This window comes from Triplophysa rosa, linkage group LG11 (assembly GCF_024868665.1).
Source record: "Triplophysa rosa linkage group LG11, Trosa_1v2, whole genome shotgun sequence".
Classification (NCBI taxonomy): Eukaryota; Metazoa; Chordata; class Actinopteri; order Cypriniformes; family Nemacheilidae; genus Triplophysa; species Triplophysa rosa.
In genome coordinates, this window is record NC_079900.1 from 2241970 (window position 1) to 2314058 (window position 72089).

Consider the following 72089-nt stretch of genomic DNA (forward strand, 5'->3'; position numbering starts at 1 on the left):
AAATATCAATATATAATATACACTCACCTAAAGGATTATTAGGAACACCATACTAATACGGTGTTTGACCCCCTTTCGCCTTCAGAACTGCCTTAATTCTACGTGGCATTGATTCAACAAGGTGCTGAAAGCATTCTTTAGAAATGTTGGCCCATATTGATAGGATAGCATCTTGCAGTTGATGGAGATTTGTGGGATGCACATCCAGGGCACGAAGCTCCCGTTCCACCACATCCCAAAGATGTTCTATCGGGTTGAGATCTGGTGACTGTGGGGGCCATTCTAGTACAGTGAACTCATTGTCATGTTCAAGAAACCAATTTGAAATGATTCGAGCTTTGTGACATGGTGCATTATCCTGCTGGAAGTAGCCATTAGAGGATGGGTACATGGTGGTCATAAAGGGATGGACATGGTCAGAAACAATGCTCAGGTAGGCCGTGGCATTTAAACGATGCCCAATTGGCACTAAGGGGCCTAAAGTGTGCCAAGAAAACATCCCCCACACCATTACACCACCACCACCAGCCTGCACAGTGGTAACAAGGCATGATGGATCCATGTTCTCATTCTGTTTACGCCAAATTCTGACTCTACCATTTGAATGTCTCAACAGAAATCGAGACTCATCAGACCAGGCAACATTTTTCCAGTCTTCAACTGTCCAATTTTGGTGAGCTCGTGCAAATTGTAGCCTCTTTTTCCTATTTGTAGTGGAGATGAGTGGTACCCGGTGGGGTCTTCTGCTGTTGTAGCCCATCTGCCTCAAGGTTGTGCGTGTTGTGGCTTCACAAATGCTTTGCTGCATACCTCGGTTGTAACGAGTGGTTATTTCAGTCAAAGTTGCTCTTCTATCAGCTTGAATCAGTCGGCCCATTCTCCTCTGACCTCTAGCATCAACAAGGCATTTTCGCCCACAGGACTGCCGCATACTGGATGTTTTTCCCTTTTCACACCATTCTTTGTAAACCCTAGAAATGGTTGTGCGTGAAAATCCCAGTAACTGAGCAGATTGTGAAATACTCAGACCGGCCCGTCTGGCACCAACAACCATGCCACGCTCAAAATTGCTTAAATCACCTTTCTTTCCCATTCTGACATTCAGTTTGGAGTTCAGGAGATTGTCTTGACCAGGACCACACCCCTAAATGCATGGAAGCAACTGCCATGTGATTGGTTGATTAGATAATTGCATTAATGAGAAATTGAACAGGTGTTCCTAATAATCCTTTAGGTGAGTGTATATGTATAGTATATACTGTATAAGTGTGTGTGTGTGTGCGTGCGTGCGTGCGTGTGTGTGTATATGTATATATACAGTGCACACACAAGCATATACTGTGCATATACATAAATTATTTTTTGCTCATATTTTAAGAAAAATACATCTTTTTACATCTAAAAGACATTTTAGAACTAGCAAAAATGAAAAAGAAAACTTTCAAAGACTTTCACAACAACATTTTAAAGTGAACTTCAACAAAAACATTTTCATAAAAAGTGTCTGAAGGTGAAAAACATGTATAGGATTTCTATATTATGAATGCTTTTGTACAGATTAGAATCTAATCTTCTTTTATTTAATTATGTGAATCGCTAGAAAATAAATTACATTAGCCGGTCATTTCATTCATGAGAAATACATTGGAGAAATGAGCCTGAGAAAGAACGACTTTGCAAAATCTCCTTTTTTTGGCAACACGTGTCCTCATTGAGAGTTTGAATGAGCCGTACGACTCTATTCAATCAGCACAATAGACGGACACAAAGAGAAATGTACCACAAACTCTCCCCACAAAAGACTTTTCCACGATACAAACGTTTCTGGAGAACATAAGCACCCGCAGGACAGCAGACAAGCACAGACAAACAAAGTCGCTGATTTGCGAGAGACTTTCCAAACACAATCTGTTCATTTCTGTCACGAAACAAAGAGAAATTCAGCAGGGTGTCAGATTGTTTGGAGGTTTATCTCCGGTGTAAAATACTCTGCGGTTGAAGGCCACTGTAGTGTGAAACATTCAGAGTAGGGAAAGAGAAAAGAGCCAAAATAATGAGGGTCCACTGCTGGGATCTGCATGTAACCGCTTGTTTGCTGAGTGGAAATGGTGAGCGAGAGAACCTGTAGCCTTGATGCTAAAACTCCTGTTGTTGCTGTTTTCTCAGGGTCACAAGCAAAACCTGATATTATTTTTTCTCCTGAGGAGTTCAGGACACTGACTAAACATCTGCTGAGTCCAGGGGCGTTGCTAGACCTACAGCTCTGGGGCACAGGCCCCCATTACTTTTTCTAGCACTTTCTTTCTTAAAAACCTGCTGTGCAAGAAGTATGCAACACAATGCGCTATACAAACTTCCTACAGCGCAACAATACTGGGGAAGGTAAACATTTACAGTATGTATTTACTAATATTTAAGTATCTTCAACATCCTTAACATAAACTTTATTAACATGTTTGCATGCACTGTATGGAAAAGACGCGAAATGTGAATTGGGGGTCTAGCGACGGGGTCTAGCGACGCCCCTGGCTGAGTCCACTTGAAGAAGTGTTAACAGCTCATCTCTTGATGTCAGTGAAACAGACCGGCTTTCCTAAATGGCCTTTAGCAGATGTATTGACACGTTTATGACACGTAAATGTTGGTAAAGTCAGAGGTGGATGTACTTTTCTCAAGTATCTGTACTTTGTCAGAGGGTTTTTACTTGTGCCAAAGGGCAACACACCTTTGGCACATTTTAGTAACACGTTGCTCAGCTGTTTTTGTCATTGTTGGGCTGTTGCTAAGGGGTTGCCAATGTGCTTATTGCCCCCGAATTAGAAAATTCCACCCCAAAATGCCTCGAAAGGCTTTTATTTTCTCCCATCCGATAAAAACATGCACTTAAAAATGCTCGCTCATCAATGGTTGGGCAAAAAAATGGACAAACCTAGAAATCTAGAATCTATCATCAACACCTCCCTGCTCACCGGCACCTTTCCATCCACATTCAAACAGGCCCAGGTCACATTCCTACTGAAGAAACCCACATTGGACCCCTCTACTACCGACATTTACAGATTTGTCTCTCTGCTCCCATTTATTGCAAAAACACTTGAAAGGGCAGCTTTCAACCAGGTGTCGTCCTACCTATCCCAGAACAAACTACTGGATGACAAGCAGTTTGGCTTCAAAACAAACCACTCCACTGAGACTGCGCTGCTTTTGGTCACAGAAGCACTGCGGCTAGCCAAGGCGGAATCTAAATCCTTGGTCCTGATTCTGCTAGACTTATCTGCAGCGTTTGACACTGTCAATCACCAGATACTGCTAGCAACCCTGTCATCTCTAGGTATCTCAGGCTCTCCTCTCCGCTGGTTCAAATCCTACCTCTCCGGCAGATCCTTCAGGGTGTCATGGAGGGGCTCGCTGTCCACTGCTCACCACATGATCACTGGGGTCCCTCAGGGATCGGTGCTTGGACCGCTGCTTTTTTCCATCTACACGACATCCTTGGGACCTATCATACGGGGACATGGCTTCTCCTACCACTGTTATGCTGACGACACCCAGATCTACATCTCGTTTCACCCAGACGATACCACTGTAGCAGCTCGCATTACAGCCTGCCTAGAGGACATCTCGGCTTGGATGAAAGAGCATCACCTCCAGCTGAACCCGGCCAAGACGGAACTATTCGTGTTTCCAGCACACCCCACTGTGCATCACTATCTCACCATCCAACTTGGCAATACCACAATCACTCCTTCCAAAATAGTCAGGAATCTCTGAGTCATATTTGATGAACAGCTGTCCTTCATTGATCACATTGCAAAGACTATGCGGTCATGCCGATATGTCTTATTCAACATTAGAAAGGTTAGACCCTATCTCACTGATCATGCGGCATAACTCCTTGTCCAGTCCCTGGTGATCTCAAGCTTGGACTACTGCAATGCTCTCCTTGCTGGTCTTCCTGCAAAGGTTATCAAATCACTCCAGCTGGTTCAGAACGCAGCAGCACGCCTCGTCTTCCAACAGCCCAAAAGGGCTCATGTGACACTCCTTTTCATCTCTCTCCACTGGCTACTGGTTGAAGCCCGTATCAGATTCAAGTCACTAATGCTTGCCTACAGGACTATCACTGGATCTGCACTGGCATACTTTCACACCCTCCTACAATCCTACACCCCATCAAGATCCCTGCGTTCAGCAAACCAGCGGCATCTTGTATTGCCTTCTCATAAGGGCAGTAAATGGCTTTCCCGCTCTTTCTCCTTCACAACTCCTTCCTGCATGGAACATTCTTCCTAACTCGGTCCGGTCAACCACATCTCTCACAACATTCAAAAAACTACTTAACATCTCTTCTGTGAATACTTGACAGACAAATGAGAAGAAAAAAAAACACTAATCGTCTCTCTTTCTCTCAACAGGTATTGGTCTAGCTTTTGTTGAAACTAGTAACTTTGTATTAGCACCTATTGTATTATTGCTCCTGTATGACATATCGCTTATTGCTCCCTGAACTCTCTGTAAGTCGCTTTGGATAAAAGCGTCTAATAAATGACTAAATGTAAATGTAAATGTACAAAATGTCCATATTTGACCTAATCAAGAGTTGAAAAAACTCTTGTATTTTTGAGAGAATTTCCTTACTTTACTGTATGTGAGGAAATAACGTTCATAATACAAAGAGTATTTGAAATGGATTATTTGTCAAATCCAGAGAACTGGAAGTTAAGTAGTCAAACAGCAGCTGAATGCGTTATTGAAGACTTGTGTTTTTGAGTGGCTGTGCCGCTGTGAAGGGCAGCGATCGGCCGTATCGAGCCGAGGACAGCTGGACATCATCAATACTCACAGATCAATGTCGTTGTAATGACAACTGAAGGGTGTTTTACTGTTAACACACGGTTTCAGAAAAATCAACCTTTTCCACACAGTGTTATTGGTGTAAAGGCGCTGAAACTCATCATCGTTTTCATAATAAATCTGAACAGTGATTTTTCTCACCCACACACTTTCATCGGAGCGACATTCTGACACGCTTTTTATTAACCTTCCCATCTCAATTTATTGTCTCTCACATTTCTTGAAACCTGCTTTCCTATTTTCAAAACTGAAAAATAACCAACTTGTACACACCTTTACTCCAGACATGTGGGATGTTATATTCTGTGCGACACTTGTTTAGAGAGACGTCTGACCTACTCTCCTCTTCTGGATCTGTGTAAGAGCTTCATGTGAGAAAAAAACAGAATCATTAATCCACACGTGAAAACATACAGTACCAGTATTTACTATAGTAAACTGCAGTGAAACTACTAGACTCTATAGTGTTTTTGAACCTTACCATGGTAAATATTCTAGTATACTACAGTATTTATTACAGTTATCGATTTACTGTAGACCATTGATGTAAGCAACACTGGTCCAGAAGCATCTTGAAAAATGGTCTCATAGTTAAAACAGAATACTGTAGTATACGTTAACAAACTGTGGTAATTAGTACAATTGACTACAGTATATTACAATTACCTAAAGTTTTCCATTTTAAAAATAAAAGTATACCACAATATTTTTTCATGTGGCCTTTGAAAATCTCTCTTCACAACTGTCTAACAATGTCAAACTCGTCCTACATTCAGTCTGTCGCTCTCATAAAGATGATCAATTTTATGAGTTAATTTTATTCTGTTTATTTTAATCTGTTAAGAATTCAACAATGTTCCCATAAAAGAAAAATATTTTTTTCTAAAAAAGTAAAATAACAGGTTGTTACTCAGGTGAGCATCATTATGTGTCCAGTAACATTTCCAGAACATTTCCTGCGACATTCCTGCGCCAATGTTACTTCAAAGGCTCTTTTGAAAACGCTTCCTCAAAAGGAATTAAACAGATCTTCTCAAGGCCGATCCGGTCCAGGTTATATTCTGAGATGAAGGAAAACCCTGAGAAGACGGCGAGCGCTGAGAGAAACACAGATGGAGAACAAAGAGCTCTCGTCATCACTGTTTCTCAATGTGATTCGATCGGCTTTCCTGATTTTGCCTGGGACAACAATCTAATCAACCAACCATTCATCTGTCATTCTGAGGCATACGATACATGAGGAAAATGCTTATTTAGAGAAATTGAAAACAAAAATGCAAATATGGCGGCACACCATAACATCAAATCTCGTTGGTTCTCACGTGTCCCGTTACGAAAACACGCATTGTGATTTCAAGTTAACTATTCCTTTAAACATAAATCCCGTCATACAGAAAAGATCAGACAATTAAAGAATGGGATAATAATAAAGATGTATAGATGTTTAGTAAAACGTGATGAACTGTGTGTTTAGCATCATGAGGTGTGAGTAGTAAAATGTGAATCCCTTGAACACACTGTTTAACAAAACGCTGGCTTGAAGGCAATTATTTCTGAGAGACCAAGTCTCAAGTCTCTGTGGAGCTGATGAAGCAAACCATCGTGAGAGAACCAATATAAAACATGGCTTTCTCTGTAATGAGCCCAGGATTAGTTAGTGTCTGAGCCTGAGGAAGATTGTTTAAATCAGCTGAAAACGCTCAAGACACTTTAATATCAGCGTGAGGAACGCCTCAACACACCTGCATACAAACTGCATGCAATTCAAAACGTACAGACCCAGAGGAACACTTTATTACTCATAAAGAGTCAATTCAAACCTGTATGACTTTCTTCTGCAGAACACAAATGAAGGAGATATTTTGAAGAATGCTGATGACCAAACAACACTGAACCCCATACTGTTAAAAAACCTGGTTAAATACGGTAAAAATACAGTAGAATTACAGAAAAAGACTGCAAATTTACAAGAAAAACGGGGAGGGGGGGGGTAATTTTACAGGGAACCGTTATTTTACAGTTTATTTCCGGCGCCCAAGAAATAAATTATTCTTAACAAGATTTCTTTTTTTACAGTTTATTTTTTAAATACGGTCAAAAACTGTAAAATTACAGAAAAATACAACAAATTTACAAGAAAAAGGGGAAAACAATTTTATATAAATATATATCCTAATATCCTGTAATTTTACAAGAAAAAAATATTTTACGGTATATTTCTGTTTCTCCAGTTTACAGAAATTTTCCGTTTTCTTACAAATTTTTTTTACAGTGACTTTCATTTTGACGTTTCTCAAAATATCTTATTTTGTGTTCCACTGAAGAAGAATCACATACAGGTTTTGAACCACATGATGATGAATTTCAATTTTGCATGAACTATCCCTAAACTCCTCGCGTTCAGTAAAGTATAGTCATTTGGCATCCTCGACGTCATCAATATGTGTCCATTAGTGTTAATGTACTCAACAAGACTTTCTCTCGGCTGCAGACCGGCTGCTCTTTAGGAAAACATGTTCTCTCGGTATGTATTGACTTTTCTCTCCGGGCGGTCTGCGGTATTAAAAAAAGATTCAGTGCTAACATTTAGTCTCGATCGTTTTTAACATTTTACCCTATCTGACGTCTGAGGTTGAAATCCATCCAGAAACATATTTTACATACACATACATAAACATTTGTGCATTATTGTAGCAGAAACAAACCTCACTGTTCAAAATGTAATTGAGTTGCATTATGATTTGCATTAAGATGCATTTTAGAAACCAACAACCAATGTAACATTCTGACATTCAGATTGTACCCTAACCTCTCTCTCTCTGTGTGTGTTGTCTGTCTGCCTCACACCCAGATTCTCAGCAGAATGGAGGTGATTTCTCATGCAGCACCAGCAGGGCGTCTGTTCTCCACTCGCTCCCCAGAGACTCGACTCGACTCGCTCCTCAACAGTGTGCTAATACAAACCTGCCCGCTGCGAGAACAAGAGACGGACCCTCAACGACCACCCTGAATACTGATGTCCAACCGCCTCAACACACACACGTGTGCCCTGGAGCTCTGTAAAAAAAAAAGTCTATATATAAGTCTAGAGATTGATCAACATTTGACTTTTGTGTCAACAATTTTTAGAAAGTTGAAGGGGTTAGTTCACCCAAAATAAAACAATCTGTCATCATTTAATCCTACTCATGTGGCTATAAACCTGTATTTCAGTGGAACACAAGAGAAGATATTTTGAGAAATGTCTCATTGGTTCATACAACTAAAGTCCATGGGGTTCAGTGTCGTTTGATTATCAACATTCTTCAAAATATCTTCTTTTGCAGGTTTGAAACAACATGTGGGTGAATAAATGATGACAGAATTTCCATGTTTAGGTGAACTATCACTTTAAAGCTCTCTATGGGTGACACATAGACCGGCGACATCATTGTTCGGCTATCAGAGATCTGACTGCTTTATCTTCTCTCTCTGTTCATTGATGAGTCTTTACATTCTTTGGGAACAGGACAGGACATGAAATCCGGCGTGTTTGACGTGTCTCTGTATTTGACCGACAGGTCGGGCGGTTTTGGAGTCTACCAGCAATTACCGGTCTGTCCGGATGAGCTGAAGCGCTGTGGATTCAGAGCATGATCTCCAGTGCAATAACACACGAGTCTGTCCGTATTACCACCCGCTCAGCTGCACACTGAGAGAGAGAGAGAGAGAGAGAGAGAAGGTGGGCAGAGGATATCTGACAGGTTTTCAAGAACTCTATAATCACCAGAAGTATGACCTCTGACCTCTTTGTGTGTGTATGTGTGCGCATGTGTGATATCTCAATCCTCTATCCCATATAAAAAGAAAAATCACAAATAGATTTCCCATCTATTTTTCATAGACATACATGACAAACGAGCAAACTGAACATTTCTCCTGAGAAAAAAAGTCAAAAATGAGCTCGGATTTGTTAAGTCTGCAAACACCAATATTTCTGCAATAATCAATATTATTGAAGATCTCAGTATGAACTTCAACATTTCTCATCAAATTGACTCAAATCAAGATTATTTTACCTCTTCTTGCTTCAGTTGTTTGTCTGAGACATCAATGAGATAAAATGAAGATGAAAAGCACATGTTTAACATTCCTCTCCTCGGGAGAAACACCCAAAGAACCACAGAACAAAAGAAACAATGTAGAAGAAACATTCACAGCTAATACTTACATGAAATGAACCCGACATTAAAACTCTTGAGCTATGAAAGAGCAGCATTTGAGCAGAGATCCCTTAAGATGCCACATCCACAGAAATCTACAGGATGAAGAGATGCTGAGAAAACACACCTGCTTAAGACAAGAGAGCGAGAGATCACAGTGAGACAAACATGCATTTATAAGACAGAGTCGACTCGACTCAAGAGACGGTGAACAGAGATGTCAGGTCATTCAGGGTCAAAAGTCACAGCACATCACAACACACACAAATCAAACATGATGTCAGAGGCAAGAAGAGGTGAAGCTGGAGCCGACAGGTGCAGAGACACAAACATGATGTGGCTACTTTAATCCACATGCACTGCTACACCCAGTTCTGTGTAAGACCACAGAGATGTTTAAATGCATAAATACGTTTATGGGGATGTTGTTTCAACCGATCAGAGTTTGGATAGCCAATCACTTGTATTCATCATCATCGGTTCACATCGTTTAGTGTGAATCTGATTTGAAAGGAGTGTATTAAACAAACACATGAGCACGAGTTGATAGCTGTTGGGAATAATAGCGCTTTAGTGTAAATATGAGGTTAGAGCGCCCTCAAGTGGTGGATAAGAGAACTGCAGGCGGGACGTAAATAGAGGACTTAAGATTTGTTGCTGTGCGAGGTGATCATGAAACAAAGATACAAACCGTACAAATGAATCATATTTAATTAGAATATACATTTATATATATTAAAGGATTCAATATAAATATTTTATATATTCACGAATATGTAAACATGTAAGCTCAGGGACAACTTTCTGTAGTAAATGACAACACATTGTAGTTAATCTTAATTTGTTTTAAAGGTCGAGTGCGTTATTTGGGAGGATCTATAGACAGAAATGCAACATAATATACATAACTATGTTTTCAGAGGTGACCTTACATAATGAAGCAATATGTTTTCATTATCTTAGAATGAGCTTTTTCTATCAACATACACCGCGCGTCCCCTTACACGGAATTGTTGTTTCTACAGTAGCCCTAAACGGACAAACGCGTTTCTTAAATACGTTCCCTGCGTTCCAATCAGCATACTATATCCGTCCTAATAGTATTCGAAAGTAGAATTAACATGTCCCAAATAGTAGTATGTTGAAAATAGTATCCCAAAGATTCCCGGATGGTCTACTACTTCCGGTAGAAATTCGAAGTGCAGAACGATGCACAAAAACTGCCTAAGATTGCAGCGATATGAGCTATGCTGCAGCAACAAACGATCAACCCGTGTGGTCTTGTGGGCGTGGCCGCAATTTGAAAAATTGAAATCCTTTTTATTGCAATGTAAGAAGTTCCACTCTCCAAAACAGCATGTTTGGAGTTTGATTGGATAATAAGAACAAATAACCGGCCATTGTGGCCAAAGCGCTCCGTTTGATTTTTCCGAGATCTTCTACTCTTCCCTGTCGAACCCGGAAGCTAACCTTACCCACTGAACCATTTTTGAATTTGAATTTCTGCGTTTTGAATGGTTCTATATTCAATTTAAGAAATGTAATATTAAATATTCATATTAAAACATTAAAAATCAAATTCAGAACTATATTGAATGTCAGGAAATATTAAATTTTGTGCAATTACACTTATCTAAAATTCAGATTTACAAAATTCAAATTCAGATTTTGTCATATTTCTGGCTCCATACTATTAGGCTAGTATTAGTAGAATTGGAATGCAGGCCCCATCTCTTCGGCAAAGAAGCGAAAACGTGACGACACGTAGGGGTGGAGTGAGCCGTTGGTTGCAGTTTACAACCTCACCACTAGGTGCCGCTAAATTTCATACACTGGATCCTTGAACAGAGCCATCCCTGGCAAATTGGCACATGAATCAGGAACAAAAATGACTTCAAACTAATCTGAGTATTTGTTATCGAGCTCTATATTAATATACAGACTAAAGCTCTTCCATGAACCAACAAGCAAGCATACATTTTTTGGTTTTAATAAAGAAAAAAAAAACATCTCTCTCCGTGTCAAATCTGTCAAGACTCTTGTTGTCAGATGTGGTTGCCTTTCAATATAACTGAATTCACTGCTAACTAAGCTTCTTTAGGATTACTGTGATGACGAATATTAGATTAAAAACATCCCACCGGACACAAAGACTGTCGGAAGATCAGTGACCATCAGATCTGTATATTAAATTAGATGCTTTGACATTGACATTATTTCAATGATGTCGCTGAAACCCAAGTATGATATGATGTTGCCAATATAAATGTAAGTGAACTTACAAGAAAGTCATGCATGAATAAAACTGGAAATAGTGACCTGATTCATCCTTTAATAAGATTCAAATAAATAAAAAACTTAAATTATAATGTCAAGCATTTCTACAGGTCAAAGTTTATTTCCCCAAAACAATCCTAAGTTAACTGGTGATTTCATGTACATAAAATAATGAAATATTACATACACAAATGTACAAGTGCCTTAACTCATCACTGCACACCAAACAAAATAAAACGCATCAGTTTCAAAGCAGTTACTTTCTGAAAAGATCAAATGCATTCATGAGCGCTGAAACATCTTTTTTCAAGATGAAGGAAAGTTGAAATAAAATGTCAAACTTCCAGTAAACTAAAGGTACTGTACTTTCCAGCTCAAACTGTCGAATCTTTAGTTTTGGGACGAGTCTCAGTTCTGACTTCACCCACATTATATTTCTGAGCACTTTCTGCTTGTTCTCTTGCTCTCTGATTGGTTTACCGGTTACCCATCAGTTTGCTTTGAGTCGTTTGTTAGCCGTCTCCTGGTTTACGTCGTCCTGCTCTCTCTTGTCTCCTCTGTTCGTCTCGTCTGCGTTGGATGGAAGTTCAGAGCTCTTCTTCATCTCTCTCCTTTCTCTCCTCTCCTCCATCTCTTCAATCTCCTCCGCAAACAGAACCTTCAGAGGCCGAATGAGCCGCGGGAGAATCGCAAAATCTCCAAATCTAACCTGTAATTCAATCAAACAGTTAATTATACAATTGATTCAAAGTGGGATAAACGAAACACGGATGATTGGAAGTAAGTCTATAAAGCAAAAGAAAAGGTATTATTTGATACTAGAAAACTTCTCACCCTCATGTGATCGAAGGATATTCCTACTTTGCTGTTGAAGTCGTCGCTGAAGAGCGGGATCTTAGCGTATCGCTGACTGAAGTGATTCAGCACAATGAACTCGGCGTTCATCTTCATACCGATATCAATCGCCTGAGACGTAGTGCTGGAGGTACAATAACAAACACCATCACTGACACAAACATTATTAATACACGACACAAACACTAAAACTGAATAGACAGAACATACTTTTGGATCAACATCCTTTGTCGCATGATATTGCTAATGTTTGCTTTTTTATATGTTGTTAAAGTTTTAAGGATATTACTTTACACTCCTGCATGTGATTTATCAACAAATCAGTGCTCTTTGATTTGATGGTTAGGGCTTTGGTTTGTTGATAAATCACATTCAGGAGTGTAAAGTAATATTCTTAAAAACTTTGCATAAAACTTGCATAAAAAAGCAACCAATGATATTCTTTAAATAATGTTTAAATAAATTCATTATTATTAATAATATTGTGGTTATGTGTAACTTAGAAAAGTGCATCTATATTGTGCAATAGCTATTTTTAATCAAAATATTTATATATAAATGTATTTTTATATTATAATCATACTTTCTAGGCAAGGCAAGGCAAGGCAAGTTTATTTATATAGCACATTTCATACACAAGGTAATTCAAAGTGCTTTACATAAAATGATTGACAAAGGAAAAAATCAAATACATATCGCATTAGACTTTTTACTTTTTATTCTTATTCTTTTTATATAAATAATACATTTAGTAAAAAAAATGTTTTAGATGGGCTGCAATGTATATATTTTCTCAAATAAAATGATACAAAGAGAGCCGTGTGTGTTTGTGCGCGCTCATGTGTTGATGTACCTGTGTCTCTTCTCTAACGCCTCCTCCTCCATCCCATCCTCCAGTGTGGCTTCGTGAATCAGAAGTGTTGCGTTCTTTCCTGAGAACAAATCCATCACACCACAGATGAATCAAACACATAAAACACAGATCATTTACAGCTTCAGTACCACACGCTTCATTTTTATCCTTTAGAAATCTATCATGGGAACTGCTGAGATAACAAACACCTCATCCTAATGGACAAAAGAACGCATGTTCAGCTTTCTGAAGAGAGATTCAGACTGAACACAATCCCTCAGGAACCATTAAACAGAGTTCTGTGACTCCATCTGATCGATTCCATCCCTGATAAACACCATTTAAACATAGCAGTCATTCTATAGATCTGCGAGGAATCGGTGCACTGATTTTTTTGCAGCTGGACCGATGAGGTTTTGATGATGATAATCTGCAGCAAAAATTCTTGGGGAAAAAAGTCCGACTTGGACTATACTACATCAGATTTTTTTCTTCTATATGTAAAATATGATCACGTGTGTGTGTTTGTGTTACATACCTATATTAGTGAGGGCTTCACAGGGCATCGTGTCTCCAGAGAACACAAGCTGCCAACCCGACTGATGTGTCAAACTGCAGGCAAACGCGTTCTTACAGTGACGAACTAAACACGTCTGAAACTACACAAACAAAAACGAGGAACTAATCAGTTAGCTAGACGGTTTTTGTCTGATGGTAAAACGAGAAAATATTAACCATTCAAATTTCTATTAGTTACTAATGCATGATCAATGGACTGAAGTTAATTTAAAGGGACAGTACACCAAAAATGAAATCGTTCTTCGGCAGAATACAAAGGAAGGGTCACATACAGGTTTTGAACCACACGAACATGAATACATTTTTGGGCGGAACTAAACTACCGGTCAAATTTTTTCGACACTTACTCACTTATGTGTTCATATTTTTTTCCATTTTTTAGAATAATAATAATGAATGCATCAAAATTATGCAATAAAACAAAGGGAACTATGGGAATTATGTTGTAACTCATTTTTGTTTTTAATAAATACGTGTTATATTTGAACATTTTTTGACTAGAATTTGCAGAAATGTTTTCTTGTCATTTTATCAAGCAGCTTCTTGAGGACTTACCTAGAGATGCTTTTTAAACAATATTAAAGAAGTTCCCATCTATTCTGAGCTCATATTGGCTGCTCTTTCTTCACTGTGCAGTCAAAGTCATCCATTTCAAAAGCATTTTTTATTACATAAAATGTTAGTTTTGTCATGGACAAACATGCTTGTTTGAAAAACGATATGTTTGTTTACTAATTTCAGACATTTAAAGGGGTCACATGGCACGAATACGTGTTTTTCTGTGTCTTTGGTGTGTTATAAGTTGCCCATATGTATTAAACACGTAAAATTGCAAAAATGAAAGTGTGGGAACAAAAGATGCATTAAACGCCTCGTGTAACCACACCCCCACAAATCTACGTCAGTTGGTGGTCTGATTTGACTAAGACCGCCCAAATGTGTACGCAAGTAAGGTGGGCGTACCTGTCAGTACAATTGAAGAGGAACCTGATGTTCCAAATATGGTAAGAGGTGTTACATTTCCCTCACGCTTGCAGTATTCGACCAATCACTACGCACTGGTTAACTGGCCAATCATAGCACACCTCACTTTTCAGAGCGATGAGCTTTGTAAAACATCTGCGCGTTTCAGAGGCGGGGAAAAGAGGAGATACAAACATGCACGGTATGTGGAAAATACAGCGTTTTTTAACCTTAAATCGTGTATATACATTGCATTACATCTAAAACAAATGATAATATTCGTTTTAGCCCGTGTCATATGACCCCTTTAAGCCTACACTTTCAGATCAAAGGTCAAAAATAACGAGAAACATTTCACTCAAGTGTGCAAAAACTTTTATGGAAGCCCAATTCCGCCACGTGATAAAAAAAAATCAGGCTCTAAAAAGTCATAATTATGAGATACAAAATCGAAATTATGAGATAAAAAGTCAAAATTATGAGATAAAAAGTCATAATTATGAGATACAAAATCGAAATTATGAGATAAAAAGTCAAAATTGTGAGATAAAAAGTCATAATTATGAGATAAAAAGTCAAAATTGTGAGATAAAAAGTCAACATTATGAGATAAAAAGTCAAAATTATGAGATAAAAAGTCAAAATTGTGAGATAAAAAGTCATAATTATGAGATAAAAAGTCAAAATTGTGAGATAAAAAGTCAACATTATGAGATAAAAAGTCAAAATTATGAGATAAAAAGTCAAAATTATGACTTAACGTGCACATGCGCAGTGCAGCCAGGACACCGCACGCTGGTGACATCCGCTGGTTAGAATGGTGTAAATGCAACTCGGTGGTTTTACAAACCACTTGCGATTGGTTATATATATATTTTAGTTATTTGTTTTCAGTTTTCAGTATTTTTTTAAGCTTCCAGTGCAGACATACAAATGCATCAGCAGACACATAATAATAAAACAAAATATGTAAAAATATAAATAAAATACAACTGTAAATAGACAGTTGTACAGAAGTAATATACTGTATGTAAAATAGATTGGAAATTTGCGAATATTCAAATTTATTAAAAGCAATATGTCCAGATGCTCTAGTACTCCTTCTGAAGCACCGGCCAGAGGGCAACAGTTCAAAGATGTTGTGTCCAGGGTGTATCAAGTCTGTAATGATTGCACTTTACAAGAGTGGGAAAGAAAGCACCAATGATCTTTTCAGCAATCTGGACTATCCGTTCTTGTCCACTTGTGATCAACTGAGTAGCCGAGGCAAACCTGACAGGGATTAAAGCACACAGAACAACCTTTGTTGGGCCCTATGTGGGTCTCCCACTTCAGGTCCTTTGAGATGGTGGAGCCCAGGAACCTGAAGGACTCCACAGCCAAACAATTACAAAATATTGTGTGTTTTGGGCCACATTCAATGTACAATGTATATGGAATCCTTTCAACAAAAGATCTATGAGCTACTGAAAAGTATTTCACTGGTTCCTATCTACCAGATAACATGCCTGCTGAAGCCAACAAACTACCAGTAAAAACCCAGAGAGGTTTCTATTGTGAAACATGCAGTAGTAGTAATATCATAGATTTGTGAAGCCATCTCTTAAATGCATAATTTTTGATGTATGATTTTGGAGGGCAAAAAATACACTGCTGTTTAAAAGTTCTAAAACACTTGAATGTTTGACTGAAATGTTTCTCATGGTCTTAAAATCTTTTAATCTGAAGATGTATGTTTAAATGTTTGAAATGACTTTAGTAGACAAAAATATAATCGTGGCAACATATTAATTTATTTTATTAGACGACAAAAATTGAGGACCAAATAAAAAAAGCAGCCAAGAAATGAATAGATGAAATTTCTGCCAATACTATTGAAAAATCTTCCTACAAGGTGAAATTTCAAGAAGCTGCTCGATCATGCCAAGAGTACAATTTTGGAAAGGGTGGCTACTTTGAATATGCTACATATATTCTTTAGTCCTGCATATAGTTTTGATTTATTCTGGATGCTTTTAAACATCATTCCTAGATAAAGTTATGATGAGTACTATAATTCTAAAATGTGGCCTGTCAATTTGTAGTATTTTAGTAATATTTCTGTTTGATGAGGCTTCTAAAATGGGACTTTGGATCAGTTCAAAACAAATGAATCAGGTTGCTTGTTTCAGCCTAATTAAATAAAATAAAAAATGTACAGTTATTTATATTTACGCTGTATTAAGCAACAGATGTCGCAAGCGTGCAGTGTCTTGTTAAATCATAATTTCAATTTTTTATGTCATAATTACGATTTTCAATTTTATAATTTGGTTTTTTTAATCTCATAATTATAATTTTCAATCTCATCATTTTAATTTTCTATCTCATCATTTTGATTTTCAATCTCATAATTATGACTTTTTATCTCATAATTTCGATTTTTGTATCTCATAATTTCGATTTTTTATCTCATAATTTTGACTTTTTATCTCATAATTATGACTTTTTATCTCATAATTTTGATTTTTGTATCTCATAATTTCGATTTTTTATCTCATAATTTTGACTTTTTATCTCATAATTATGACTTTTTATCTCATAATTTTGACTTTTTATCTCATGATTATGACTTTTTATCTCATAATTTTGACTTTTTATCTCATAATTATGACTTTTTATCTCATAATTTTGACTTTTTATCTCATAATTATGACTTTTCATCTCATAATTTTGATTTTTGTATCTCATAATTTCGACTTTTTATCTCATAATTATGACTTTTTACAGTTTGAGTTTTTTTATCACATGGCGGAAACGGGCTTCCATAAACTTTTGACCGGTAGTGTATCCCATTAACAACCAGATATTTACAGAAGGCAGCAGATATTCCTTTAGAGTTCTTCATACAGACCTTCAGTAGATCGTTCTTCTTCAGCACGGCCTGAATGAAGGATTTGGTTTTGACTTTGGGCGTCTCCGCACCGTCACACAAAAACTTTGCTGGAACAATGCTGAAACCATCAGAAACACCACAGCTAGAAGACTAAAAGACTGAAGTGCAATGCGAGAGAGAGAGAGCGAGAGAGAGAGAGCGAGAGAGAGAGAGAGAGCGAGAGCGAGAGCGAGAGCGAGAGAGAGAGAGAGAGAGAGAGAGAGAGAGAGAGAGAGAGAGAGAGAGAGAGAGAGAGAGAGATAAGAAAATAAACCGTACTTGATCTGGCTGAGTATCTCCTGGCAGTGGTCGTGATACTGGTTTAACCACGTCATCACCTGCACAGGTGCGATCAGGTACACCGGACTGAACGGTTTGCCTAGATTATTCTACAGACAATGTAGGATTACTTCATATATATGGTCAACCTTGTCAAACAAAAAAAAACTGGTCTAAAAAAATCAAAATGTACAAACCAAAGCTCTTTCTCGCTCCAGTAACAAATGAATCAAACCCTGTGTTGACCATAAGATACACAAATATTAGCAAAAGACAAATAAAAAACCGAAAAGACGAAGATTTGATTTTAAATTGTTATTCACAAAGAGACAAGCTCTGTTAAAAATGATTATACACATGTTTAGGGTGGTTTACGGCTGACCAATCACAATCCAGTATTCAACAGAGCTGTGTAATATAATAATAATCTGTCTGATAATGTTCATGATGACCTCACCGTGTGATGATCCGCATGCAGGTGAGACACAAAGATGGTGGAGAGCTTAGAGAGGATTTCATCGACATCATCACCGTAATGACGACACAACTGACCGAACGTCCCCTCACCACAATCCAACAACACAGACTGACACGAGCTGAGGAACACAGAGAGAGAATCCCTCAACAATACACGTATTCAACAATTCCTAGAGTTTAAGAGTTTTTGAAGGCAATGTAACAAATCAAAATGTATTTAAAAAAAAAAGGATTTATTTTATAATACCTGATATTCACTAAAGTTCCACTGACGTTTCTGATCTTCATCGGCAGAGACGAGCCGGTGCCTAAAAACACGATTTCTGGAAACCGCTCGGCTTCACCGGCAAAAACAAACAAATACAACAAAAAACACCTTTAAATCAGCCGAAAATCTGTATTTTTATTCTTAAGTGCACTTTAAAGCATCTGCACTTTATGAGTGTTTTTACTCTGTAAAGATTTTCCTCATACTTTTTAATTCACAAATAAATAGTTCAAGTACAATCTCAAATCACGTACTTTCTTTTACTCAAGTAGTTTTACTTTTAAAAGTGCGAAAGTACTAGATTTTTAATGCAGTGGTTCTCAAACTGGGGGCCGTGGCCCCCTGGGGGGCCCCAAGATGGATCCAGGGGGGCCACAGATTTTGTGGCATTTTATGAAATATAGAAATTTATCATAGTTTTTATGTAATCAAACATCAGAAAAATGACACCACCAACCAAAAGAATTGAGGTTCCAGCATTGCATAACTGAATGTTTTTGGTTTAATAAAAATTCTAAGTTTAAGATTATACGTCTTTATATGGGGGGTCGCAAAGCGATGCACTTAACACAAAGGGGGCCTTACAACGAAAAAGTTTGAAAACCACTGTTTTAATGCACTTAAATACTGTATTAAAGTAAAAAAAAAAACATCTTAAAATTTATTTATGAAATGTAGTGGGGTAAAAGTATGATATATGCTCAAAGTAAAAACGCTTTCAGATGTACTTAAAAGTATTGTCCAACTCTGTGGTTAATAGACTAAAAATAACAGGATCGCTTCAAAACTCAAATCTTTGTATGGCATTGAAATTGAACCATTAAAACTGTCGAAAAACAGAACAGAAGTTTAGTACTTCCACATATATCTGAACAGAATGAGTAATGTACAATCCTCTGAAAGGTTCGCCTCTGTGATATGATGAATTGTCAACCACAGACAGTTTAAGAAGACGGGACGTCTAGCTGGAAGTGTTTCTGTCTGCTTTAATGCCAAACTTTCCTCTCACCGGTCACAGAGACAGACTCGTCCGTCTGAAACCTCCTGCACTCCTCAACCTCCTGTAAGAAATGAGGCACGTCAGCGGCCTCCTTCAGAAACTCCTCAGGGTCACAGGACGGGATGGCATCTCTACACATACGAACACACACATACATACAGTCAGAATTAAAGTTTGTTATTTGCTATCTTTCACACGTACCTTCATTTAAAATCCTATTACAGATGTTTATAGATCTTAAACCTGAACTGACCTCTGCCACTCCAGTTTGGGTCGAAGCTGAAACTTCAACAGACACTCGGCTCTTACGTTAGGAACATGAAGAGATGCTTGAGGCTCCTACAACACACAAAGGGCAAATTTACTAAATAACAAATCTCTCCTTTAATTGAAAAAAAATGAAATAAGATTTAATAAATATTATACAAGTAAAACGACATTTAGAAAATTAAAGTCTCATTGAAATTAAAAATGACAATGCCTATTTTTTCATGAATTATTGCAGCGTTTATTGTAAATAGTTTATCAATGTGGGTCATTCTCTTTTTAAAATTCGTGTGCCCTCATAATCTTCAGTTAAAATCTTAAATGACGTATGTTAGACGGCTTGGGCGGAGCATCCGTTAACTCCTCCCCTTCAAATGTCAGTCTGCTGCCAGTTCCATTTCAAAATGCAACGGCAGTTTTTATACATCCAATCAAATAGCAGAGAAACACGAAAGCCACGCCCACTATTTTTCGCCTTCGTAATTCCATTTCACTCGAAAATGCGTCAAAATACTGAAGTAAAAACGATCGCAACATCCGGTTCACGGGGACTTTAAATAGAAGAAAAAAAATAAATACACACTCGATATTTTCTTACATACGAATAAACAAATATTAAATAAGAATATTTATATTCTATCACATTCTGTTATATTCTAACATTGATAACTATCTGATCTTTTTCGCGACAAAAATAACGAATAACTTGATATAATGAACTACCAACTGACCCACTGTCAGAAATTTAACTGAGGCGTTTCATTACTTTAGATTTGTAGAGTTTGAGTTGAGGGAAGATGTCGGGGTGGATCAGGTTCAGTTGCGTCTGGAGTTTGTGACTGCGAACGTTGTGTGATGTGATGTTCTGTTCATTTAACACCAGATGCTCAGTGCTGCTGGGAAACCTGAACGAAGACACAATCCCACAATCCTTCATGTTCACACTCACATGTGGATTATCTGCAGCTCATGATGTGAAGATTTACCTCTCTAACCAGCTCTTGTACTGATCTGAGTTCAGCACTGATTCTGGCGTCATATGAACCACGAGAGCGGCTGTGTCCTCAGATCCACCCGTCTGATACCTGCACACACGCGTCAACAGAAAAACTCAAGATTATCCCAAAGTTTACTTTTAAAGAAGAATCGCAAAGCGTAAACACAATATTTTAATGTTTTGCTTTTCCATGTTTTCTAGAAACAGGACCTAGATGCTCAGTGTCTATTTCTGCTCCATGAACTGACGCTGGTGACTTGCGTCTGAAATATAAACATTTATTTCTCGTTGAATCATTAGCGCAACGTGTTGGTCGCGTGTGTTCAGAAAAGCAGCATCTCTTCACCTCTGGAGTACGGGATTGGTGCAGAGCGGCTGTATGAAGTCATCTGATGGACAGTCGATCACTATGAACACAGGTCCAGGATCAGACGGAGTACAGAGCTCTTCCGGTCGAATCTGAAACACACAGCACACGTCTAGATGAAGCACAGCGAGGACGTGGAAAGAATTTTACCCCCTAAAACCGAATCATCTGCATTTTGATTTTTGATATACGCAATAACATGTTTGTTTGCAAACAGCCACAAGCGTAGTGCCCTTAAAAGATGACTACGAAAATACACAATTTAAACAATTTCACTGATTTCTGGTATGGATCAATTTAGTCGTTTCTGAAAATGAACTGTCAGGGTCGGCCTCCTCTTGTATAGAGAAAAATATAGAGAAAAAAATTGTGTTCCAAATTGGGTGAAATGTTTCTTTAACATTTGAATTCTATAATTATAAAGAAAGAAAGAAAAACGAAAATGTCTTTGTGTCCGCATCACCTCTTTCCCATCATGTGTGATAGTGTTTCCAGCTTTCAGAGCATCTATTATTGGTCCGATGGCCGCTGTCCCTCTACAGAGAAACCACAGCACTGAATAAACACTCATGTGTTTGATCACACACACACACAAATATCACACACTTACACAGGCAGACCCATCTCTTTAGCCTTCAGTGCCAGAAAATTCCCTTTCTTTGGATGCAACTAAAGAAACATTAAAGAAAACACAGATTCGATCAGTACAGTATGGTACTAAAGAATCATAAATCAATCTGGTTCATATAATATTCTGCTGACCTTACACACATAAGCCACCACAAGCGACGCATCTCTAGTGACGTTCCCTCTTTTATCTGTATTAACAAAAAGTTTATTTAAAATAAATGACAATTCCACCTAGTCACATTCATTCTGTTAGTCTTCTAGTCAAAAGCGAAACGATAATATTCTCAAGAACTCTTGCCTGGGCTCACTAATCTTCCGTTAGACGTGATGGTGTGTTGTTCCTCCGAATCCTCCAGTCTCCTGAGCGCCCCCCGCAGGCTGACACCGGTACTGCTGTTAGAACTCGCGCCGCGGCTGAAGCCGGGGGAACGTCTGCCACTCTCGGCCTTACGGTCAGCTTATACGACAAACAAACATCAAAACAGAGCAGTAAGCAGATCAGATCATCCTCAGCAGGACTGTTTAGCATAAAAATGAGTTTGAGACTTACAGAAAAGTGGAACTTGCGTGACCGTCATCGTGTCGTCTTTATACGGAGGCTCTGAATAAGGTCTGACAGCTTTGGATGAAAAAGAAAAAATAAAGAGAACAGGATTGTCATTTCTTGCTCGTGCAAAACAAATGTAAGCAGAAATATGTGGAGAGAGAATGAAGGGCGACTCTTACAGAGTTTAATGTGATCCAGCGGTCCTGAAAACACTTTTATTGCTTGTAAATATTTCTCCTGTAGAAACAGCAAAACCATCAGCGTTCAGATAAATAAAAACATATCACATGCAGCGATCCTAATCCTAAAAGTGATTTTGCACATTTAAAACGCGATGCACCATATAAATAACGTTTAATTCAGACATCAATGTTTCCTCTTTTTCAATGTTGTTTACAAAAACATTTTCTCTTGCAGACATCTTATTTTATCAAACAACGCATCAGACTTTTATAGACCTATAAATGCAAATGTATTATACAGCACCTGACCTTTGAATGTTGAGTTATAATCCCTCTTTAACATGTACGTACCAGCTGTGTGGGTCCGGAGAGAACAACCTCAGGCACTCCTGTGTCTTTAAGGGTCAATATCATTCCTGTACACGAACGAGTCGGTTACATACCACACAAACCATGGAGCAAAAGAAATAAAAAGGTCAAATAAGACGTGAGCTGTGACAGACTTAAGTACATTCCTGACCTGATAAACCTCCTACTGTTTCCCATCTCATTCTGGTGAGGAAAATATTGTCCAAGCGTGCAATTTTGACTCTGAATACAAAAAAACATCAAATCAACTGTCACAGTACATTTAATATCAACTTTTCATTCGGATGTGTCTATTATATGTTGGATTGTTTGTGGGTTTATATCTTACTTGTGCTCCTGCATGAGTCTCTGTGTTCCTTCACCACAGTTAAACAGATACCTGCAAATAACAATTATAACATTTGATCATCCCTCCCATTCATACACATTTATAATTACATGCAATTATTGCCCTTCAAATATAACATTATATTTACTAGTTTACTTTTTCGTACATGTTCCTTTTTAATGTATGTATACAACAATGTGCATTCAGGTCTATTTATGATGCGCTCTTATTAACTTTACTAGTTCTATTGCGGAAATTAACTAGTACAAATAGTCTCTATTATAGGATGTCACACCACAGGACACTGTTGTAACTGGCAAAAATATATTTTGTATTAGCGATAAAATGTCCACTACTCATAAATGAAAACTTCATGGCAATGCTAATGATCTGTTGACAATGAAATTATGAACATTATGATGTCAATTATTACAATCTTTTACAACAAGGTACTGATTTTATGGAGAACCAAATGTTTGTAGTTTAATTTTTATTCAAAATGTTTAACAATCTGTAATGCAATTACATTTTAATTAGGGCTGTCAAACGATTAATCGTGATTAATCGCATCCAGAATAAAAGTCTGTGTTTACATAATGTATGTCTGTGTAGTGCGCATATTAATTTAGTATTTATAAACACATACATGTACACAACATGTATATATTTAGAAAATGTTTACACGTATTTATTTATATTTGCCAATAATTTAAATTATATGAAAATGCTTATTTATATTAACATTTTATTTTTTCTTAAATAAATGCGTATGTTTTTATAAATACAAAATTAAAATGCACAGTACAGTACACAGACATACATTATGTTAACCCAAACTTTTATTTTGGATGCGATTAATCGTGATTAATCGTTTGACAGCCCTAATTTTAATATATTTGATAATGTTATCATGACAGTGGTTTATTTTGCTGACTCAGGCTTACAATCACGACTCAAAAAACCTCATTTAATCTCAAATGTACTTATTGTAATGTATAATGTTGACAATGTCATTTGTTTTTTCTGAATCGGGTAACGTTATATAATCTCTATTCTCACCTGTTATACTCAGAGAAGACATAAAGAGAAGGTCCATTATCTCGACTTCCAGCCCCGAGCACCTGCACATAGACGGTGGCGGGTCCGTGCAGGTCTCCCTGCCTGCGGTTCTCCTTCATCCTCACATGGCGCAGGGTGTCTTTAGGAGGTTTGGGCTTTTTGGGTGTGTGTGTGGCCATGAATCTGACACACTGATACTCTTCACTGCTTCTAAACGCTCTACATGTAAATAATGCGCAGCGGAATGAACGCATAATAAACTCGATGGACGGCTATGATGTTCGGTCCATAAGAGTAATTAAATCCCTCATTAAAAAAATGACACGAGGTTGTGCACTTTGTGTCTGTAAAGAAGAAAAAAGTTGAAGGACTGACACACGTGTGGACGCGCTTCCGGCTCGGGGGGATGACGTCGGGAATTATTTTTTCAAGATTTTTTAAGCAACGCACAACACAGTACCCAGTAATAATAATAAAATAAATCAAAAGGCAGAAGATACGAGGTTATACATTATATTTTAAAGATGTAATTTTTTAAATGTTAATAATTTGTCATTAATAGTACAGACGTGAATGGCTGTATAAAAATGTACCAAGAATAATAAATTCATTATAAAAGTGCCGAATCTGAGAGTGTTTGTGGTAATAAATAATATTAAAAGTGTAAATATATTCTGGCATTATTCTTTTTTTCTGAAATATAGATACTTACTGTGACTCCATCAAAAACACTAAAAAAAGTGTCGCTTAACGTTACATATGCTTGAACATATTTAATATTATTATTAATATTTGTTTATGCGTAATTCTTTATAATTTGTTTTATTTTGTTTATTTTTGTTATGTTGCTATGTGGATGCTATTAAGATTTTTCTTGTTGTTTATTTGGTATTTTGTATCTTGTTAAGCAAAAAAAAACATGCTTGAACCGCAACAACATATTGTGTGTATATCAATCATATTTTAACAATAGCGAATCTCTTGAATTATTTTAGTGTCATATAGCACTATGTGGAAATTCTTCAAACAATTCAAGCTTTGGGTTTTCCTTTATTTACTTTTTATTTGTTTCTTTATGTATCACATATATTTCATGGTTCATTTCAAGGTCTGTCTTGAAAAGTCGATATTAATTTCTCTAATGCCTGTTTTTAGGAATATTTTGGGTTTCTAATTAAAAAGATAAATAAATAAAATAAAAAAAGACGCTGCATCCGGCACGGGATGATGACGTCGTGCCCTGCGCACACGCAGGCTTGGGAATAGCGCGCGCGGACTGCGAAGCGTGATCAGACCGTGTTGACATGGCTCGTGATTTCAAACCTGGAGATCTTATATTCGCAAAGATGAAGGGTTATCCACACTGGCCCGCGAGGATCGACGAGCTTCCGGATGGAGCTGTCAAGCCAGCAAACGCCAAGTTTCCCATCTTCTTCTTCGGCACTCACGAAACAGCATTTCTGGGCCCTAAAGACATCTACCCGTATTTACCCAACAAAGACAAATACGGCAAGCCCAACAAAAGAAAAGGCTTCAATGAAGGATTGTGGGAGATTGAGAACAACCCGAAAGTGGAACTGGACGGAAATAAGGTGATGAACCCTGACGCGGGATCAGAGAAAGACCAGAGCAGCTGCGATGTGAAGAAGAGAAAGTCCACCAAAGACCCTTCAGAGGAAGACCGCGTGGATGACACGAGACCGAAAAAGAAGGGTACAGATGATCAAGACTCGGATACTGAAAACACGAGCCCTGTCTCGAGCCCTTCGGCTGGACCGGTCCCCACACAGAAGCGCAGAGGAAGAAAACCAAAGAATCTCCTTCTGCTGCTGCAACAACAACAAACTTCGAAAGAGCCACAAGGGGGCGTGGTCTTAGAGGACGCTGAGACCAAGAAGACAGACAAGAGAAAGAAGAGGGATGACAGTAAAGACGACAAAAAAGAACAAGAAGGAAAGAAAAAGAGGAGAGAAGACGGCTCATCAGAACCTGATGACGAACGCAAACAAAATCCACAGGAGCATCCGGAAGACGCGGACAGAGATGAACAGAAAGATTTAAGCAAAGACGTAAGGAAAGGGGACAAGAAAAAAGACGTTTCTGCAGAATCCAGACTTCTGAGGTTACACGGAGAGATCAAGACGTCTCTGAAACTGAACAACCCGGATGTGAAGAGATGTCTGGCGGTGCTGGACGAGTTGAGCTCGCTGCAGGTCACCACTCAACATCTTCAGAGACACTGTGAGCTCATAGCCACGCTGAAGAAGATCCGGAGGTTCAAAGCCAGCCAGGACGTGATGGATAAAGCCGGCATGCTGTATAATAAGTTCAAGAGCATGTTTCTGATGGGAGAGGGCGAGACGGCCATCAGTCACGTGCTGAATAAAAGTCTGGCTGAACAGAGACAATACGAGGACGCCAAGAGAGGAGCACAGAAAAAGACAGAGGAGACTAAAGAGCAGACGGACAGCAAGGGTTCCAGTGCAGACTCCGGCCCTGAGGAGCAGGATGCTGTGACGGAGAGAGAGACGTCGGGAGATGATGACCCGTCTGTGGAGAAAAACAGGGATGAGGGCAAAGAGAACAATTTCTCATCATGAGCGTTTTGTTTTTCTAGCGGTCTAACGTTTTATGTTTGAGGTTCAAACATTATTTGTCCACAGAAAAGTCAACAGTGGGAGATCATGTCCACATTTAAAAGACCACTGAGAAGATCATGCGTGACTTTTAGATTTTTTTTTTTTTTTAGATTTAGATTCAATTTATTGTCATTGTACATTGCACATGTACAAGGCAACGAAATGTGACCTCTGCATTTAACCCATCCAGAGAGTAGTGAACACACGTACCCCCGGAGCAGTGGGCAGCTATCACTACAGCGCCCGGGGAGCAAGTAGGGGTGAGGTGCCTTGCTCAAGGGCACCTCAGTTGTTACCCGCCGGCCCTGGGAATCGAACCGGCAACCTTCTGGTCATGAGTCCGACTCTCTAACCATTAGGCCACAACTGCCCCTATTTATTATTTGCACATCACCCGACAAAAGTGTAATGTTTTCTTTTACGAAGACCGAGTGTTTTAAACTGAAGTCATTTTATTTTTGTGCATTTGCAATCAAGTCAGTTTTATACAGAGACTTCACTATCACGAGTTTTATTTTAGAACGTCTTTAATGTTTAAATACTTTTAGATCCAGTTGGCAAGTAACTTCATTGTGCTTCACATCAGCGATTTAGTTTCAAAATGTTCTCGAGTCCTTTATTAGTCACGTTAGATGTAAATGTTTTAGATGTTTTAGCTTCGTTCTGCTGCTACTTTCATAGTTATGTGTCCATTTTATTTTCATTTAATGTTGAGATCCTTACGTCTGCATCATTTATGCCAATACCACTGCTGTCATGAAACTTGATCATTAATAAAAGAAAAAATAGCAAACCTCTGGTGTTTTTCTATTGCTGTTAGTTATGATCTTTTACCCATGTTTATACTTTCGCAGATTAAGTTGAAAGCTCAAATAATGTTGAAAAAAACTACATGAACTAAAACTTAAAGTGGATTTGTGTTATTAGTGAGAACTTGATTTTCAAATCGGATTGTTAAGTAGTTTCGTGCTTTTTGCCTACAAAAACACTGGAAATCATCAGATTTACTTTAGTGAGCACTGACTTTTGAGCTTAACTGCTTAGTTATGACAATTTTTTTCCGTATGCTTTGAAGAACATTGGTGCAAATATAAAATTTGAAATTGTCTCTAAAATTTTCCCGAAGCTAAACATTTGCACTGAGATAGTTTTTATACACAAAACGGTTTGATAGTGTAAAATTTACAAATTCTTTTAACTAAAAAAAATAAAGCAACATGCACAGAGTGGTTTCCATCGTCCTCAGTTTTATTGTTATAACGGCACATACTCATTGAGGAAATGACCTCATTACAGAAACCCCGCCCACCTCTTCATCATTCACCTTGCACCAACCTCTTATACATACAAAACACGTTTAACATCACATACATTATGAGGAGGGGAGCAGACACAAATAAGAGTTCCAGTATGTCAAAGCTTTTTTCAAATCATATATTCCACAAGTGATTTCAGAAGTATAAATACAATTCCAGGCTTAATATTATTTCATTTCTTTTATATTTGTTTAAAATCATTATTCTGCATCCATATTTAAGATCAAAGCCATTCCGACCACGAGACCGCCACATTCAGACACTAGTATATTTACTCTTAACGGATGTGTGTGTGTGTGTGTGTGTGTGTGTGTGTGTGTGAGATGGGTTGGAGGTATCTTACAGTCGAACTTGAGTTGAACACCGATCTTTTGCAGACGGTGTGTTTTTTTTCATGGTTTAATACTGCAGTTCTGTGATGGAGTGGATCTTTACACTATAGCTTTAATCGTTTCTCGTCCAGGTGTGCGTGTCAGTCGACGTACATCGGTGAGCTGGGAGACGCGGGCATCTGATCTAGAATCAGGCAGACGTAGCTGGCCACGTCTACCGAACGCTCCTCGTACATCTGAATGAAGGGATGTTTCTATAGAAGACGTAAAAATGTGTTTTCCTCAAACAACGTCAAGAATTTGAAAGAATGAATATGACAGTTCTAAAAATCACAATATTTATCTTTTCAGGTTTTCCATCTTGTATGTCACACTGCAGGACACTTGTGTTTCTGATTCATGTTAACAACCCTTCGAATATTAGAAAATAAATGCATTAAAATGATAAATGTGTTGCTTTAACAGGAACTCACCAAAAGCTCTTTGTACTTTGGCCTTTTTGATTCGTCTTTCGTAAGGCTGTTGAGAAACAATAAAACATTTGATTTTCATTCATCATCTCATGTTTACTGTGAGTAAATTCTTGGTCATGTAACGTCAACAGGGAGTTCCTAACATGAACAGCAGGTGGCGTGTGCGTCATGTGACCAGACAACAAATCTGGGCCATCACATCTTGCACCAAGACACAGTGAAATATAAGACTGCTTGTAATAAAAGAGATGAGAGTGACTAGAACCATTTGTGTGTTTGTGCATATTTGCAAAAAAAGTGACATTTAGGGGCAGAAGAAAAAAAAAGAAGCATTTACAGGAAATAACTGTACAGACAGAATTTCACAGTCTTGCTTGATTTATAAAAAAACACTTACTGCTAAACTTGGTTTAAATATAATCCAAATATGAAATTTACTGCTAAATATGAATATTTAATGTAATGCTTTTATTGTCATGTAGGTCCTGCAGATGTTACGAACCTAAACTTAGTATTATTTTGAGTATGATCTCATGTTTCATCATAGGCAGAAAGAACTAGTTGAGGTGCGGTGGTAATAGATTTGAAAAAAAACCTTATATGATGTCTAATAAAACAAAATAGTGGCTTTCTCTAAAAATATTGAACGAAATTCCATGCAGCATTAGAACCTGAAAGTGAAAAGCAAAATACAAAATAAATGATGTGAGGTGCCTTACCACAGGTTGACAAAGTTGATGAATTTAGGGGAGAACTGTCTCTCCTCTGAGCTGCTGAGCTGAGGCGGGTCGCCCTTCACCACCTGTGTGAGCTGATCAAACACACTGTTCCACTTCGGGTAGGGAAACCGTCCCGTGGCCAGCTCATACTATAACACACAAAGAGGAATGATTATCCATATCACATATACACAAAGTTCTCACACAACGCACCGTTTATCACACGATAGAAGATCAAACGTATGATTCTTACCAGTGTGATTCCCAAACTCCACACATCTGAGCGGACATCATAACCCTGTCTGGAAGCACTGGGGTCTATCCTCTCCGGCTAACAGACACACACAAATCAACAAGAGAGTGAATGCTACAGAAAGATTAAATATGAATATACACTCCTGCTGTAATTGTAGATGACACACCAGTGCATTTAAAAAAAACAATGAAATGTAAATAAGATACTAAATACCACATCAATATTCAAACTATACGCTCCATTTAAAGGCGGGGTGTCCGATTTCCGAATTACGCTTGTTTAGACAAAGTCGGGCCGAGTACCAAAACAACCTTGTAGCCAATCAGCAGTAAGGTGCACAGGACGGACATTAGCCGAGCCGAGCGCTGACGAAAGCGAAAGATGGGGGTAGCTGTGTGTCGGTTTTGGTGATTTGTACATCAACAACGGCTAAGAGAAATCGGACGCCCCGCCTTTAATGAATACAATAATAAGCACCCACAAGTCACAGACACACACAAGCATTGAACAGTAGCTAGCCCACATTATTTCAGCAAGCTCTGGATTTCAACAAACATGAAAAACAACTGATAATAAGTCAACACAATAAACACATAGTATTAATGTGTCACAACCATGGCTCATAAGCCAATGAGTCATCCGTGTGCCCCTGCATGTTGACATCACAACAGCCTGTCCGTGTCAAAGACATCAGACAGTGAGCGTGAGACTCCAGATGCTTACAACAGATGTGCTCCAATCAGACACTTCCTTGTGTGACATAATAACTGTACGTGTTGCGTGTATGATCTCATTCATAAGAAATACACACACATAACTGATGTCTTCTCGTTGATGACATCATCATGCAGTGTGTTCTCATGGGGGGATTCTCTGAATGAGATCATGCTGCTTAGATTAGAGGATGACATCATCGGTGGAGCTACTGCAGACGACTGTACCGCAGAGACCAGGACACACACACACACACACACACACTTCAGTTTGCCGGAAACACAATCTTCAAAAGGACCCCAAGCCAAGTTTTATCAACAAATGATGCTTCATTTAGTAACTCTGTGTTCCACAAGAGTGTCAGATCGAGCGTCACGCAGCATTTCTTCATTACGTCAGACATGAAAGAATATCTATGAATGAATATGGGTAGTGGTTTTATAAATGACAGTGAATGAGTCTTACTGCCATATACGGTCTGCAGCCTGCATCTCTGGTTTTGGCGATGGAGTCCACCAGCTGCCCGCTGATGCCAAAATCACACAACTTAATGTTGCCTTTCCTGTCCAGGAGGATATTTGATGGCTTTATGTCTGCAGAGATATCGTGCAAGAAAGCTGAACACATCTAAACACAAGAATGACCCCGAGATGATTTCACCGGACTGTCACTCATCTTACCTCTGTGAATAATCTTCAAGTTTTCTTTTAAGTGGTTAAGTGCTTTCACAGTCTACAGTGAGAGAGAGGAACTAAGACCGTCAGTCAACAATAAACGCATCACTTATTATAATGTCAGATAATGACTCACAGCTAATGTTATTTTTCCTAAAATCTCCTCTGGAATCACTTCATCTAAAGAGGAATACACGTATTTGTAGAATTTGTCGAAGGAGATAGCCATGAGCTCCATGCATATCCAGCAGTCCCCCTGACAAAGAGAGGAAGACAGAAGCTGATTGGCTGAACAAACGTGTGAGGTCTTCGAGCAGTAAAGCGGGTGAACAGACCTCACGAAACAGAGCGCCGTAAAACTGGACGATGTAGGGACAGTCGCTGCTCCTCATGACCACGTCTAGATCCATCAAGAGCTGCTTCTGTTCTCGCTCGTCCACCGTCGACCTGATCCTCTGTCACACAATAAACACGGTATCAATTATATCACGGATAATAATGAAGAGACATTGTACTCAAAGGGGTCTTAAATTTGTCTCCAAGAACTTCAAACTAAATCTCGCAAAGACGTCTGTGGTCTGAGGGAGCAGAACCTCGGGAAACCAACACAAACAAGCACAACATTTCATTCCACCTACAGAAAAACGTGTCTGTTCTGGAGCGTCTGCTGAAGGAATCGAAGTGAAAAGGATGTTCTGATGACATCACACTTACTTTGACGGCCATGATTTGTCCGCTAGGTTTGTGCACCATGTTGTTGACCGAGCCATACGCTCCTCGTCCGATCTCTCCGAGATCTTTCAGATCTTCTGCGGTGAAGTCCCAGTGTTGCTCCGGAGAGATCTTCAGCTTCCCGGACGACTCGATGCTGTGCGTTCGCAGCCTTTCTCTAAAACACACACAGAAGAGAAGCTGAATGTGAAGACAGAAAGCCAAAGACCTCCATGACTCACTTCAGATCTGTACTCACATGTGTGGGTTCTGGAAAGGAAGTCCGGCCGTGTTCAGCGTAATTCTGGAAGTAGGTTTGATCGGTGGATTGGCAAAATTCAACTTGAGGGCTTTACGTTTACCTGATAGAGGAGGAAGAGACCTTTAGATGAAGTTCACACGCAGACAGAATAAAGACGAACTGTATTCAGATGGAATGAGATCTCTAACTAAGCCACAGAAGATGAAGGAGGGTTGTGGGTTCAGATATTCACTACAGTCATGCACATCTGAGCACCAGGAGAAGAAAACCAGAGGTCAGATTTCCTAAAGCCATCACGTGTTTTTATGATCTGGAAATGTGGAAAAATAAAGTGTTGGCTTTAGGAAATCTGGCAGCAGGAGGGCAGCGATTGTGGTCCAACATGCTCGAACCTCGCGTTCAATCAACACAACCAATCAACACACCTCCACCCTTCAACGTCCAATCAGAGCAGACAGAAAAACTGTGAAAGGTCTGATCACATCCCGACACGAAATAAAAAGTCCAAAACAAACAAACTTACCTGCACCTCAAAACTAACTACAATGATTCTGTAATACAATCCAGTTACAGTAAGCAGCAGAAGGGTGCGAGACAGCCATAGTGCACACTTTGTGCAGATCTAGTGTGTGAGGGGTGCAAGCGTGTATTTTAAACACAATAATGGACCCGAACCACAAATCAAACCAATAGCATCTTATTTTGTTGACCATGACTTGCATGGGTACTTCACGTGTAAATATTATAAATTTGCATCAGGAAAGCACCAATAAATTCCACAAATAAATAAATCGAAGAGTAAAACATTCAAAAGTATTCTTAGGGAACATCTTCCCACCACCACAAAAACGTGAGGATCAGAATACTGGAAGAACAACATTCATTTCTGAAGTCACGGCAAGTGCATCCATGTCTCAACAAGCTTGTGTCTGTCTGACATGCCAAAAACGTCTCGCAGTTCTCCAAAACAAAATGCAAATCGAGCTTCCATGACTGTCTGAAGAAAACTCTGAACAGAGCAAGTACGGGTGTGATTATTTCAGTAATCGAGGATAAAGTGAACCGAATGTTGATTTTAGTAAACACAACAGAGAGGAATGAAAGTGAGGATCAATCGGTTGTCCAGAAGTCAATCGTTTAGCTCAATGGAAGCTCTGAAGTTTAGACTTGTGCCGAACTAAACTCCACAATCTCTATAGTTTTGTCCAGATGTGTGAAATCTAAAGCAGCCTGGGTTTATAGGGATAGTTCACACAAACATAAAACATTTTGTTGTCATGTATTCACCCTCATGTGGATGTTAACCTGTATATGACTCGCTCTTCGGTGTAACGCTAAAGATATTTTGAGGAACGTCTCGGTGGTTTTGTGTTCGCACAATGGAAGTCAATGGGGTTCAGTGTTATTCGGTTATCAACATTCTTCAAAATATCTTCTTTTGTGTTTTGCAGAAGAAAGAAACTCATACAGGTTTGGAATGACATGAGGGTGAGCAAATGAAAGAACTTCCCTTTTAAGTGCTGTTTATTTATATCCAGTAGGCCTTAGACAAAATCAGCCACCCTGTTTCAGAAACATAGTTCATATCTGTTGATTTCTATGGAGAGAGGAGCAAACACCCGCCACCTCTAGCATGCAGTGCGGTCATGGCACAAATCTAGCAGAGATCCACGTGTGGAGAGATTAGTGTGAACAGAGGACAGACGTCCCGACAGCAGAGGGGTCAGATACTGCTCAAAAAGTTTGGCTTACTTGGAGGAACTCCAGACAGGTTTATCTGAAACCCTGGTGATGAGAAGAACAATTAACATCTGTTCACTTTGTTATGCGTGTTATATATTCTTATTACCTGAACCCCCCGTGTTATTGAACAAGTGGGTTTTAATAATAAATGAAACGGCCTTTGAAGAAGCCCTTTTTTTGCAGTATACATTCACAACGAATTCCAACAAGGAAAAGTTGTTGGAACAAATGCCAAAAAAACATACAAATGAATGATGTAGACCTTGAACGCACTGTTTTCTAAATGTAACTGTAATGTCTCTTAAACAACCATTTGGCTCTTCTACAACATCAACCAATGGTTTGCAAAACATAATAAACATTAGAAATAAAAGATCGGAGGTGGAGGATGTTATTATTATAAGGAAAAAACAACAACAACAAATCATTTTTTTCTTACTTAGGAATATCATGTAGTGGTAAATCATACAATGATGTGTATGATGTTAAGAAAATAAAAAAGGGCCCATTTTATGTTAACAATTTAAAGTTCAACAACAAACACTAAACGCAAAAGAGATGATAATTCAGCAGGAACATACAGTTTTACACACAAACAACAAAAAAGCAAAAGAACATTTGTTAAACCATAAAATGTGGAAATATGTAGATTCCAGCATAACATGATATTTTGTCTTCCTAACGCGAGTGTTGCAGGCTGTCCGGGACATCTGAACAATAAAATCAACCTGTACATAAACCAACAAAGTCGAAAAATCTTTCAGAACTGTGTTCGGCGTCGCGAATTCTTTAAAACAAGACGACTTCAAATCAAACCCCAAAATCCAAGTCAAAATGATCTCAAAAACCTCACTTCAATCAAAACCTTTGTGCCAGGATGTGCATCAGTGAACCGGTAAACAGGGGAAATATGGCGACATGCAGAGTAACATCACACACAACAGCAAAACAACCAACTAAAACCAGAAGTTGACAGAAGATGAAGACATTTATATAGCAAATAAAGATGAAACTATGAAGGACACTTGCAGTTGGAGGGGAAAGAAACTGCAGTTCGTATGGGAATAATTTGCAGGGTCTCACCGTGGTCCAGCGTCACAGGGGATTGTGGGTAAGAGGAAAGAGATAAAAGGGAGAGAAACATCATGAGGGGGAATATACTGTAGCATAAGCTCAAAAGCAAGTAGGGTTCTCATAAAAACTTATCTGTCTGGGGATAATTTTAAGCGAAATAAATTCTGGGTTGGGAAAAAAGTTTCATGTTGGGTTATTTTATGATACAAATCAAAGCCAGACAACATGAGCTACACAACAATAATGTATCATCACATTTGAAATCATTACACATCATCAAGCCAATGAAAAATCTGGCCTACCAAACCAGAATTACTACAGAAAGCATCTTCAGACAATAGAAGAAACAACCAAGTGATGCTGAAAGCTTTGGAGACAGAAAGAATAAATGTGATAATCCAAGATTGAACGGTTTTACACTGAGATTAAGCTTTACCCTTTAAGTAATATTTTGAATGAATGTTCTTAAGATAAAACAATGAATTTACACCTATTTTAGCCCAAAATTATATTTTGTATTTCAAAAAGAATGCTTATTTTAACATCACACTGACTCCCCCACCACAACACACAAGAACATCTGAATACTTATTCCAAGTAATGATTACATCATATTACTGTAATTTCTCCTTAAATATAATAAGCATCAGCTATATGCAAAGTGTCCCACTTTGATCGTCAACCATTGAAAATGGCTACAATTCTACAATTTACACATGGAGTCACATTGAAATCCTTAATCTCTTGGACTGTACCATATAAATTAAGACACCAAAAGACAAGTTTATTGAGAATCAGAATCCAAAACGATATGGGTAGTTGACAAAAAACTGTACCATGTGTCCTATGGTGTGACAGCAAATATTTAGAAAACAAACTGTTCATAATATACTATTTTGTGTTACCAATATTTATTTTTATAATCTAAAAATAGCATGAGAGATTTATCTTCATTGTTACTTTTTTCTAAATTTTTGCTGTCGCACCATACGACACAAGTGCGGTTTGTCAGTTACCCATATTAAGATATACTTATTATTTCTTCTTTTACAAATCATGCGCGCTTTAGGAAATAAACACACCACGTCATTGTTCTCTTTTTTAAAGGGTCACTATTGGCAAGAAATGCAACAAGGATTGTTAAAGACAACAAATTCCTACCAAAAGACCCATCAATCTCTTTGTACACATAAACAAATGACAGTGACAGTTCTGCCTTACCCTCCAAATTTTTGTCGAAAATGTTGTGTTTTCACCCCATCTAAATATTGAATTACTTAGTAAATATTCACGGAGGGCAATTAATATTTCGGCTTTCTTCAACATCTCAGTGCTTCTTTCTGATTTGACATGAAACAGCTCAAATACAGATGCAAATCTATTCAAACTGGACCTTTAATAACTAACATCAAAATGTGTTTTGTACCCAGATCCAGATGTTGATGTTAAAAATGACATAAACACATTACTGATTGTTCAATGTTCCTAAAATAAGCCACAATAAACCAAAAATAAAAAACATCCTATTGTAGATGGTCTCAAACGTCAACATTATTCAGCCATGTGCATCTTTCCATCACAGACTCGTTCACACACACAGGTTACTGTGGTGTTTCATGTCCTTGAAGGCATTTTATTAAGGTCTGATTGTATCTTCAGCAGTCATTTAAAATTCTTCCATTTAAAGTGTAATTTTGCCTTACGAGTGAGTTAAAGATGTCAAAATATCCTAAACCAACAACATTATTTCAATAACAAACGTTAAGTCTAAACCTTTAATTATTTCCATAAAAGAACACGAACATTTTACAGTTCATGTTAGCATTGACGTGCCGTTAGCCGGTTAGCCTGTCAGCTACATAATATCAACAAACTCCAATGACAGAAAAATAACAGCGATAATAAATACATTAACACAACACTAATGTCGACATGAACACACGGAATGTCCTTTTTCATGTAGTATATATAACAAATAAGTATTGTCTGTGAGAAAGTGACATTTTTATAGGCCTGTCAGTGTTTGTCTCGAGCTGTTAGCAGTTCGGCTAACATGACACTGAAATGATAACTGAAGATATAAGACAGGTTCATTTCAGATCAGGTAAACGCGTGCTTATTTTCATTATTTAGCAAAAGATCAACACCAAACGTTAAATTTGGTGTTAAATCCATAAAATAGTGACTATTTTACACACACGGAAAGCCTATAACGTTACTAATCTATAACATTTGCTGTTATTTCAACACAACTGCGCAAATACAATGACAGCGCATCCTGAAAGATAAACTAAAGACTGATCTGAAGCGAACAGACTGATACAACACAGAGTCTGTCTATCGCATCCGGGGGTAAATGGGGCAGGTTGTGGTGTATCTCACCTTGCATGCTGCTCATGGTGCTGAAGTGCTGGCTCTGGCTCTGGTTCTGGTGGTGCTGTGGCGTGTTGGTGCCGCTCAGGCTCGAGGTTGATACTGAGTTACTGCCGGAGCTGGAAGTCGCCATTTGGGTTTGAGTTCCAGCAGCCAGCGCAGGCTGCAATGCAGACACGATCTCTCTCTCTCTCTCTCTCTCTCTCTCTCTCTCTCTCTCTCTCTCGCTCTCTCTCTCTCTCGCTCTCTCTCTCTCTCTCTCTCTCTCTCTCTCGCTCGCTCGGTCACTCACTCACTCTCAAGGTGCTTCATGAGCAAGACAATTTTTCACAGCATTTATGGCTAAACTGCATACAAATACGCATTGTCAGACAGAACAATCCTCCTCGCTCGCTCGGTCACTCACTCACTCTCAAGGTGCTTCATGAGCAAGACAATTTTTCACAGCATTTATGGCTAAACTGCATACAAATACGCATTGTCAGACAGAACAATCCTCTCTCTCTCAATTTTAATTTAAATTCTGTGTCAGTTCATATATCGCTTTTCACCTTGCATATCGTTTCAAAGCAGGTTTAAAGAAAACGTTTCAATACAATTATTGGCATGACTTGAATACATTTTTTATCCTCAAAGCATTTTAGTTCAACAAGGTGAAATGGCGATATCAAAACAGACACGTACACAATCTATTTAAGAAAGTAATTTAAATGAAACCTCTGCAGTTTAATAAAGATAGCAAATTGGTCTTGTAGTAAAGTACAAAGAAAGCCAGAAAAAAAAAAAAAAATGAAATAAAATATATAAAAGTCAACAAGGTGAACAGATCATTAGCAGATGCATTTATTGCATCATTTTACATTATGCTTAAGACTGTGGTAGTTTTTGAAGCTTGAAGTTTAGATCAGCAGATAGCGACCTCAAGTGGCGAAAATTATATATTGTAGCTTGGCCCAGTTAAATGTTCTGTCAATGTTTTGTAGGGAATTTTTAGAAAAAAAACATTAATTAAATATATACACCGATTCTTAATAAAACGTTCTTCAGTGAAACATCCCACTGTTTACATTCACTTTACAGCATTGAGCATTAATAAAAAAACACAAGTTTTTTGTTGTTAAATTAAAAAATTGAAAACACCAGCATGTGCTGGGCTAGGTAGGTTTTGATGCTGGTTAAAGCTGGTCATGTGCTGGTTTTAGCTGGTCATGTGCTGGTTTAAGCTTGCCATGTGCTGGTTCAAAACCAGCATCAAAACCTAACCCAGCATGCTGTTTTTTTTCATGGGGAAGCGAACAATCAGGGACCACACCACACAAGCAGTGACGTCATATACATTTGTAGAGGGCTGATGGAAGACAAAATAACTTTTTTTTATTAAGCAAATGACAAAATGTTTTGGTTAATACAGCTTTCCTCTGCAAATGTATACTCTATTAATCCTGTAATTGTAAGATAGTAAATATAATGTAACAATACATTAAGATATTTACAATAAAATATTAGATGGAAAACTCATTTAAAAAATGTTTGGAATGATTTTATTACAAACAACAACAACAAGTAATAATCTATTGTTTAGATTTTCAGTGCAAATCAGAAATTTTAATAGTACCAAAGAGAAATATTACACTATAAAAGAAGGGATAACTGGATGTTTAACATTAAAAAAATCACAGTTACAAATATTCACAGTGAGTGACAGTCAGTTGATAATATACTGTACATTATTTGACACATATTTACCACACAGGGCAATTCTTAGCTAAAACTGAACTATACATGATCAGCTGAACGTTTGCTATTATCAGATGCTTATAATAAAGCAATAAGCCCCAAGAAGCAGGTCAATCCATCTTCTAATTATGTCTGTAAATATAAAGAGCTTTAATTAAATATACCACAATACTGAATACATTACTGTACATCTGCATGGTCAAGGCTCAAGAATCACTGACAGAATTTGAATTAAAATGAATAATGTTTAAAATAATAATTTATAGAAACAAAACAAACCTGGAAAGTCTTTTAAATATGGTGCAGCCCAAAACAACATCAATGGCCTCACAAAGTAAACTGTAGAGCAAGAGACAGACTCATGCAAAGATCCTGAGACACAAACAAACATTAAAGATTATATTAACAAATATCTGAAAGACGGTAAAGAGATTTTTAAATTTTGTGAGTTTCATTACCTTAAAGCTTTAGTTTCATGCTAAAATAAGGTTTTCTGTTTCAAACATTTTTTCCCCCCAAATATCACTTTCTCATACATGGGTTGAACAAATAGCAGAACAATGTTTTCTTTTGGTGCTCTTCAAAACAATTTAAGCTTTGTTCCACTGAAATATGGCACTTATTCAATTAAACCCCAGAGGATGAACGTGAAGAACAGAATGACCTTTGGACAAAACACAAGCAAAACCTGAAGATGCAAAACTAGAGAGAACATACAAAAAGAATGAGCCTCCACGAGGAATGAGTTAACCGGATAAACCTATGACATACACATGAAAAAACCGTCACAGAGGAAAATGTTATTGAGTTTCTCTTTCATAACTCGGACGACATAATTACGTTAAAAAAAATTCTCTGAGGTTCCCAGAGCCGTTGGAATCTTGGCACATTTTTAAGTCTGGAAATATTTAAGACATCTCAAATATGATTTTTATTTTCTGTTTAAATCACTTTAAACTCACCCTGTTGTTTCAGTATTATAGTTGTGTTGTCTGAGAATCGTCCAGCAAACACGTGACACATGTAAAGTCCTTTATCTTCAGTTCTGACTCTCTTCAGTCTGAGAGAGAAGTTTCCTCTGTGGATTTCATCACTGAAGAACTCGACTCTGTCTCTGTATCGCTCATCTGATGTATCTGGATTAATCTTTTTGTTTTGATAGAGCAGAACTGTGATGTGTTCATCTTTATCTTTTTTCTTCCATGAAACCTCTTCAATGTGTTCAGGTGGGATGTGAGAGTCCACAGAGCAGTTCAGAGTCACGTCTTCACCCACATACACAGATAAAGACTGATCTGATCCTGACACTATCAAACGCTCTGAAAAAAATCTAAGCATACAAAGTAAAAAAGGAAAATATATTTTTTAAACATGATATGAGGAATGAATGCCCCCCAGAGGACCTGAGGAACCCTTCACTTTAAACCCTAAGAACAAAAACATTGCAGAATTCTGTCTGATGCCACTAATGGTCAGATAATAAAAATAGAGAGAACAGTGAGCGATCTCATGTGTCCTTATGCTCTTTCTATTCTGTATTTTATACTTTATGATATAAAGATTACAGGAAGGAATCCTGTTAAATGTATCTAAATGTAAATCTTTAACTTTCTCAATCAGAAACAATAAACATCAAATCTTGTAGTTCCAGCAATCAGAATGTAACAAATTATAGTTTTCATTGTAATTCAGTTGCATACAGCATTGTTTTTCTTCAGGTTGAGCCCAATCTCCTCATTTGAAACACAGAAAAAAAAGATTCATAGCATCGGACATCCTGAAGACTCCAGCTGTTATAATAAACATTAACAGGTTCATTTTCATTGTGTAAACATGTTGAAGTAAACCGACATTTCCTTTTGTTTTCCTCTGTGGAGATAAAACTGCTGTAACAGATCCAGATGAACCTGTTCTTATCACATGACTTTTCTTCATTCTCAACACCTGACATTAGTTTGATGCTTCACAACACTAGAAGGAAATTTGAGTCTTATTACAATCAGACAGATTTATCAAATTCCTACACATTTACACAAACACTCCTCTGTTATGAGAAACTTATATATCTGAAGAAAAGTTACATTCAGTGAATGCCTCTTTATTTTATATAAGCAAAATTAAAATTAAATGCAATGCAAAGCAATACACTTGCAGTTCACATCTAACACAGAGTTTGTCTAGAATGTTAAGTGTTGAGGAGCCTTGAAATCCTAACCTCAACTGTAGCCTGAAAACATGACTTAGATATTGTTTTAAACAAATTAATGCAAATATTTAAGTTTAAATGACACACAATATTACGTTGATGTAATGGTTAACATCATTATGTCGTTAACTACTCAAAGTAATGTAAGCAACTTTGCAAAAAATGTTTCATGACATCAATAGATGATAAGTTTGACCTTGCAACAATGAATTAAACTAAGCAGTGGAAACAGATGGCCTGTATAAAGTGAACAAGACACAAGCAGAACAAACCATACAAATAAAAATGTATGTCATGATGTTGTGTATGATTGTGGGTTATTGAATGCTTGCTGAACACTGACTATGAAACTTCAGATGAGCCAATAACACTTGTGAAGAGATGATGCTGTGAACACCAGCTCTGGATCATCACACAATTCTGTCAAATTCTACATATAGTTCTCTTTATGATCATCTTATCATTGCACATTCATTTGGATTTATACCACCTTAAAAACACTTTCTGATATGAATTAAAGACTGATCTGATTCTGTCTGATAACAAATAAACATGCATTTTCTGTAAAGCTGCTTTGAAACGCATTGTGAAAAGTGCTCCACAAATGAATGTGAATTGAATTAGTGATCAAAATACATTTGAGTTCAGTTATATTTTGTATCTAAATGAATTTATACAAAATAATCCACAACTTTTCGATCTATTTAATCTTGAAGACATTTTTAATAATTCAGCACCAAAACATAAAAAACATTTACATCTTCAGGGTTGCAAACGGATTTAAACCTGAATGTCAAGTGCAGTGTTGTGACGCCTGCTTAAATATTTACAATATTAATAATCTCTCACTGAAATGATCATTATGGGTGGAAACGACCCAGAAACGGAAGATTTAATGATCCTGTACAATCCTGTCCTGACATCACTGTGAACTTGAGACTTAAACCACAAACTCTGATCATATACAGTGACTTCTATAATGTTTGTTGAAGATTTAACCATGTTTTGTTTTCATTTACACTAGTTAAAGTTACAGATAGAATTAGTCTTAAATCCAACTGCCTATTTACTGTAGAGCTGTTTTCACACGAGTGAAAACATTAATGAAAAACTAAAAACATCTCACAGTACAAAATAAAATGTAAATTATAAATAAAGAACAAGACTGAACTGATGTCAGTTCTCAGCTCATGAGAGTTTGATCTAACGGCCGTTTCCCGAAACCTTCTTATCGCTAAATAGTTCTTAAGTTACCTTAAGTTGTACCTTATGGTTAATATGTGTTTCCCGAAACGTTCTTAGTTAAGTAACCTTCTGTAAGGTTAGTCTGGAGCGCTCTTAGCTATACCTCATCACTGTTAAGAGTTCACTCCGCTTGACCCTCATGACCCAAAGTTTGAGAACCTTTGATCACAATTAAATAATATTCGTGGTTGGATTTAGTTTGCAATGTGGTTTATTTTTATCCTTTGAGTCCTAATAAATGCAACTTCAACTATTTCTAAAGTGCTTATTTGATAAAGAACGGCGCCACGTCACATGAGGCAGTGAAGCAGTCCCTGTATAGAGTGAATAATTGATTGTCGAGCGATCGACGGACAGCCATGGACATCACCTGGTAACGTGAGACGTAAGAAAGTAACCTCCTAAGGTATAACTTATGTATAGTTTGGGAAACACGGCTAGAAAAGGTATAACTGGTGTTAAGGTGTTTATGAATGATCTTCTCTTATGTTTGTGAGATGAGTCTCTTCTGTAACTTTACGTCCTTCAGTATCCTCATCTTTATTCTCCAGGAGAGGATTCATTTCTATTTCTGCTTTGATCCAGTAGCTGGACTACCACCTGATCCTGCTGCTCCTGTTCAGGATAATGAATAATGAAGAATATTTATTAGGACTGTAATCCAACATGATATTAATACTTTTCTTATCATGCAGGTCAATTAAATCCATGAAATCTTTTAAGATCCTCACCGGTGAACGTTGATTCTGGTCCTGCTGGGATCTGTTGGCTAAAGTTCTCATTCTCGTCTGTGTTAAGAGCAAAACATGTTATTTAAACGGTGTGATTTTCAGGAAACATGTTTTATGAAGCTAAAAGTCTCACATCAATGCAGTTTTATAAATGATACTGACCTGACAAGACTTCAGACACGCTTGAATCTCTGTGAGATCAGAACAGTGAGAGAAAAGATATTCAGTTCAGAAATCATGACATCATGACAAGCAGCTTCTGTTGTGTGTTCTGAATCTATCAGCTATTACACATTTACTGTCAATCAAACACAAGCTTACAGATCAACACACGCACACACCATTAAACTGTATTAGAATATCTCCTTATGACAGACACGTCCGATAGAGGTTTGCTGGTTATGTCATATTATTTCCCTTTATTAAATAAGACAAATGAAAGAAAAAAAACATTTGTTAACACTTGGGGCTCTCTGCACCTGTGACATTAGAGATATCTCTTGCTTTACACTTCTCTATCAAAGTTCTTTATTCTACTGTATATGTACTGTACGAGTACATGAAAAAACTTTCTTGTGTGCTTCTCCACAGATGATAGACACAATACAATAGACATTACTGCAATATACACAAACATACACATATGTACAGAAATGACAAAATGTACAAGAATAACAAAAAAATAGAACATAATAATCATTTAACAATATAACAATACGTGTCAAGACAATAACACAAGAAGGTGATCAGTTACAGAAGTAACATTGTTGACATCATAAAGTGTCCAGAATCATAGAGTCACATGAAGCCATAAACATGAAGAATTAATAATTAAATTCATCACTTTATTCTGTCAATCAAGTGTTAAAAAGATAAGTGTTTATGTTCACTAGTGAAAGTGTTCATCAAACAAAAGTCACAGATGCAGTTATTTCATCATCTCAGCAGTGAAACACTGAAGTGAAGAGGTTCAGTTCTGGTTCAGTCGCCTCATGACATGAATCACATCTGCTTTCATGAGAGCGTCTCTTTCTCACTGTCAATGAAATATTACACAATTACACTCAACATGTTTTTACATCATTGTGTTTTTGTGTTCAGTATTACAAACTGATGGAACTACTGATGTATATAAATCTGTATATGTAGTGGATTTATATACATCACTTTACCAACACTGATTATTCATATATTTATCATCATCAGTCTTCATTAATAAATGACTTTGATCTCTGTCTTTGATGGGTTTGAGTTGAACAAGATCTTTAATTCTTCAGTGATTTCTTGATAATATCATCATAATCTGTGTTTAGATGTTTAATCTGATATCTGATCATCTTGGTTGAGTGTTAAACTCTGATGAACACGGTTTGTGTTTGTATGTAAAGTGTTATTCATGAAAACATTCTCACACTTTTTCAGGTCAGATGAGGTCTTAGTGCACTGATGCTCATTGTCACATTAGTGATGAAGCAGTAATGATCGGCTTTATCATCTTTACACTGGAAAATCAAACAGGTATGAAATATTTTAACAACATAAGAAATTGAAACATAATGTTCTTAATCTAGAAAATATAATCAGACTTTACCAACACTTCAGGAACTTCTTCTTTAGACACAACACTTACATACAGGAATATACAGAACTGTGTAGAGGTTTAAGACACTTGTGAACAAATGATGTGAAGTGAAGTTGTGTTAAAGTACAATTCATCTCTTTATTTATCAGTTAACTTCATTAAATGTGCAGTAAACATGATAATCACACTGAAGATATTCTGTAAATAAAGATCTGTTGTGAGTTTGATCTGTGTCATGTATTCATCTCATTCTCTCTCTCGCTCTCTGTCTCTCTCTCCTCTCTCTCTCTCTCTCTCTCTCTCTCTCTCTCTCTGCTCTCTCTCTTCTCTCTCTCTCTCTCTCTCTCTCTCTCTCTCTCTCTCTCTCTCTCTCTCTCTCTCTCTCTCTCTGCTCTCTCTCTCTCTCTCTCTCTCTCTCTCTCTCTCTCTCCTCTCTCTCTCTCTCTCTCTCTCTCTCTCTCTCTCTGCTCTCTCTCTCTCTCTCTCTCTCTCTCGTCTCTCTCTCTCTCCTCTCTCTCTCTCTCTCTCTCTCTCTCTCTCTCTCTCTCTCTCTCTCTCTCTCTCTCTCTCTCTCTCCTCTCTCTCCTCTCTCTCTCTCTCTCTCTCTCTCTCTCTCTCTCCTCTCTCTCTCTCTCTCTCTCTCTCTCTCTCTCTCTCTCTCTCTCTGTCCTCTCTCTCTCTCCTCTCTCTCTCTCTCTCTCTCTCTCTCTCTCTCTCTCTCTCTCCTCTCTTCTCTCTCTCTCTCTCTCTCTCTCTCTCTCTCTCTCTCTCTCTCTCTCTGCTCTCTCTCTCTCTCTCTCTCTCTCTCTCTCTCTCTCTCTCTCTCTCTCTCTTCTCTCTCTCTCTCTCTCTCTCTCTCTCTCTCTCTCTCTCTCTCTCTCTCTCTCTCTCTCTCTCTCTCTCTCTCTCTCTCTCTCTCTCTCTCTCTCTCTCTCTCTCTCTCTCTCTCTCTCTCTCTCTCTCTCTCTCTCTCTCTCTCTCTCTCTCTCTCTCTCTCTCTCTCTCTCTCTCTCTCTCTCTCTCTCTCTCTCTCTCTCTCTCTCTCTCTCTCTCTCTCTCTCTCTCTCTCTCTCTCTCTCTCTCCTCTCTCTCTCACTCTCTCTCTCTCTCTCTCATCTCACTCTCTCTCTCTCTCTTCTCTCTCTCTCTCTCTGTCTCTCTCTCTCTCTCTCTCTCTCTCTCTCTCTCTCTCTGCTCTCTCTCTGCTCTCTCTCTCTCTCTCTCTCTCTTCTCTCTCTCTCTCTCTCTCTCTCTCTCTCTCTCTCTCTCTCTCTCTCTCTCTCTCTCGTCTCTCTCTCTCTCTCTCTCTCTCTCTCTCTCTCTCTCTCTCTCTCTCTCTCTCTCTCTCTCTCTCTCTCTCTCTCTCTCTCTCTCTCTCTCTCTCTCTCTCTCTCTCTCTCTCTCTCTCTCTCTCTCTCTCTCTCTCTCTCTTCTACTTCATCCTTGTTCTGTCTGCTGTATATCTTCAATAACCTTATAAAGTCAGAATATTTGGGTGTTTGTAATCACAGACTCCCTGTTGGATGGGCCTGTGTGATGTGTTTCGCAAGATACTCTGGGCAGTTGTCAGAGCTCAGATCAGACTTCTATTATCTATTCCTCGGTACATATTGATGATCTACTGCTTTTAATCTTCACCACTTTGTTATAGACTTTATCATCAGGAGATCAGTGTTATTTATAAACAGATCTCTTAGTGTTTAAAAGAAAGATTTACTCTGTTACACATTAAATATGAATGTAAATGAGGCATTGTTTACATCTACATTTTGAAGGACTGAATATCCCACAGATGAAAAATCTACACATTACAAAGATCTTGAAATAAAATATGGCCAGGCCTCATTTTCTCAGTTTATAGTAGAATAACTATTTAACGTCTGTGTTTAAATGATGATGTTGTTAAAGCATTGTTTGTCTGTAAAGTTGATTTGTGCAGTAATGTCTTGATCTTTGTCTTTCATTACAGGTTTTCATCGTTTTGTATCTCAGTATGTGTTTGGATCAGTTGGTGTTGTTTTGATCGGCGCTGTTGTTCTGATAACAGAACTGACACTGAAAACAGGTGAGAAAACACAACACTTTAATATCAGAGTTTTAACATCTATAAACAAGATTCAGTGCTGTAGGTCTTTATTGAGACACTGAATACAGAAATATCTCAAATGATTGAAATCAAACTATTCTGAGCTGAATTTAAAGCACATAAACATTTAAATCATTATTTCTCATCTGTAGTTAAGTTTATTATATTTCCTGTGATGATAATATATAAATATAAATGTATTCTCTTTGTTTCTCATCAGTTAATGGCGAGCGTGCAGTGATGGATCTGAGATTTATTCTCTTTCCCTCTGAATGTTTCTTCTTATTGTCTGTGGTGATTTCAGGACAACTTTCATCCAGTGAGTAAAAACTCAACTTGTTCATTTAAACCATCAGGTGACATTATATGAGCTGATCTTCTGATGTGTTTTCTTTTCATTTGACCCAGGAACGTTTGATAAAGCTTTTGTATTATTATGAATATACATCTGACCAGTCATGAGTCTCTTGTAAACACTTGATCATTAGATTTGTTGTCCTGTTTTTGTCTTGTGTGAAAGTGTGTGATGTGAATCATGTATCTCACACGAACTGTGTGTGTGCGCGTGCGTGTGTGTGTGTGTGTNATTTTGCGAATTAAGGGTTTTTAATTCGAAATTTGGCGTTTCCATCACTCGTTTCTGATGCGAAACTTCAAAATGCGAATAAAACCAGAGTGATGGAAACCGTCGTGCTCTGCAGACCTAAAAAGTCACTGAAGTTGCATTCCGTTGTTGTTGAATAAAACCTGTTTGCATTCGTGTTTCGGCAACTGTTCCTTATGACGTCTTGGAGAACGCGCAACCATCACCATTAAAGATAGTCTCGTCACTTTCGTGATTATTAATGAACTCACCTACATCATCAACCGTTGACACCCTACTAATTTAGTATCTCCGTAGTGTTCTTGTATTTTTTGGATTACCTTATTAATCCTTTGGCAAATTTTGCAAATAAACAATAAGTTCTAGTATTTTCTTACATTATAAAGCAAATCATACTTTTTACTCCACTACATTTTATAAATAAATATTGTTGTTTTAACATTTTAATCCGTGTTTATATTAAAATCACCATCTTCTTATAATCTAATAAAGTTTTTTTGGATTACTTTATTAATCCTTTGGCAAACTTTGCAAATAAACAATAAGTTCTAGTATTTTCTTACATTATAAAGCAAATCATACTTTTTACTCCACTACATTTATAAATAAATATTGTTGTTTTAACATTTTAATCCGTGTTTACATTCAAATCACCATCTTCTTTTAATTAAGTAAAAAGAAAACGATTTTTTATGTACTTAAGTACTGTATTAAAGGTAAAAAAAATGTTTTATTGCACTTATGCTTTTTGTTGTCCTTATGTTGTTCCAATTGCTTCCATTGTTTCCCTCATCTGTCTGCTAAATGACTAAATGTAAATGTAAAAACATTAAAAAATGTGTTTATGAAATACTAGAGCATGATATATGCTCTGTATTTTTTTCCTCCAAGTAATATCGACTCTATTTTCAGTCTCATAATTAATTGAGTAAAAGTAAAATACTACTATCTGTCTCTGTTTATTGTACAAAACTATCACCGTATAAAAGACTCTAATGCAGAGTGGCGTTAAAGCGAGCCCGCGCACCCGGAACTCAGAATGATGCGCTTAATGCATTCGCTTCGTTATTTACAGTTATGCGCATCCCGGACGCACAATGATGCGCTTAAAGCACCTACTCCTTCTGAAGTCCCGGGGATCATTTTGCTCCCCAAAGTAAATAATAGTTAGAACACAACGAGAAGAGATGATATGTTACATGTTTAACACTAGTGCGTTGCATCAATCCGACAGTATACAGTTAAATCAGAGGTTTAAAAAGAGTGTTATATGCATATTCAGACCGCTTCCAGTGCTTCTAATAAACTAAGCTAACTCAGCGAGTAACGTTAACTCACAGTCTCTAGCAAAATAATATTTAAACAAAACCATAGACTATCATCTTGTCATTATGAAGAATAATGAAAACATTGGAACATGTTGGAAAGAGTAGCGTCCTGACCGTCACCGTACACAAGCATGCTGACTGGAGATTGACAGACAGCACCAGCGGAGGTCAGAGTTTCTTAATTATGCTATATTGGTTTATTCCTCGCATAAAGCTATCGAATGACATAAAAAGTGCATTGGTGGTTTCATGATAGTCAGTCCTTTTTGAAGTTTAAGAGTAATTTATGCAGGGTCACAATCTGCAAAGATTCACATACATTAGGTATGATGACAAAATTTCCAAACACCCCTAAGCTCAAAATGATCACATGACTAGACAGAGCTGAAAATTCCCTTTACACGACACCTGAATTGTGAAAATCAGTTGAGGATTGCAGAAAGTTATGATATTTATAATAACGGGGAATATATTAAATAGTAAACATTAACTACAATAGAAGTCATGTGACCGAAAATGCTTATTATTCACACATTTTTGCTTGTAACTTCCTCATTTTATCAGATATTTGCTATGAAATTTGAATAGAAGGTAGAATTTTGTTAGTTCTTTCAAATGAAATCATGAAAATTTACTGTTTTAGCTGGAATGGGCATCAGACCCATGGTACCTCACTGAAAACAATTATAATTAATAAGCGTTCATTCATATTCATAAACATTTATTTTCAGAACACAAGAGAAAACAACAAGACACATCAATATTAATTGTTAATTCATATTCATACAAGTACACAACAAATATTCATTGTCATTCACAAAAGGCTATTGTACAATGTGGCTATTGTACAACCAAGTCATCCAAGATGACGTCTGCTGCCATCGCATAGATGGACACATCATTGTCATGGGCATCAAGTTCATACCACTCCCCGCTCATGGCCCAATAGCCAACAGTGTATTTCTTTTTTTTAGCATGGAAAGTTTCAATTTTCCCATTGAAAATGACCCTGTTGCCACCCAAATCCCATGCATGACATACAAATGCCCCCACCCCTCTGCCACCCAACAACTCCTTGATCAAGCTATATTTTTTCTTCTGAAAGTTCTGGAAATGCTTCCTTGATCTTGTCTGCCCTAATTCTTCAATCTTTTTCTCTAACACTTTCCGTTCTTGTTCGCTTCTCTTTCTTTCTTTTGTGGCTTGACGTTTGTGCAATTCCTCCTGCAGCTCTCCTTGCTTCTTCCTCCTCTTTCTTCTTTGTATTACTCCCAGCCTCACTGCCTTCCTGATGACCATCTCTTGTTTTTCCTTGTCTAAACTGTCCAAGTAGTCCACAGTGTTGTTTTTCCGTGCTCGCATTTTACAGGACAAGTAGCAGATGGTGGCATTTGGAGCTTTCTTCTTCAACGCACTAAACATCCCCATCAGCTCTTCAGCATCCATGTTGTGTGATCTCGCTGAGGTTGTCTCTTGTTTTAGTTTCTCCGTCACTATCCATGTATCAGCAAAGTATTGTTGATACTGCCTTTCAAGGACTAAAATGACCTCTCTCAGACAGCTTTCCATCATTTGAGTGAACATGACTGTGTCTTTTGGTGGTTGTTGCAATTTCTCAAGGATTTTGTCTGAAGCATTCAGCTGATTTCCAAAGAGGTCTGTTGTGCGAGTGAGGAATTCAGCAGGTGAGTGTAGTTGATCTTTCAGTTTCTGCACGGTCTTTTTGATAATTTCAATACCCTTAATGTAATCAGTTTGGTCATCTGCACCAGTATAGAATTTGGTCATCCAGGGTCCAGTCAGTAACTTCCCAAGCAAACCCAGAACTTGCATTTCAACCTGTCCAGCTGTAGAGTTGAAGTCTTCCAGTATGCTAGCACGCAGGCTTCCACAGGATGTTCCTCCACAGAGATATGACTTTAGTGCAGTATGATGACTTGAGAAAAAGTTTTTACGCTCGCTTGAGGTGGTTTTTCAGTTTTGCGAAAAAGGGTTAATGCGAATAATGGGAGATGGAAACGCATTTGCCGAATAAATTCCCCCAAAAAGTCACATAACTGCACTATGAGACGGCGTAACCTGACTAACCAGAGAACTGATCTTGTTACACAGCATGTGAAATGTTGTTACGGTCATTCTTAAATGCCTGAGCAAAGTCGTCAAAGTATTCTGTAATCACCTCTTAGAACTGTCACGACTGTTTCCCAAACAGCAGGCCTCCACAAAAGCAGCGCATTTATTGTGTTTCGTAATCGTCTGCTTGCGCAAGTATTATTCTATATGAAAATCATTATATTCAGTGGCTTCTCTTACTTTTCTTACTGATATTTAGTGGCAGTTTATTAGGAAGTGACGGTTGACTAGTTGGATGGAAACGGTGCTTATTCGAAAATGTTTTATGCGATATTCCAATTTTGCGCATAAGCTAAATTCGCAACTTTGGATGGAAACCCGGCTACAGATATCATAAAGTCTATAACTGCACATCTAGACAAAGTGATGAAGATAAGATGAAGAAAGCAGAAAAACACAGAATCACACAGAGAAGATTTTCAAAATAGATCATCAATACTGTACCCAGAGAAATAGAAAACAAATAAGTCTGATCTGACAATCTGACAACTGCCCAGAGTATCTGCAGAAACACTATCACACAGGCCCATCCAACAGGATCTGTGAATTACAAACACCAAAATATTATAAGATTGACAGATATAAAGAAGACAGAGAGCGAGAGAGAGAATGAGATGAATACATGACACAGATCAAACTCACAACAGATCTTTATTTACAGAATATCTTCAGTGTGATTATCATGTTTACTGCACATTTAATGAAGTTAACTGATAAATAAAGAGATGAATTGTACTTTAACACAACTTCACTTCACATCATTTGTTCACAAGTGTCTTAAACCTCTACACAGTTCTGTATATTCCTGTATGTAAGTGTTGTGTCTAAAGAAGTTCCTGAAGTGTTGGTAAAGTCTGATTATATTTTCTAGATTAAGAACACATTATGTTTCAATTTCTTATGTTGTTATAATATTTTATATATTTTCATACCTTTTTTATTTTCCAGTGTAAAGATGACAAAGCCGATCATTACTGCCTTCATCACTAATGTGACAATGAGCATCAGTGCGGCTGTGAGCTCACTTGACCCTGAAAAAGTGTGAGAATGTTTTCATGAATAACACTTTACATACAAACACAAACCGTGTTCATCAGAGTTTAACACTCAACACAAGATGATCAGATATCAGATTAAACATCTAAACACAGATTATGATGATATTATCAAGAAATCACTGAAGAATTAAAGATCTTGTTCAACTCAAACCCATCAAAGACAGAGATCAAAGTCATTTATTAATGAAGACTGATAATGATAAATATATGAATAATCTGTGTTGGTAAAGTGATGTATATAAATCCACTACATATACAGATTTATTTACATCAGTAGTTCCATCAGTTTTTAATACTGAACACAAAAACACAATGATGTAAAAACATGTTGACTGTAATTGTGTAATATTTCATTGACACTGAGAAAGAGACGCTCTCATGAAAGCAGATGTGATTCATGTCATGAGGCGACGCTGAATGTTTCCAGAACTGAACCTCATTCACTTCAGTGTTTCACTGCTGAGATGAAGTCAAGACTAGACTACTGTAATGCACTGTTAGGTGGTTGCCCTGCAGGCTTATTACAAAAACTCCAATTGGTCCAAAACGCGGCAGCTCGAGTTCTTACACGTACAAAAAAGTATGAACATATTAGCCCGGTTCTGTCAACCTTGCACTGGTTACCTATAAAGCATCGCGTTAACTTTAAAATCTTGCTTATTACCTATAAAGCCTTACATGGTTTAGCTCCTCAGTACTTGAATGAACTCCTTTTGTATTACAGTCCTTCACGTGCATTACGCTCTCAGGCGTCCTGTCAGTTGGTAATACCTAGAATTTCAAAATCAAGTGCAGGTGGTAGATCCTTTTCCTATCTAGCGCCTAAACTTTGGAATAGTCTTCCCTGCACTGTCCGGGAGGCAGACACACTCTGTCAGTTTAAATCTAGACTAAAGACGCATCTTTTTAATCTTGCATACACTACGAGACAAGTGCATCCTCTTTGTTCTCTGGAAGGTCAAATTCCTTAGTCTGTTGTATTGGAGGAAGATCCTCTGATGATGCATTTCTTTGGTAATCAGAGGAGTTGAATGTTTAGTCTCATCACTTGAGTCCTGCACTGGATGATGAAATTCTGATGATGCTGGTAGCATATTCAGGAAGATAGTTCACAGTATGGGACTGAGGGAGTAACACAAGATTGTGATGGCCGTCTGGTGCTGAGCACCATATCTGCTCACTGTTTTCACAGCTGTTGAGGCTTGCACAGGGTCCCCGATCCATAATCCACACCTGTAGTGAAAGACTATGATATCCTCCATTCAGAGAGAGGATGAGCCCAGTGAGGGAAACTGCAGTACGTTTGAACAGATTAGTTGGTGTACAGAGTAGCTAGAGATAGACGGGAGAAACATCATTCAGACTTCAGGGAGTTCTGCGAGACACAGACTATGTTTTTCTCTTAGTCTCTACGTTCTGTTTTCTCTGTCAGACAGGAAGTGTGTAGAGTTCTGCACATTAGTCAGACAAGACCGTTTAGCTGGAGGTTTTAATCTGTAAGTCGAGCCCGGAGTGGTGATTGTGTGTTTGAAGCCGTAGCTTGATATCCACAACATGATTGTGGGTTATCTGTGGGAGTTGAGGTGGCTGGAGGATGACAGTGATAGGATTTCGCATGTCGACTCATATCATCTAACACCTGATGCTCTGTAGACAAACTGCAGTGATATGTAGTATCAATATATTCCATCTGAGTGTTGGTGGAGTTCCAGGTGTAAAGTCTGATGTGAGCAGTCCTGTTGCTCTTGTTTTCAGCGTCCTTGTTGGTCTTATGTTTTCATTTGATTGGTTGTTGTGTTCTTCATTAATTGTATATAGAATAACATCTGCTTCAGTTTATATATTGAGTAGGATGTCTTTGTTTGTTGAAAGCTCTGGCAGCTTGAAGAAATGAGTTTTCCTCCTTCTGGTTGACAACACAGTCTCATATCACACCACACAGCATCACACGCAGTCACACTCACTTTCTCAAGTCAAGGTCCACGCACGCACAGGCACGCACAGCACGCACGTGCAATCTTGTTCGGCAGGCACGTGCAGAGGGGGGGGCTTTGGGGGCTTGAGCCCAGGCCCATTTTCTTCCTCTTGAGAAAGTGCCCTTTTTCTGGGATTTTTTTATAAATGGATATATGAATGTGCACGCGTATGTGTTTCTATTTGCGCACGGCTTTCCTCATCAAACCATTAGAAAATGTCTGGTCAGGTTGGGAAATGTTGAGAGTTCCGATGCCTTTCTCCCATCCGCGTCTCCACGCAGGCGCGCAGCCGCACATAGCGCGCAGGCGCAGCACAGCTGTGTGTGTAGCAAGTTTGGCACATCAGGCAGAGAGCCACAGAAGTGAAGCCCTCCCTCCTTTCCAGTAGCATTTGTCTTCTTGGTGTGGAGGTGAGTGGTGATGAACAGACTAGCTACATGTGCTTTCGAATTCACACCTAATTATCCAAAAGACAAACTGCAAATATTGTTTTGCTAACATCCATCACGTATAAGCTAATGAGTAAGCTAATAGCTAAAGTTTCGCTTAGGCTAAGGCGGTATATCATTGGCATACATGCTAACTTGATGGAGAAACCACAGCTGAACACAGTCAAATTAATAACGTCATCAGAATCGCCTCATTGATATGTAAACCAGGCATTAAGTAATTAAAATGTGCTCACTTGCATATATTTGTCAGGCAATTCAGATGAACAGGATAAACAAAATAACTAATATGACTTACATCAAAAGTCTTTTCCCTTGAAATGTTATGTTTACATATGCAGATATACTGTATATGCAGCTTGTTTTGGATCATTTAGAAGAAATCTACAGAAGCAAACAAACAACTTTATGTGTATTTTGGAAATTTCCTTTCCATTAGAGCAAAAGAAGACATGAAAGCAAAATAGACCAACATCTCAAACTTGAACAGTACATTAAGTGTCCTGCCTTAAACAATAACTTGATCAGTTTGATGTCAGACTCCTCATCTAATGACTATCCATTTTATATGTTGTGTATGCTGATAGAGCTAAACTGCCCTCCCTCAGATGTGAAACAAAGTTCTTGTCACCATCAGTGTGTGTGTGTGTGGTACAGTAAGTGTAATTATAACAACAATAATAATATTAATAATAATAATAATTAGTTAAGCTGCTGTATTTTTGTATTTTGTCAATCATTTTTTTGCAGTGTGTTTTAATTATTTTTGCAGGTTTTTGTCCTGTAAAATAACAAATTAGCACCTACTGCCTTTTTCAGTTTAGTGTGAAGTTCATTGTTGGTGTCCCAATAACACCAAAATAATTAAAAAAGTTTATTGGCTTGTGCAAAACAAATTATATTATATATATAAATTATTAGTGAAAATATGTCATTTTCCTTTGTGCAGTCATTTATCCTACTTGAAACTTTAGCATAGAAAACATATACATTGTGGCTTAATTTCCTTTGTTGTTTCCTGTTCTTGTGATAAAATTTGTTAATTCTACAGAAGACCATTTTTGGAACATGAAACAATTGGGTGAGTGTGAGGGATTTATATAAATAGTTATTTTAATATATTTAACATTTTGTTTGGAAAAAATTAAAATATGAGAAATGCCCTTTTTTCCACTTGAGCCCATGCCCCTCAAAATGTATGTGAACGTCCCCCGCTGGTTGTATATCTTTCCGTAGTGGGGACAGTCCATAGGCGTAATGTTTTTCATACTCTACAAACTGTATATTTTATCCCCTAACCCAACCCCTAAACCTAAAGATCATAGAACACTTTTGCATTTTTAGATTTGTAAAAAATATTGTTCTGTACAATTTATTAGCTTTTGTGCCCATGAGGACCTCAATTTTGGTCCCCACGGTGACACGAGTCCCCATGTGTTGGTGTGTATTCAGGTTTAGGTCCCCACCGGGATATACAAACATGAACACACACACACACACACGGCAGCGCACGCACGACACACACAGGCACAGCACACACGACTACGACACACACATAGCACACACAACAAACACACACACACACACACACACACACACACACGAACGCACATGCACGCACACACACACAGGCACAGACAGACACGCATGCACATGCACACACAAGCAAACACACATACAGGCACAGACAGACACGCACAGACACACGCACACACACAAGCACACACACAACACGTTTTCTTACTTGTCAATTGACAATTATTAAAGTCTTAACCATTTGATGTTTAAAGATCAATTTATTCCTCCTAAAACCTAACCAGAACAAATTTGTGCATCGACAGACTTTATTAGGGAAAACATAGATTTGAACTGATTTTGAGACTTTATTTTTAAGTAAATTATTCTTTAAACTTCAAAGTATGCAGAGGTGGGTAGAGTAGCCAAAATCTTTACTCAAGTAAAAGTACAAGTAACTAGAGAAATTGTTACTCAAGTAAAAGTAAAAGACACTATTTTTAAAATTACTAGAGTAAAAGTAAAAAAGTATGCAATGAAAAAACTACTCAAGTAGCTAGTTACTTAGTAACTTTGTATCTGATTATATAGGCCTACTACATAAAATTAATATTAATGCCAATATTTTAATATTACAATTTAGTCAATACTTTTAATTATCATAAGCAGATATCTTTTCAATATACTAGAGAGACTAAAGAATAGACAAACACAGAAGAGACAAGCATTTCTGTAAATTTCATCTAGTCCTGATGTCAATGTAGTTTACACAACCTGTTTAGAATAATAGACCATGTCAAACTAAAGCATGAACTAAACTCAGAGCATTTCCTAAGATGATCTAGAACATCTGCAGTGCTCTCTTAAATGAAATACACATTTTTGAACAAAGCTCATGTTTTCTCGTGTTGTGTCACGTGTGTGTTGTGAAACGCTCTTACTTGTAAACAAACAGTAAACAGTGAACCACACGCCCATCAACAAGTTTTCTTCCTTCTGTTCTTCAAATGTATATTTCTGCAAGCCCACGTCTCTGTGTCTGACAGGTAACGCGCATGTTGCTGTGTCTGACGAACAGGTCGCGCGGGTGCGCGCATATGGCGGGCATTTATCATTGCTGGCAAACAATATGACACATTTGCAGTTTTGATTGTATAGATATAGATTAATATCCACTTCATCCAACGCTCTTTGTGTTCTGCGTGTTCTTAAGTTTCGCGCTACGAGGAGTGAGTAATCCTGCTTCAGATGATTCAGATCGTGCTGCGAACTGAACAAATCATTTGAACTGATTCATTAGCCTATTCAAATGGTTTTGCCCATTGTTCAATTAATGCGTTCAAAAGAATCGACTCAAAAGAATCGATCACTCGGGAATGCCCGTAGAAAGAGACGACAACCTTGAAAAAAACAACGCGTTTTAAAAAGCATATTTTAAAATGAAGGAACGTCACGCAATGTAAGTTATGTAACGAAGTAAAAGTACAGATTTTCTATTAGAAATTTACTCAAGTAAGAGTAAAAGTAGGCCTACACACTTTTAATTTTACTTAAAAAGTACATATTTTCCAAAATGTTACTCAAGTAAATGTAACGAAGCGCAGAGGTGGTTGCTTGCGCAAACATGCTAGTTTGCGCTGACGGGCTTGGAACCCACTCATCATCAGATGAACTCCGACTGTAATTTATGCAAATGTTTTATTTTATATAATATAAACTAGAACTAGAATACTCGACTGAATACCCGTGTACCGTTATTTTAGTTGTGACCATAACAAACAACTAAAAATATCTATATCTATAAAAATAATATCTCGATGATGTCACATGACCGCAGAGGTACAGGGTCCGCAGAGTTTAAGAGGCTTAATTAGTTTTCCGACCCCTGTACTACAGTCTGTGAGATGTCTTTTTGAAAGATTTGCTGTGGTTCATTGAAAGCATTCGTAAAGTAACGAATTACAAATACTCAAATTACTGTAATTGAATAGTTTTTTTTCAGGAAATGTACTTTTTTATGTAGTTTAAAACAGTCTACTTGAGTACATTTTTAGTGCCGTATCGGTACTTTTACTGCGCTATTTTTCCTCACATTGTCGTCACATCCCCTGCTTTACGGCATACGTCACGTTTTAGTGGTAGCCTGGGAGAAGTTAGAAGTTGGAGCTAACAGTAAGACGAAAGTATCCAAAACATCACCATGGCAGAGCCAGCCAAAAAACCAAAGAGGGGTTTGTCGGAGGAAGCAAAGAAAAGAAAGCGAGAGAGTGATCGGACACGAGGCCGGTCACGAATCAATATCGCGTCCCGGCCTCGCTTCCTCCTCCCATGGCTCTCGTAACGCCTCCCTCGTCACATACCCCCATCGCCCCTCACAGGCCAGGGGGTACCCACGAGACTGTGCTTACTCCCCCCCGGGGGCCAGTCTCAACGGCCCCAGCGTCTGGGGGTATGGACAGACGAGACGAGAGAACGGAGACGGAAGCACCAGGAACGACAGGGGCGAGAGAGGGGAGAGAGGAAAAAAAAAAGTCTGGTTCCCGACATGCTGTCGTTCGGTCCTCAACCAGCCGATAGGCTCTTCCTCGCGGTGCCATGCGGTGGTACTGGACACTCCCTCGCTCCTCCTCCGCCCCCTGGCGGCCAGCGATGGCCCCTCCGGATGAGGGCAGCCGGCAGGAAGTCCCCCGCTTCCTGCTCCTCCCCTACACGGCGGATGGCAGCAGGCTCCGGCCCATGACAAGCAGGGCTGACTCCTCCGCTCCCTCCCGGAAGGCAGCCACCCCACCTAAGACCCAGGGGCACGGCAGCGAGGTCCTCGTGTCCTGGCGGCCGGCGGTGGCTCCTCCGACCGAGGGCAGCCGGCAGCAGGTCCCCCGCTTCCTGCTCCTCCCCGATCCGGTGGACGGTAGCAGGCTTCGGCCCACGGCAAGCGAGGCTGACCTCTCCGCTCCCTCGTGGACGGCAGCCACCCACCTCAGTCCCAGGACACGGCACGAGGTCTTCGCCCCGTCCGGGCACACGCGCCAGCACCACCGCCTCGGGCAGCCGCTCGCAGACTTCTCTCGTCCGCGCTGCCCAAACTCTTCGGCACCGCGATCTCCCTCAGCGGTGAGGACTCTTTGACAGCATGTCCCTCCTTCCTCCCGGGTTTCAGCACCACTGAAACAAAGCTCAATAAAATGGAAGGAAGGAGGCGGGAACCGGCGAACATTCAAACACTTTAATCAAAAATAAATAAACAATAAACAGCAGTAAAAACAGGCCGGCAGCCCCTCACGGACGACTGCCGGCCACACGAACATAAACAACATAAACAAAACTTAACGTATGTCCGGGCCCGGTCCTCTCTCGCCGTATTCTCCTGCCGTTCGTCCTATTATGCTTCCGATCTCCTCCGTGAGAGATACGAGGCCGGAATGACGCCCAGCTGACACTCATTATCAATCGCGTCCCGGCCTCGCTTTCTCCTCCCACGGCTCTCGTCGCACCGCCTCCGGTCGGTCCACACAATCAATAGACATTTACTGCTATATACACAAACATAACATATGTACGCTGAAATGACAAATGGACTTCCGGTTTGACGATGTAGAGGACAGACGTTTGGGGCGTATCTCCGTACGATTTCGCGAAAATCTGTTAATTACGCCATTTTTTCAAGTATGTTTTCGGTGTAACTACCTATTTCAACGAACGTCGGGCTGATCCTGCACAAGAATGAGTAAGCAAACTCGGAAGAGTCAGGCACAACAACAGAATCTCCCCTTCTCTGGTCGGGAAGCTAGCAACATGGCGTCAGGGCCTTCTACACTCACTTTGGAAACGCTCATTATCGAACTGGAAAAATCTAGGAAAAGCACCACTGCGGAGCTCACCGCCTCTCTGAACGCGGCCCTCGTGCCGATTAATTCAGCTCTCGAGTCCATTGCCACCACGGTGGCTAAACACACTTCTACAATTTCGGAGATGGAAACGGCCCTCTCTACACACTTGGATAACATCACTAGCCTGGAGCAAGATGTAGTGGAGCTAAGCTCCAATCTAACCTCGATAACGAAAGAGAACTTGTCTTGGTTACGGATGTAACTCCGGTTCCCTTTCTGTCGGTCGACGACGTTGTGTCGACCGACAGATGGGGTTGTCTTGAGAACCTATCAACTTCTGATAGTTTAGAAAAGGCCAATGAAAATTGGCGAATGAAATTTGCATGCCGGACTCCTCCCCGGATTCCGGGTATAAAAGGGAGCGGCGTGCTGCATTCATTCACCTTTTTCTGTGGAGCCTAAAGCATCCTCCCCCGACCGCTGGGGTGGGCGGCCAGTGTTGTGGCATGAGGGACACAACGTCTCGTTCCCTCCATCAGGGAACCGAGGTTACATCCGTAACCAAGACGTTCCCTTTCTGTCGGTCTCTCGACGTTGTGTCGAACCGACAGAATGGGGTTCCTATGGAAGACGCCACAGCACTGAGCCGCGTCACAATCTCTGCGGAGCGACGTTGACTGGCCTGGGCGAGTCAGACGAACACGCTAGCGCAAAATTATGACCTTCCAGTGGAGAGGAAGGGGGACCCAGAGCTTTCCACAAAAAGTTGGGAAGGCCCCTAACGCCGGCCGTCACGGGCGGAGGCCTGATTCTCTAAATGGCGAGAAGCCGCCCGGCACCGTACGGGCCACTGGGTAAGCATTATTCCCCCTGGGGGAAAAACGCTGCAGAGGCCACTACCTACCGTAGGGAGGAATTAGTGGAGACACCACATGGTCTCACCATNTATCAGAGGGTGAGGACGGCCCACTGATTGCTAAACACTCTTTTTCAATGGTGCTGTACATCGTCTCTCTCCTTGAGAGCTTGCGACTGATGTACAGCACGGCCGCTCCTCACCCTCTATCTCCTGGGACAGACCTCCACAGGCCCCTGTCCGATGCGTCGGTCTGCACAGAAAGGAAGAGTAAAGTTAGGAGAGTGCAATAACGGGCCACCACACAGAGCAGCCTTCACTGGGTGAAAGCCTGCTGCACGGCTCCATCCACTGGACAGGACCCGCCAGCCCCAGGAACTGCCTCACCTCCTTTTTGGTCTTGGGTCTCGGAGAGGTCGAACCGCTGCCGTCTTGTCAATTTGGGGACGCACCAGCCCGTGACCAAGTGGAAGCCCAGATACCTTACCTCCACACTCTCCTAATTGCACACTTCTTGGGTTAGCCGTCAGCCCGGCTCCTCTCAGCGAGCTCAGAACCGCTCTCAGCTGCTGCATATGCCGCTGCCAGTCGTTACTATAGATGATGATATCATCCAAGTAAGCAGCAGCAGCGTGTGGCCAAGTAGGCGTCCATGAGACGCTGAAAGGTGGCCGGAGCTCCGAATAAGCCGAACGGAAGTGTGACAAATTGGTGTAACCCGAACGGCATGGTGAAGGCTTTTTTTCTTTGGACAAGGGAGATAAGGGGATCTGCCAGTATCCTTTAGTCAAATCCAGTGTCAATAAAAGCGAGCCGCACCTAGCTGATCAAGCAATTCGTCAACCGCTGGCATTGGATATGCGTCGAATTTCGACACAGCATTCACTTCGATAATCCACGCAGAATCGTACTGACCGTCCGTTTTCGGGACCAAAACTATCGGTCCCCAATCGCTGCTGGACTCTTCTATTACCCCCATATCTTAGCATAGTGTTTAATTCCTCTGAACAACTTTTTGTGTTCAGGTAACCTATACGGCCGCTGCGCACTACCACGCCTGGCGTAGTCTCAATAGTGGTGCTCATGAGGTTGGTGTGGCCAGGCAGGGGCGAGAACACATCTGCGAATTCCGCTTGCAACCTGGCAACGTCAGTGATCTGGGAGGGCGAGAGGTGATCTCCACCGGGGCCAGAGCGAGAGAATAGTTTTGGTGATCCTTCTGGCCGAGATTTCCTCTCTACTCACTGCCTCACCAGCATCACTGCGTCCGCCTCACTCCATTTTTTGAGGAGGTTGAGGTGGTGTATCTGATGTGCCCCGCTCCTGTCCGATCGAACTACCTCATAATTGAGATCCCCAATTCGCCGTGTGACCTCGAAGGGCCCTTGCCACTTGGCGAGTAATTTAGAGCTTGATGTTGGGAGTAATACAAGACCTTCTCTCCCAGTGCAAATTTGCATAACCGGGCACCCCTGTTATATTGCCGGCTTTGTCGTCCTGGGCCTGTAACAAATTCTCCATTGAGAGCCGCCCCAGAGTGTGGAGCTTGTTCTCAGGTCCAGGACATACTGAATTGGTTCTTACTGTCTGAAGGTCCGTCCTCCCAAGCTTCCCTTAGGACGTCCAAAACCCCGCGGGGCTGACGTCCATAGAGCAGCTCGAAGGGGAAAACCCCTGGAGGCTTGAGGGGACCTCGCGCACACAAATAACAGGGGTCCAGCCATCGATCCCAATTTTTGGCGTCTTCGTGACGAACTTTCGGATCATGGTTTTTAAACGTGCGGTTAAAAGTTCGACCAGCCGTCCGTTTGTGGGTGATAGACGCTGGTACGGATCGCTTTAATGCCCAATAATCCGTAAAGTCGCGGAGGTCCTGACATGAACTCTGTTCCTTGATCCTGAGAACCTCTTTCGGAATTCCCACGGGGAGATTAATCGAAACAGGGCGTCCGCTACGCTTTCTGGAAATATTGTGGAGCGCCACTGCCTCGGGGTATCGCTTGCATAGTCCACTATGACTAATGCAAAGGATGCCCTCATGCAGATCGTTCTAAGGGCCCGATCAGGTCCATACCAATTCTCTCGAAGGGGACCTGACGAGAGGAAGAGGGGCACAATGGTGCTTTTGGGTGGCCGGTGGGTTTACCAACTGACATTCAGGACAAGACGCGCACCACTGCGCACGTTCTCATGAATGCCCGGCCAGAAAAAACGATCTAGATGCCGGAGCACCAGGTCCCTGTGTGTACACAACAGATGTCCGAGTGTGCCAAGATGAGCCAGTCGTCGAGATAGTTCAGTACGCACACACCTCTTTCCCTGAGGGGAAGGAGGGCGGCTTCCACGATCTTCGTAAAGACACGTGGAGACAGGGACAGACCGAAGGGGAGGACCCTGTACTGATATGCCCGCCCTCGAAAGCGAACCGTAGGAACGGCCGATGCCGAGGGAGGATCGAGACATGAAAGTACGCGTCCTTCAGGTCGATTGCCTGAACCAATCCTGACATCTGACAGACGTCAGGATGCGCCTCTGCAGTGATCATCCTGAACGGCAGCTTGTGTAGGTGCTTGTTCAGGGCATGCAGATCTAGGATGGGGCCAACCCCCTGGCTTTCTTGGGGACAATGAAGTACGGGCTGCAAAACCCGCTGGACTCTCTCGGCTGAAGGGACGGGCTCGATCACTCCCTTCGCCAGAAGGGTGGCGACCTCGGCCCGAAGCACGGGCGCATCCCTGCCTCTGACTGAGGTTGAGAGAGATGCCCTGAAACTTGGGCGGGCGTCTGGAACTGATCACGTAGCCGAGACGGATCGTCTTCCCTAGCCACCGTGACGGCCTGGGAAGCCGTAGCCAGGCTCCCAGGAACCGAGACAGGGGGACTAGGGGTTCGATCTGCTTCATCGTCCCCCCGGGGGTGGTTTGATGGCTAGCAGTACGGATCCCTCGCCGTGGGGAAGCCCCCAGGGAGGAGATCGGCTCTGCTGACTTACCTGCCTGGCGATGATGTAGCACAACGCACCGTCGACTGAGAGTGCTGAGGGCTGCTGATTATCCTCGACATTGGGTCTCGCCGTGACGCAACGTCGAGTTGCCGAACACCATCCTGTAGAGGGTGAGAGCGGCTGTGATAAACACCCAGAGAGAGAGGAAACTCTTTTTGAGAAAGTGGGCTGTTGGGATGGGGCAGGAACCGTCCCGGATCGACCACCAGCGATGGAATGGCTGGGGTCGGGCCCGATGGTATTCTCGATCTCCCTGGGGTCTTCCCATGAGGGCCGCTTCTGCTTTCGCCGCGGCTGCTGACGGGGGGTGGTCTCCTCTTCGATGTCTTCTTCCGGGGGCCGCCTGAGGGGGGCGCGGAGCCGGAGGGCGTCGAAGAGGACCAGGGCTGCTGGGAAGCAGACGGTGCACGGGACTCGACGGCCGAGGGCGGCCGAGTCGCGGCAGGGGAGGATATGCTTGATAGCCTCTGTCTGCTTCCTTTACTGTCGAGAACTGCTGCTCGACAGTATCACCAAACATCCCCCCCTTGCGAGATGGGTGCATCGAGAAAGCGGACCTTCTCGGGTTACTCATCTGTGCAAGGTTCGGCCAGAGGTGTCTCTCCTGGACCACAAGTGTGGACATTGCCCGACCCAGGGCCCGCGGGTCACCTTGGTCGCCCGTAGAGCGAACTCGAACACTTCTGGCACTGCCGAGACGCCCAGGGGAAGTCGCTGCAGGAAGGGACAGTCCGCGTGCACCACGTCGTAAGATTCCAGCAGTAATTCGGCGTAGAGTTGAAGTCTCGAAGTCGATCATGTGTGAAGGCTCCGAAGAAAAAAGGTGAATGAATGCAGCACGCCGTCTCCCTTTTATACCCGGATATCCGGGGGCGGAGTCCGGCATGCAAATTTCATTTGCCAATTTTCATTGGCCTTTTCTAAACTAGTCAGAAGTTGATAGGTTCTCAAGAGCGAACCCCATCTGTCGCTCGACACAACGTCGAGAGACCGACAGAAAGGGAACTTTACCTGAACGCTTCGATTATAGACACAAAACAATAGACATTACTGCTATATACAGTAACAACACAATATACGAATGTACACGACACATCATACGATGACAGCACGCACACACACACAACACACACACACACACACACACACACCACAGACAAGCACCACACACACACACACACACACACGCTCAGTGAGACGCACACATTTAGGATAAAGGAGAGAGAAGCACAGGTCAAAATAACAGACTATAAATTCCTATATGCAATATTAATTAAGTAAAATTTAAAATTCTAAAGCAGCCCCCCCGGTCAGGCAGATAGTGCAAAAACAGTATGCAAACGTGGCGAGGAACCCAACTCTAATCGAGAAAAAAAACTCAGGAGAACCAGGCCCAACCAGGGGATTCCAGTTCCCCTCTGGCAAAAGCTGCTGCCTCTGCACAAGCTCCAAGAAGCTTGCACAACAAGGCTAAATAAAATAAATAAACTTATAATAAAATAAATTATAGTTTAAGATTATCATTAATAATCTAATAGCATTGAATTTGTGGTGAAGACATGTCAAAGAACCGCGTCCTTCTTTATCCAGCTCTATCATCTCAGCTCTTGTCAGGTCGCCCACCTCCCATCTCCGCTCTACCATCAGGTCAGGCCATGAACTGCATCCTGCTCGCTGTGGTAACCTTGGAACAATGAGACAAGACTGGCTGAGAGTAGAGTACTGTTCTGTACTCTTTGATGCAACAAGTACATCACACCTCCATCATTGAGTCTGTCCTCCTCCTCCATCATCATCTGCTACACTGACACCACTGCTAAAGATCAACACAGACTGCATTGTGTCATTCATTCTGCTGAGAAGATGATGATGATGACTGCAATCTGTCAACTCTCCATCTGTACACTTCCAGGACCCTGAAGAGAGCAGTTAGGATTGTGTCTGACGTCTCTCACCCTGGACACAAACTCTCTCCTCCGGAAAGAGACGGATATACAACTGCATCTGACCTCATCAACAACACACACGACCACTTATACAGACACTACACTTTACACAAAAACACAAATATTGTCTCATATACAGAACTGTTGAAATTCATCTCATACTGTGTGTTTTTACACTGAGCCCACTTTATACATCCACCAGTGTACAGTGAATGTCTCTGTAGCGAGGAAGGCGGGGCGAGAGCCGTGGGGCGAGTAAGGCGGGGCCGGCGGCGTAAGTGGCAAAGAGTGTCAGCTGTGCGACCACCGGTCCCTGCATGCCTCACGGGGGAGCTCGGGAGCATAAGAGGACGAGCGACCGGACCAACGAGAGAGAGGACCCGGGCCTGGAAAAAGTTAAGTTTGTTTATGTGTTCGTGTGGCCGGCAGTCGACCGTGAGGTGGCTGCCGGCCTGTTATTTGCTGTGTATTGTTTATTTATTTTTGAATTAAAGTTTTATGGATGATGCCGGTTCCCGCCTCCTTCCTTCCCTACATTGAACTTTGTTACAGTCTCTTTTCTTAATATTGATATATTATGTCATTTATTGTTTGTACATGTGAATGTCATTGTTAAGTACAAACCCACTAAACATATTCCTGGTACAGTTAAACCCACAGCACTTGACAATAAAAGTGATTTATCTGACAGTTTTAGTTCCTATAGAGATCAGTAGATACGCTTGAAAGGACGTCTTTCTCTCACTGTAAGAGGATGAATGAGCTCATCTGTCATGGTTCTGCCCCATCTTGTCTTGTTTTTCTTGACCTAGTGGCAGAATCACGACAGAACCTCTTGTTTCATGTGGAGAGAGGCGTTTCGGCCCTGTTGGCCTTCCACTCTCCGGTGTCGCGTCTCTGTTCCCGCCCTTTCTCTTTATTAGTTGTTAATTTGTTCATGACCCGCACCCTGTCCCCTCTTGATTTAGTTCCCTATTTATTGCCCTTGTGTCTTCTGTCCTGTGCTGGTTCATTGTACTGTGTGCTGTGTCGTGTTTCATGTGGGTGAGTTCGTGTCCTGTTAGTACAGTATAGTTTAGTCTTTTGTAATATGTAGTAAATGTTATGTTTAGTGTAGTTAGTTTGTTCTTGTGATACTCTTGTTTTACCCCCTCGTGGGTTTTTGTTTTGTGTGTTTTATTTATTAAAAGTCCATGTTAACCCCTTCCCCGCTGTCTGCGTTTGTGTCCTCTCTCCTTGTCTCTTGTCTCACCACCCACCCAGCGTGACATCATCTCCTCTCTTTCTCAATATATTCTATAATAAAATGTTTTGTTGACTGAAACTGGTTGTCTTGTTTATTTTGCTGTATCTAATAAATGTCTTTGTTTGGTAAATTGTGCAGTTTCTTACATTCATTGATATTTACTTCATATGTACAGTATATATTTACTTTATTTAGTCAATGTTGTAATCGTACATTTATCAGAAATACTATAATAATCGTCACACTTAAAGCTTTTGTAACGGGATGACAGCGCGTGTGTATCAATAAATCTGTCTAATGATCACTAAATCACACCGTCACAGACAGATTAAATACTGTTCTTTATATTATTCTATGATATTAGTATTCATTATTATTCTCTTAGAGGCGTGTTAACCTCGTAACAAACATGAGTGTGCAGTAAATACAGTAAATCACAGAATCTGATTACAGGAATCTCAGATGAAACACAACATTACATTTGATTTCTGTGTTACTGAGAAGAAATAATCAGATGACTGAACTGTTTTACTGCCAACACTGATGATCACACAGAACATATGAATGCACTTATAACAATCACATCATAACTCAGCAGATACTTACAGCAAATAAGCAAATAACAGTGCAGTGCATTCTATAGCCATTATTCTGAATATATACTCATTTCATTTCACATTTAGTTTGTCAAGAGAATTAAAGCATTGTGAGCAGGTGCGTCCTCTAGTATGACGGGGTGATGGAAGAGAAAACTAAATGAACAGGAGATAAAAACGAGTCTTCAGATGCCATGTTTGTTTACATCAATAATCTGACATTAATTCAGTCTGAACAGAGTTATTACGTCATTACACCATCATCTGTGTGACGTCATCCATTATATTATTGAACCCATGTGGTTTGAATGAGGGATGTGGGAATGTTTTCAGGAAACAGACTGCAATGTTGTTGTTTGGTTTCTTTCTTTCTTTATTCACCGTCTTTACCTCTTTATTTATTTCATGTTGAAGTGTGGTGAAATAAAAATCACTACAAAGGGGTGTCACACGATTTCTAAAAGTTAGGAAACCGCTGCAACATTTGATTAGTTGAGATACATGATCCTCTTTTCTCTGTCCTGAACCCATCAGTTTGATCTTCTGTTCTGTTGAATGATCTTAATCTGAACAGAGAAGAGAAGCTCACGGCCACTAAGGTACATCCTTCATAAAGATCAACATTCTGTTTTGCTTTAATAAACCAATAAACTCTTTTAAACAGATCAATTGATTTGTAGCAGCTTGTTAACAGATTCAAGATTTAAAAGCAACATGAAGAATAACGTTGATGAGAAGTTTATCTGGTTTATCTGGAGATTGACTCATAAAGTGATGAATTAAACTGGAGTTTATTCACTTTTCATCAACTGTGTTCATGTCTAAACTTTATTATAATAACAGTTAAGGAGTAAAATACAGTTAAGAGCCGTGATTCTCTTTCACCCTGAAACTATCAAATATAACAGAAGAAACACACGACTGTAAATCAGAGGACATGTAAATAAATGTTTCATCTGTCCTGTAATGAACCATCAGTGTCTCATCCACAAGAAAACATCAATGATATAAACAACATTTCATTTACATCAAGAGAGTTATCAAGTGTCTATAGCTACTGTACTTACTGTACTTGTGTTATATGAACCTGACAACTATTTAAATATCAAAACTATATTATATATGCATTATGTCATTATGCCTGTTTTATTTAATCTTATACTTAATGTTTAACGGATTTTATCTCAGCAAATATAACAATATTATCATTAGAAAGTCAAGACTTTCCTTTTTACTTTAATGAATAAAACTCAAATATTGTTTCTGGGTCAAAATACAATAAATTAAATACATTTAATTAAATTAGTCACAAAATAAGTTTCATTTGTTTAACGCTTGTGTAAGAATCAGCTTGAAGAAAAGTCAAAGAACAATAATAATTAAATGAATAAAAAGCATACAAATATAAATGTAAATATACATACAGAAACGTTAAGCTGAAGAGGACTGTAATATTCTCTTAGTATATAAATGGAATATATTATTTTATTCTGATAGTAGATGTATGTATGTAGTAGAGATGCAGGTGGATCAGTTATGATGTCAGATGATGATCAATAATCTTTACAACACTCATCATACACAGACTGAATATGTTCATTAATATTCAACATCTATATTAATATCTTATATTTCTCTTCTGCTTTTAGGAATCATCATTGTTGCCATTTTACCAGTTTTACTAACAATGACAAATGAAAGAATGTTTCGGAAATGTTATCTGCACTTCCNATAAAAGGAAGTCTAGATAATGAGTTCATCAAGAATAACGTTTTGTGCATTCTTTTAATTATTCAAATTAAACTTTATGAGTGATTCGCTCACAGATCCGAGTCAGTGTCTTAAGTCAGTGTTACCGGGTGTTAATTTACACATTGTTTAGTAAAACTGTTTTGAAGCTGTAATGTATTGCCCATGCATCCACTCATTATGAACATTTTTATTCACAATGTCTGGCACATTTATGAATATAATATATATTGACTGTATATTGAAGCCTTTTTATTGTTGTACTGAATAGATTGAACCTCATCAACAAGTTTGGTAACAATATTAAAAAGTGCTGAAAGAAAAATGTGTTAAATATAGCTGATGAGAAAACAATAAGGAAAAAAATATGTAGCTACTGTATTTCGAGAAACCACAAAGTTATGTGACAGAAATGAGGTTTAACTGGTTATTCTGCATCTCTATAGAAGTTACATGACTGTGCAAGAGCATTGTTTTACATTACATTTCACTTTTTGACAAAATTACAGAATATATGATATGATATTAAACACTTTCACAAAAGGCTCTGAGACCCACAGATCTGTGAAGAGAAAATATAAATAAAATAAAAAAATAAAATATTCACCTGCGTTTCTATCAGACACAACCAGAGGACCCATGGAGATGGAGGAGCTGTCATGGAAGTCCAGAGATCTGCGGTTCCTCCGCTCATATCCAGAGTAACAGTGCTGAGAGAGAGAGAGAGCAGAGAGAGAAGAGAGAGAGAGAGAGAGAGAAAGCAGAGAGAGAGAGAGAGAGAGAGAGAGAGAGAGAGAGAGAGAGAGAGAGAGAGAGAGAGAGAGCGAGAGAGAGAGAGAGAGAGAGAGAGAGAGAGAGAGAAGAGAGAGAGAGAGAGAGAGAGAGAGAGAGAGACAGAGAGAGAGACAGAGAGAGAGAGAGAGAGAGAGAAGAGAGAGAGAGAGAGAGAGAGAGAGAGAGAAGAGAGAGAGAGAGAGAGAGAGAGAGAGAGAGAGAGAGAGAGAGAGAGAGAGAGAGAGAGAGAGAGAGAGAGAGAGAGAGAAAGAGAGAGAGAGAGAGAAAGAAGAGAGAGGAGAGAGAGAGAGAGAGAAGAGAGAGAGAGAGGAGAGAGAGAGAGAGAGAGAGAGNAGAGAGAGAGAGACGAGAGAGAGAGAGAGAGAGAGAGAGGTAGAGAGAGAGAGTAGAAGAACTACAAAAAGAGGAAGGGAAATGCAGAGAATTTTGCTATTACGTGATAAGCCACTGGAAAGTTTAATCACTTTATAAGCCTCTCTCTGAGAGATCATTTCTGAGAGTGATTTGTTTATAACATTTTGTGGAAAATGTACAATATGGTTTAAAACTACAGTCCGAGTTGTGATCTACCGATGTGACTTGCCATTGGTGTGAAGACACAGATGAACAGAACAGTGCAGGTAAACTTTAGTGGCGTTTGAGCTGAAGATAAACATCCTGAAGGAGAAACGGCTGGATGTTGAGACACCATTCTGCAGAAGCTCCACTGTGTTGTCTTGTGGATTTGGACACCTGAAGATAAAGAGGATCATTTCTTGAACACAAACACGTCTTTAAACACGTTAAGAAGCTCAAACTGATGTTTGTGTCTTACTCTCCAGTGATGAGATCCCAGCGCAGACTGTAATCTGGATCATTCACAGGTGTAGCCCAACATGTGTCAATCACTGTGACAAACTGAAAACTGTCAACCCCGTCAACACCGACCTCAACAAAAATCTGCTGATTGAGTTCTGCATCCACACGACCAGTGAAGGGCTGAGAGAACTCAGAATCCTGATAGGGAACCATTCGCACCTGATACCTCCCTTCACCAGCCGGAAGATTCTCGTTCACACGGCTGATCAAATAACCAATACATCCGTGTTAAAAATTACTCTTTAATATTAAGTGTTAAAACACATTATACACAGTCAACGTGTATCATGTAGAATTTTGCAAATAGATTTTCATCTAAAATACACATGAAAGCTGAATGTAGTCTCACGTCTCCAGTGGGTTGATGTCTATCATAGAAAGTGTTTGTGTTTGGGGGTAAATACAGCTGAAATTTAGCTTCAGTATTTTCTCTCTGCTGATGAGACCTGCGCCTGACTCTGGTGTCCCCAAAATAAAGTTCTCATAGATGATATGAGTGCCGTTGGCCTGTGGACCGCACAACATATTAGTCCAGATATTAATCAACTAATTAAACTTAACATAAAGTATGTAAATATTGAGTCTTACCACAAGATTAGTGCCACAGATCTGATAATTGTTATCAAAGTGAAACTGCACTCTTCCATTCTGGATGGTTCCTCTGCAGCCAGGGTCATTGAGATGTAGAACATGAGCTGAAAAACCAGCTTCAAACATATACCATTCAGTATAAACAAAAGAAGAAAGATAACCTGTACACAATATTCAGGATTTCATGCAACGACATATTTCTAAAAGCAGCAGAATGAGGAAGAGAACTGTTGAAATAACTCTTCTTGTCTTGTGACAAAATGAAAAACTGGTTGAGTGATTAGGGTTCCAGTAAAGCACTTAAACTAAACAACAGAGAATATCCCGTAATTATCTCTGCAGTAACATTTCATCAGGGCTGGGGAGTAACAAAATACATGTAACATAGTCATTTATTTAAAATACAAAATTTGAGGAA

General features: G+C 39.4%; 4 protein-coding genes and 2 long non-coding RNA genes across 10 annotated transcripts; 1 reads left to right on the forward strand and 5 right to left on the reverse strand.

Annotated features, from left to right (window-relative positions):
• Positions 1-5142: 5142 nt before the first annotated feature.
• LOC130562262 (uncharacterized) lies at positions 5143-8535 on the reverse strand. 2 transcript variants are annotated; one of them, XR_008963919.1, is made up of 3 exons: positions 8447-8535; positions 7664-7911; positions 5143-5219 (listed from the first exon to the last, which is right to left on the reverse strand). It is a non-coding gene; the product is annotated as an uncharacterized LOC130562262 (long non-coding RNA). The 2 variants fall into 2 exon arrangements; XR_008963920.1 differs by lacking the exon at positions 5143-5219 and adding an exon at positions 7284-7407.
• Positions 8536-11374: 2839 nt separating this feature from the next.
• Positions 11375-24683, reverse strand: elac2 (elaC ribonuclease Z 2). The gene is made up of 24 exons (XM_057347064.1): positions 24268-24683; positions 23209-23259; positions 23032-23102; positions 22863-22927; positions 22509-22566; positions 22333-22401; positions 22081-22239; positions 21915-21970; positions 21763-21821; positions 21616-21688; positions 21132-21244; positions 20775-20873; positions 20555-20693; positions 19775-19860; positions 19531-19652; positions 18501-18591; positions 18234-18372; positions 17974-18012; positions 17777-17886; positions 17477-17576; positions 13580-13700; positions 13042-13120; positions 12168-12312; positions 11375-12042 (listed from the first exon to the last, which is right to left on the reverse strand). Exons 1-24 carry the CDS (start codon positions 24519-24521, stop codon positions 11824-11826), a joined length of 2517 nt encoding a protein of 838 aa, XP_057203047.1. The 5' UTR covers positions 24522-24683; the 3' UTR covers positions 11375-11823.
• Positions 24684-25427: 744 nt separating this feature from the next.
• On the forward strand, positions 25428-27693 carry psip1a (PC4 and SFRS1 interacting protein 1a). The gene has a single exon (XM_057345955.1). It carries the CDS (start codon positions 25572-25574, stop codon positions 26865-26867), a length of 1296 nt encoding a protein of 431 aa, XP_057201938.1. The 5' UTR covers positions 25428-25571; the 3' UTR covers positions 26868-27693.
• Positions 27694-28136: 443 nt separating this feature from the next.
• Positions 28137-37773, reverse strand: LOC130561750 (dual specificity mitogen-activated protein kinase kinase 4-like). Of its 4 annotated transcripts, XM_057346288.1 has the most exons (12): positions 37563-37773; positions 34116-34148; positions 32361-32463; positions 32105-32279; positions 31726-31845; positions 31527-31646; positions 31397-31448; positions 31182-31309; positions 30000-30077; positions 29747-29895; positions 29028-29073; positions 28137-28808 (listed from the first exon to the last, which is right to left on the reverse strand). In XM_057346288.1, exons 1-12 carry the CDS (start codon positions 37684-37686, stop codon positions 28695-28697), a joined length of 1242 nt encoding a protein of 413 aa, XP_057202271.1. In that variant the 5' UTR covers positions 37687-37773; the 3' UTR covers positions 28137-28694. The 4 variants fall into 4 exon arrangements, with proteins under 4 accessions (XP_057202271.1, XP_057202272.1, XP_057202274.1 ...); XM_057346289.1 differs by lacking the exon at positions 34116-34148; XM_057346291.1 differs by lacking the exon at positions 34116-34148 and having other exon boundaries at positions 32361-32451; positions 37563-37772.
• A 3599-nt stretch (positions 37774-41372) lies between these two features.
• On the reverse strand, positions 41373-43738 carry LOC130561323 (uncharacterized). Its single transcript, XR_008963811.1, has 3 exons — positions 43635-43738; positions 43473-43529; positions 41373-43356 (listed from the first exon to the last, which is right to left on the reverse strand). It is a non-coding gene; the product is annotated as an uncharacterized LOC130561323 (long non-coding RNA).
• A 26192-nt stretch (positions 43739-69930) lies between these two features.
• LOC130561238 (pancreatic secretory granule membrane major glycoprotein GP2-like) lies at positions 69931-71797 on the reverse strand. Its single transcript, XM_057345441.1, has 6 exons — positions 71669-71797; positions 71430-71587; positions 71037-71282; positions 70817-70954; positions 70035-70162; positions 69931-69989 (listed from the first exon to the last, which is right to left on the reverse strand). Exons 1-6 carry the CDS (start codon positions 71795-71797, stop codon positions 69931-69933), a joined length of 858 nt encoding a protein of 285 aa, XP_057201424.1.
• Positions 71798-72089: the final 292 nt, after the last annotated feature.

Coding starts and splice junctions, on each gene's coding strand:
- elac2 (XM_057347064.1), bottom strand. CDS start 24,521: ATGCGTTCATTCCGCTGCGCATTATTTACATGTAGAGCGTTTAGAAGC. Junction 22,402..22,508: donor GCTGGATCACATTAAACTCT/GTAAGAGTCGCC, acceptor TTTCATCCAAAG/CTGTCAGACCTTATTCAGAG. Junction 17,887..17,973: donor TGGAGCGAGAAAGAGCTTTG/GTTTGTACATTT, acceptor CATTGTCTGTAG/AATAATCTAGGCAAACCGTT.
- psip1a (XM_057345955.1), top strand. CDS start 25,572: ATGGCTCGTGATTTCAAACCTGGAGATCTTATATTCGCAAAGATGAAG.
- LOC130561750 (XM_057346288.1), bottom strand. CDS start 37,686: ATGGCGACTTCCAGCTCCGGCAGTAACTCAGTATCAACCTCGAGCCTG. Junction 31,647..31,725: donor ACGGCGCTCTGTTTCGTGAG/GTCTGTTCACCC, acceptor TCTCTTTGTCAG/GGGGACTGCTGGATATGCAT. Junction 29,896..29,999: donor GGAGTTTGGGAATCACACTG/GTAAGAATCATA, acceptor TGTGTGTTATAG/TATGAGCTGGCCACGGGACG.
- LOC130561238 (XM_057345441.1), bottom strand. CDS start 71,797: ATGTTTGAAGCTGGTTTTTCAGCTCATGTTCTACATCTCAATGACCCT. Junction 71,588..71,668: donor TCTGTGGCACTAATCTTGTG/GTAAGACTCAAT, acceptor TGCGGTCCACAG/GCCAACGGCACTCATATCAT. Junction 70,163..70,816: donor TGTTCTGTTCATCTGTGTCT/TCACACCAATGG, acceptor CTCTCTCTCTTC/TCTCTCTGCTCTCTCTCTCT.